Genomic DNA, 72089 nt, shown 5'->3' with positions numbered 1-72089 from the left:
TGAGGCATGCCTAACTCTCACCTAACTAAATTGATGTAAGCAATGATATCTTCTCCTAATTGATGTAAGCAATGACATCTTCTCCTAATCGATGTAAGCAATGACATCAACTTAATTTGGGTTTGAGTTTAGCCTCCCATAATGGATTTATGATCCAACAATTGTTCGATAACTTACATAATTAGAGCAATTTTTTCGATTAAAACCTGCAGTAAGTTTCAAATTTGCGAAACTTCCCAGAGAACTTGAATCTGACGACGGGCGTGAAGAGAATTGGAAGGTTTTCGCGGATCCAGATCCGGATCGTGATAAGGGTTTGAATTGAACCAAGCTTTTTACGCTTGGAAAACCTAGTCTGCATCTTCAAAGATCGAAGGTCAAATATGCCAACAAAACTCGGAAAGTTTCGCTTCAATCGCTTTCAACAGCTCTCTCTCTCTGAAAATCTGAATGTGTTCTGAGTGAGAATTTTTGAAAAATGGATTAAGCGCGAAGGAGAGGTAGTATTTTATAGGACGGAGTAAGTTGGTTAACGCGGCAGTTTTAATTGCATGGGCTCGATCCTACTGCAACGTTATACAGCGTCTGCTAGCAACCTTTGTTGCTCTTCAATACTGTATTACTGTTATAATATAAACTTACTAAAAACTATGATATATAAATAGTTAATTTGAATTTTTTATATATTAATATTTTATTTATCAATAGATTAACTCAAATTAAGTATTACATATTATTATAAAAATGATTTTTAATCTAATTTTTTATATTTATAATTACAAGATTCTAATCATTAACCTTATTGTTAGTGTTTAACATTTCATAAACTAAGCGACCTCAGTAGTTAAAAAACTTGTTATTATCTTTTGAGATCTTAAGTTCGAACATAACATATGTCAGAGATATGAGCGTTCATTGTTAAATAATTGTGAGTTTAATTATTATTAATTAATTTAAATATATCTTATATTTCATATTTTCTATTATGGATTCATCAAGTGATAAAAGAAAATATTGTTTTTTTCTAAAAGTCTCGAGTTCGTGTAGTTACGTCAGTTAAGTATATATATATATTGTTAATAACTAAAAAAGATTTTATACATATAACACATTACAACTTGAAGTTATATATGTAGATATCATATAAAAGGATGATTATAAAAAAATAGCAATCTCTTTAATCATTGAAATATATATTTTATCTATATATTATTATGTGTCACATTATTTAATCTATTTTATTAAAAAACACAATCTAATATATATGTCAATGAGTGTTGGCACAAGTAGTTGGGATTCAAGAATTTGAGCTTGTAAGGCCAAGTTCAAATCATACCACCGTCACTCTTGGTGGACAACCTGTAAATTCCTATGTAAATCTCAATTGAGTCTTAGGTATGTCATGACCCTGGATTGGGGGAGCCATCCCTGACCTAAACTTTTGCTCGGTTTTAAATATCAAAACAATATAACATGTATATATTATTCATACATCATTGTATGTGTCACATAATTTAAATTTATTTAGGTTAACAATCTCTAGAGTAAGTGGCTAAAAATAAGGGAGAGTGCTCGATCGGGTCAAATCTAGTAAAAAAAATTCGATTTATTCGAGTTGACGAGTCCTATTTTATAATTCAAACTTGATTTTAAATTTTTTTCAAATTGATTTTTTGAGTTTCTATTTAAATTTAACTGTAAATATTTATAATATTACGATATTATTTTTTTATAACCAAATACGATACATATATCATACCTAGTCAAGAAGCGACTCAAACTTGAAAAATAATCTATTAGTTACTAAAAATTTTGAGTTATTTGAGTTGTATTTTATAACTCCACTTGAACTTAAATTTTTTCGAGTCGAGTCTATTTTATGAAATTACAATTCAAAGTTAATTTGAGCCGAGTTTTTTTTAATCAAGTAGAGTTGAAGAATTAAATTTATGAGTTGAGTCGAGTTTTTCTCACCCCTAGTTGAAAGTTCTCAGTTGACACGTCCTCTCTTCCCTAGGTTGTGAGTCCAATACTCATCAGGAGCAAAATTCCTCATCCCCTCCCTAGGGGTGAGTGTTCGATCGAGTCACAAAATTTCAAGTTATTCAAGTTGACAAGTTCTATTTTACAACTCGAAGTTGACTTGAATTTTTTTTTTCCAAATCGAGTCAAGCCGAATTTTTGAGTTTCTATTTAAATTTAATTGTAAATAATTATAATATTATAATATTATTTGTTTCCAATTTAAATGGTCTTTTATAATCATATACAATATATATATTACTTCATATTTTTTTCATATGTGATATAAATATATCATACAAATTTGAGGGACTCAACTCAAACTTAAAAATTAATCTACTAATTACTAAAAAAAATTTAAGTTATTCGAGTCATTGTTTGAGTTATTCAAGTTGTATTTTACAGTTTTATTTAAACTTGAAATTTTTTCAAGTCAAGTTTATGATATATAAATAGTTAATTTGAATTTGTATATATTAATATTTTATTTATCAATAGATTAATTCAAATTAAGTATTACATATTATTATAAAAATGATTTTTAATCTAATTTTTTATATTTATAATTACAAGATTCTAATCATTAAGCTTATTGTTAGTGTTTAACATTTCATGAACCAAGCGACATCGGTAGTTAAAAAACTTGTTATTATCTTTTGAGATCTTAAGTTTTAACATGACATATGTCAGATATATGAGTGTTCATTATTAAATAATTGTGAGTTTAATTATTATTAATTAATTTAAATATATCTTATATTTAATATTTTCTATTATGAATTCATCAAGTGATAAAAGAAAATGTTGTTCTTTTTAAAAATCTCGAGTTCGTGTATTTACATCAGTTAAGTGTGTGTGTGTGTATATATATATATATATATATTGTTAATAACTAAAAAAGATTTTATACATATAATACATTATAACCACATCAATTATATATATATATATATATAAAGGATAATTATAAAGAAAATAGTAATCTCTCTAATCACTTAAATATATATTTTATCTATATATTATTATATGTGTCACATTATTTAATCTATTTTATTAAAAAAACACAATCTAATATATATGTCAATAAGTGTTGGTACAAGTAGTTAGAATTTAGGAATTTGAACTTGTAAGGTCAAGTTCGAATCCTACCACTGTCACTCTTGGCGGACAATCTGTAAATTCCTATGTAAATCTCAATTGGGTCTTAGGTATATCCTGACCCTGGATTGGGGGAGACATCTCTGACCTAAACTTTTGCTCTGTTTTAAATATCAAAACAATCTAATATGTATATATTATTCATACATCATTGAATGTGTCACATAATTTAAATTTATTTAGGTTAACAATCTCTAGAGTAAGTGGCTAAAATAGGGGAGAGTGTTCGATCGAGTCGAGTCTAGTAAAAAAATTTCGAGTTGACGAATCCTATTTTATAATTCAAACTTGCTTTTAAATTTTTTTCTAATCGATATTTTGAGTTTCTATTTAAATTTAATTGTAAATATTTATAATATTTTTTATAACAATATACAATACATATATATGTGATATACATATATCATACCTAGTCGAGAAGCGACTCAAACATGAAAAATAATCCATTAGTTACTAAAAATTTTGAGTTATTTGATTTGTATTTTATAACTCCGCTTGAACTTAAATTTTTTCGAGTCGAGTCTAGTTTATGAAATTACAATTCGAAGTTAATTTGAACCGATTTTTTTTAATCGAGTAGAGTTGAAGAATTAAATTTATGAGTTGAGTCGAGTTTTTCTCACCCCTAATTGAAAGTACCCAGTTGACACGTCCTCTCTTCCCTAGGTTGTGAGTCCAATACTCATCAGGAGCAAAATTCCTCATCCCCTCCCTAGCGGTGAGCGTTCGATCGAGTCGAGTCACAAAATTTCAAGTTATTCGAGTTGACAAGTCCTATTTTACAACTCGAAGTTGACTTGAATTTTTTTTCGAATCGAGTCAAGCCTAATTTTTTAGTTTCTATTTAAATTTAATTGTAAATAATTATAATATTATAATATTATTTTGTCTAATTTAAATGGTCTTTTATAATCATATACAATATATATATTTCTTCATATTTTTTTCATATGTGATATAAATATATCATACAAATTTGAGGGACTCAACTCAAACTTAAAAATTAATCTATTAATTACTAAAAAATGTAAGTTTTTCGAGTCACTGTTTGAGTTATTCAAGTTGTATTTTACAGTTTGATTTGAACTTGAAATTTTTTTCAAGTCAAGTTTATGAAATTATAACTCAAAGTTCATTCGAGTCGAGACGAGTCGAAAAAATCAATTTTTCGAGTCGAGTCAAGTTTTGCTCACTCCTAGCTCTCATGAATTGTTCAAAATAATAACAATCTTATTTAGGGTAAATTATTCATTAGGTCAGCCATTTATTTTTGTATTTTTACTTTGGTCATTCAACTATTTTGTTTTCAAAATTACACCTAATGTACATTTTTTTTTATTTTGGTCACCCACCACTGTTGACTTAACGAAAATGATGATGTGGCATGATATAATAATAGTTTTAGTCCTCAAAACATATATGTTTTATTAAATTGATCTTAATTTAAAATAATTTGAAAAAAATATTTAATATTTAAAAATCCTCTCAATTTGATCTAATATAAAATCTCAAAATCCTCCTCCCAAATCTCAATAATAACCATTCGCTCAACGTCGTCCCGATCTTCCCCCAATGTTTTAAACATTTAGGCATTTTTCAAACCCGAAGGCCGTATGTTTTTATTTTGTAAGAAAGAAACTTCCAAACATAGGAGGAAATATGCTTCCCAAATATTCAGCCTAAAAAAATAAATATATTTACAGCTTTAACACTAACATCTGTCTCTCAATGTTCATGAAGTCGACCCTATTGATAACTTGAGATTGAATAACTTTCATATAAGCAAGTAAAACACACCAAATTAACGATTTACCTATTTGTGAAATTAAACTTATGTGAAATTTGCTTCGTTTTATTTACTGCGTAGTGATCCTGAAACATTTTAAAGCAAACATTTATAAGAATTCCATGCAATAGTGTCACTTGAGCTTAACATGAGTGAAAAGTGATTTGATTGGTCTCATAAGTTCAAGCTTGGATGATAATCCAATACTTTCTATTAATTACTAGAAGTTGAAGATTAAACTCATATCTTGCTAGATACCTCAGGATTTATCCATTTTAACAAAGGCCAAATGTATATTATCTCTGATCATAATATCAATATGAGATTATTCCCATGGAGTATCAACATCAAAGAGTTCACATGGGCTGTGAAGTTGTGGTCCCTTCCGCTCACTCATGTACTGAACAATTAACTTTTCCACAGACTATTAGGAAATTCAGAAGATTTGGCCTTCACAGTCACAATCCGGCCATCCCGCCAGCTTCCATCATCTTTTCTCGCATCTTTACACTAGACTTTGCACTTATTTCTGTAACTCCATCTTCTATCGATAGCAGCATCAAAGTGAGTTCTGTCTACAATGAAGCCAGGAAAACTAGTCATAACGACAGAGTTAAGTTAAATGATCTATCGAACATGCTGGAAGAAAGATCTGTAAATTTGAGCATCATTTTACAACAGTTATCTCCAGATCTTGACGTAGAATATTCAAGTCCTTCAACTGTACAAGATCCCAATGCCCTTAACATGTTTCCCACTTTCGATGAAATCCAAGGTCTTGATGCCCCTGAAAAATAGAAGCTGCCAAATTTAAATAATTTTGTAGCATCAGATACAAACTGTCAAAATTATAGTCTAACAAGAACAAATATACTCATATAAATACTTAACATTTCATCTTACCCATCTCAAGCATACCATTTCATCACCTAGTTGGGTATAAAGAAAGAGAAGTTAATAAAATGGTTGACCGACACGGAGAGATCACGCCGACAACGACTGAGGAAACAGGCAGCGAGGATGTTGGGGGAATAAATTTTAGGGAAGTTGGGATTTGGGAGTGGGAGATTTTGAGATTTTACATTGACCAAATTGATAGGATTTTTAAATATTTGAGATTTGTTGAATTATTTTGAATCATGATCAATTTGATAGAATGTCTATGTTTTGAAGAATAATTTATTGTAGTATTTTTTAAATATTTGAGATTTATTGAATTATTTTGAATCATGATCAATTTGATATAATGTTTATGTTTTGAAGACTAAAATTATTAGTATATCATGTCACATTATCATTTCGATCAAGTCAATAGTATAATCTAACGGTAGATGACCAAAATATAAACAAAACTAACGGTAGGTATGACTTTGAAAAGAAAATTTAGCACCAAAACAGAAACCCGAGAATACGAAGATGGCCAAATAGATAGTTCACTACTTTAATTATTTAAATATTAAATTGTTACTGTTTTGAGAAAGAGAAAATCGCCTCAGTGACCAAAAATGCCTTATAATATACGATTTTAACCAACTTTTTTTGGATTTGCCAAAATGACCAAAAAAATCGCAACGCGAAATAAAAATCGCAACGCGATCCCCAAAATCGCAAATCAGTTTCCAAAATCGCAACGCGATTCTTGAAAATCGCAATGCGATAGTACAAATTCGCATTGCGATTTTCCAGAATCGCAACGCGAATATGAAAATCGCAACGCGAACACATAAATCGCAACGCGTATCCGTAAACCGCAACGTGTATCCGTAAATCGCAACGCGTATCCGTAAATCGCAATGCGTATCCGTATATCGCAACGCGTATCCGTAAATCGCAACGATAATCCGTAAATCGCAACGAGAATCTGTAAATCGCAACGATAATCCGTAAATCGCAACGAGAATCTGTAAATCACAACACTGAAATTTTGGGTATATAACTACGCAACAGCAGCAAATCATAAACTAAATCCCTAAATCGCAACTCATTCCATCTCCATCTATCACTCTCTCCGGCGACATCCGTTCCTATATCCAACGACATCCTTCCCAATCCGGCAACATGTTTTAGTTTCGCAGCTCGTCTGTTTAGTAAATTAATTTACAACCATGAAATCATCTAATGTTGATCATGTTTGGATAGATTTGTTTTGGAGGGTCATGGGATAATGTTCATGGTGTTTTACAATATATGCCTTTACCCATGAATCTTCAACTAAAATTGTCTTTACAAAAGTTAACTTATGAAACTCTAATGCTACGTGTTTCAAAGAAATTGAATTTAGAGCCCCTAAGTGGATTTAGGCTATCTTATCAGAGAAATGGTAAAGTTTATTGTTAACCGACAATGAAGATGTTGAATGATTCATTGCTTACATTAGTGTTTCACAAGATGATGTTACATTGTATGTTGTTGAACCTAGAAGTAGTATTGTTGGGTCAGTAGCGGGTAGTAATCAACTAAGTTTTTCTCAAAACCCACAACCTTTCTCTAATCCAAATCCCAATCAACTTTCAGCACCAAATTCCGGTTTTCGTATTGACCAGTTAGACGATGATGAGCCAACAGAAAAAATTGTGAGTACTAGTCAGTATTCGAAATTTGGTCTTGGTCAATATCCGGACTTTGATATTGGTCAATACACGGATTTTGATGATGTTTCAGAAGAAGAAACAGACCCGCGTGTAATGATTTGATATGGTCAATACCCGAATTTTGATGATGAAACAGCCGTTGCCGAAGAAGGTATTGTTGATGATAATGAGGAGGAAGTTACGACTGTGAATGAACATGTTGAACATCCATTCTGTAATTCATATAATCCTGAAGAAGAAAAAGAAGAAGAAAAAGTCCCCGAAGAAAAGAAAATGCCACGGGCGTATAACTGGAATATGCCAGAATTACTTCAGATACCGGAAGAAGAGTTGGTAAAGAAAGCAGTTGATTGTTACACAAAAGTTATTTGTATCAAGAAAGATGATTGTTTTGATACAAGGAAGACTTGAAGATAGCTTTGTATACGAAATGTGTGGAAGATGGCTATCAACTAAAAGTTAACAAATCAAGCAAAGATCGTTTCGAAACAAGGTGTATGATTGACAAAACTGTATGTGGCGTATGATTGCAAAGAGAATAAAAGATTGCGAAATGTTTCAAGTTAGGACTTTTATTGATAAAATACATGTTCAAGAACCCAAGTTTTCCTCACCATAGACAGGCAAACAAAAAGGTGTTGGGTGGTTTTCTGGCTGAGTTAATGTTTTTGAATGGCAGGGTATATCGGGGACATGAAATTATGACTGACATGAATGCTCGGTTCAAGATTAGTATATCATATTCTCAAGCTTGGAGAGCCAAATGTTATGCCTTGGAATTGTTGAGGGGGTCGCCAGAAGCATCCTTTGCCCAACTGCCGGCTTATTGTCACAATTTAAAGCTGAAAAATCCTGGGTCGGTAACTCATATCAAAAACAGATAGAGATGGACACTTGAGTTGCTGTTATCGCCATTGGTGCTACGGTTAGTAAATCAATATAATTTGTTGACTCATTTTTGTTAGTACATGCATTTCACATTTAAATGATTATATTTCTTGTGTATATTTTGTAGATTCGTTCGTTATTACTTGCATGCGCCCAGTTATTATAGTTGACGGAGCACATTTGAAAGCGATACCTTGGAGTAAACTTATTAGCAGTAGCCATGGATGAACAATGGGATATTCCAATAGCTTACGGGGTTGGCAAATCTGAAACCTCTGATTCAGGACATGGTTTATGGGGCATCTTAGGGATTGCATAGGTCCTATTAGCAATCTGACAATCATATCCGATAGGGCAAACTCAATTGACAACGCTGTTAGAAGGTGTTTCTCAGATGCTTTCATGGACTTTGTGGTGTTCATTTGTATAGAAATCTAAAATCAAGGTCTGCTGGTATAAAAAAGCACAAATGGACATACTGGAAGGTTGTAAAAGCTTATCGGGAAGTGGATTTCAATAAGCATATAAATTGTTTAAGACGTGTTTTGCCTCAGTGTGCTCAAACACTAGAAGATGTCGGGTTTGAAAGATGGTCAAGAGTATATCAACTTGGAGCAAGATATGGTTTCATGACGTCTAATAGTGCAGAATCAATCAACGCTCTAAGTCGTCATTCCCGGAAATTACCCATTACTATGTTAATGGAGTTTTTCGAGCCTCTATTCAACAGTGGTACTACAAGAAAAGAAACTATGCAGGTATTATTTCTTTGAATTCGTAACTTATCATATTTATATATTTTACTAAGTATTGTTATTTAAATTTACAGGAACATTGGAACATCGTGTTACACCATGGACTGAAAAAAAAGATAACGAAACGTGTTGTGAAGTCAACGTCATGGAGAGTTGAACCATGTTCAAACACTTTGTTTCAAGTACTGGATAATAACTTAAATGGGCTAGTCGATCTAAATGCAAAGACGTGTAGTTGTATGAAATGGCAAACATCTGGTTATCCGTGTGGCCATGTTATAAAAGTTGCTCTTCATTTAAACCAAGATGATTCAAGCGCATACGCTATGGATTGCTACACTACAGAAGTTTATCGACAGACTTATGCCGAGATTGTCTACCCTATCCACATCCTTCTGAGTGGGACATACCAGATGACTTACAAACAGTTTTGCCACCAGCCATGGACAGAAGGCTACCTGGCGACCAAAAAGTCACGATCGTTATACCGTCTAAGGGTGAAGAGAAAGAAGAGATCGACATGTAGTCGGTGCAAGGAAAGTGGTCATACAAGGTTGACATGTGGATCACCAGTGCCATCACAATCATCTTTTCTCTACCAAATATGGATCATCATCAAAATCCAAAGCTCATATGGTGTCAAGCAAAAGGCAATCATCTTTAAAATCCCAATCAAACTGGCTTCACCTTTTGGGACTGTTAACTTAGGTGATTTTAAATGCAAACGTTGTATTATGTGGATTTATGTGTGAACTTTTAACATTTTCAGTTGAATTAATGACTCAGGCCAACCATTTTGACTTAACCAACTCTTGTTATTCAGTTGTTATCACTTATTAGGCATGCATTTGACTATCGCAACACGGAAATTACAATCGCAACGAGAGAATCGCAATGCGAAATGAAAATCCCAACATGAAATCGCAATGCGGAAATGAAAATCGCAATGCGAAATGAAAATCGCAATGCGAAATGAAAATCGTAACGAGAGAATCGCAATGCGGAAATGAAAATCGCAATGCGAAATTAAAATCGCAACGAGAGAATCGCAATGCGGAAATGAAAATCGCAATGCGAAATGAAATCGCAACGAGAGAATCGCAATGCGGAAATGAAAATCGCAATGCGAAATGAAAATCGCATTGCGATTCTCTCGTTGCGATTTTCATTTCCGCATTGCGATTTCATTTCGCATTGCGATTCTCTCGTTGCGATTTTCATTTCGCATTGCGATTTTCATTTCCGCATTGCGATAGTCATTTTTGCCTTCAACATAATGCAGATTGAAATCAACAAAATCAACCATTAAATTTCAATCAATTAAACAAGCACAAATAAGAATTATGTTCGCATCAATTACACAAATCAACTTTTACAAATCATCTTTTACAAATCAATTAAACAATCAAAAAATAAGCAATAATTCTTATTTCCAATCATCTACTATTGAATCAACTTTTACAAATCAATTAAACAATCAAAAAACAATCAATTAAACTATTGAATCAACTTTTGCAGCCATACATCATTTTCACGCAGTTCACTTCTGAGATTAACCTGCAGAAACCAAACATTGCTCAAACAACACTTTCTACACATCTAAAACCTACAAACAGCAAATTATTGAATTCTAGGTACTTAACCAAACATTTTCAAACCAAAAGTCTATAAACTTACCAATTGTTTATGGACATTTTTATAACGCGGATGCAGGTAGGCAGCATCTCGTATATATCGATTTAGCCATATAATGCCGAAACCACAAGCCTACTGCAGCTCTATCTCTATCGGTGGGAGGTAGATACTTGGTGCTTCCCGTCGTCAAACGCTCCAACGCCAAGCATACGAGATGACCACAATCTCCTCTGGCTCCTTCCGTTTGTTGTGGCGCGGTCTCGTCTCTAATAACTGTAATATTGAGCTTCTTTGGCTTCTTGTTTCCAGAACGAGTCCAATAATGATCGCATCCAAGAATTTAGCCAAATGAGAGCTCCATCCCTTAATAATATCTCTTAAATCAGCCAATGATATGTAATTTATCATGCTGTCATACACTATTGTCTTAAGGGATGGAGCTGAAGCTCGACGAGAATCCAATGTTTACGTTCCAAAACAGGGATAAACACCTACAATCATAAGTAATAATTCATTCATTTGCGCACTTATTTCATAAAACCTTTAAACTCAATCTAAAATAAATACTAACCTTATCGACCTCCCACCATGCAGGATAAAGTTTAGCTTGTCCATTGCCCAAATCAAATGATCATCTCGTTGATTCTTCAAGTGAACGGCGTTAAAAGACGTCGGCATAATTGTATATCGTATATTTTTATTTTTCTTAAGTTTTCTTATTATTAGAAGACGTGTCACCCACGCATCGATATGCTGTTTTACAAAAAAGACATATATTAGTTACTTACATAAATTTAAAAAAAAATTAATCAAATTGAAATATAAGAAAAATATAAGACTTACCCCCCCATCGAAATAGCCATTGTCTCGACCCCTAATAATACGCCCCACCAAGACCGATCAAGCAACAAATAGATATCATCGGTGAGCTTGCATATGTCAGTGAAACCCCTGGCTCCGCTCATGTAGATAAAAATCAACTGCGGTCTTAGCCCAAAGGGTGTTATCCAGAATTGTGTCTGGTAGTTGTCTCCTCTCCACTTCCGATACCGGAATGGTACTGGCCGGTAACTTATACGAGAGCCAACTCTCATCCATTATGTCCGGCACGTCAGAGGGTTCTCAAGAAGCCTACATATGACGCCATGTGAATCGGGCTCTTGAATGGTGGGAGGGACCTCTTCAATGATGACAGTGGCCTCTTGAACGGTGGGAGGGGACTCTCGAGGAATGATAGGGGGCCTCTTCAACGATAGGAGTGGACTCTTGAGGGATGACAGGCGAGTCGGGCTTCTTCTTGCAGTGTCTTCGCACTATTGGGGTGTACGGAGACTTAATAGCACGTGCACGCTGTCTGATGCGTGAACTCCGTCGTGCAAGCATAACCCGACGTAAAGTATCCACTCTATCGGGCCGCTAAATAATTAAATACAAAAATCAGTAAATAAACAGACATGATATTTTAAACAGTGAAAACAAAGACAAATATGTTTCAAACTTGCATTGTATTCACCCAAGTCATTATTCTATCATAGTTCACAAAATGCATCAGATAACAAAGAAAAATATGTTTCAAACTAATACCCTGAAGTTAGTATTTGTCTTTGTTTTGTCTATTGGTTGAAGTAATGCAATCCATTCAAGTTTCAATTTGCAGAAGAAGAAATAGTTTACTTTCGCAACACGAAACTTAAAATCGCAACGCGAAATGAGAATCGCAACGAGAAACCAAAATCGCAACGCGAAACCAAATCGCAACGCGAAATGAAAATCGCAACGACAGAATCGCAATGCGAAATGAAAATCGCAACGAGAGAATCGCAACGCGAAATGAAAATCGCAACGCGATTTTGGTTTCGCGTTGCGATTTTGTCGTTGCGATTTTGGTTTCGCGTTGCGATTCTGTCGTTGCGATTTCATTTCGCGTTGCGATTCTCTCGTTGCGATTTTAAGTTTCGTGTTGCGAAAGTAAACTATTTCTTCTTCTGCAAATTGAAACTTGAATGGATTGCATTACTTCAACCAATAGACAAAACAAAGACAAATACTGATTTCAGGGTATTAGTTTAGCAGAATTGGCAGCAACCGAACAAATTTACTTTCAACCAAAGACAAAACAAAGACAAATACTATTTCACAGTGTTAAAGAATACACAGTTTAGCAGAATTGGCAGCAACCGAATAAATTTACTAAGCAATCTAAGTGAAATGGCTAATCTAAGTGAAATTACGAGTAAATTTATCATTAAGTTAAATATGGAAAATCTTAAACTTACCTCGTTGCGTAGAGTATGAACCTCATTCTGCAACGATACTATCATCTCACGTAGAGCGGCAACCTCACCACGTAAAGTTGACACCTCCACACGCCATGCACCATCGTTATCGCGTAGAGTACCGATCTCCTCACGCAAGGCATTGACCTCATCACGTAACTCATCCCGTGGAGGTGGAGAACAAGGAGATAATGTCGTGGCCTCTTTACCGGTCGCCTATCATGAGGTGATGGTGGAGAAGAGGCTCGATGATGTGACGGGATAGGTGATGGCTCTCGTTCTAGAGGTGTATAGTCGGGTCGATCGGGTGATGGCTCTGGGTGAGGTGATGGCTCTCGAATTGGAGGAAGTGGATGCTGCTCATCATCCGTGCCATAAAAAAACTCTGACTAGCTTGCCACCAATCAGTGGCAAGCTCTTCCTCCGTGGGTGTCAGTCTTTGTAATGGAATGTTGGCCTCCTAACAATATAAAACTCAAACAAAGTTAAACGTCTACTATTAATAACTTGTTTATATATTATATGAATTATTTGTGTTAACTTACATTATTATTGTCGCATATGGTATTAAGTCTTCCCAATCCAACAGATTTTTCCTCTTCCAGGAAATAGCCCTGGGAATATCATTTGACGTTTTTTATTGCATATGTACGCATGCTGGGGAAAGCCTCGAATATCCAAATCTACAAACAATATAATAACAAAATTAGTAATTGTTAAATAATTAATTATAATTTTAGAAACATTATATAGAAATTCTTACCTTAAAGGCCCAAACAAAGCCTGACAAAGTGTATTTCGACCCATCACCACGCAAACTTTTGCGGTCATCAAAGGCAGTAGACAACTTAGTCCAGGTAGCTTTCCATATATACGAACCCCACGGAAACAGATTCCATGCATTCAGGTCCTCTACCAATATTATTAGCTCCCGAGGAATAGGTTGTCTGGCCTCTCTGCCTAAAAAGCCGGCATACACAAGTAGTAGAAGGCATACTCGGACAACATCGACGTCATCCATCCGAGTGAAACCATCTTTCTTATTAAACAATTTCTTCAGGTCGTCGACGTGTAGGTTCGGCTTCTCCATTGACTCATCCGGAAAAACCCGGGATAACCATGATGGGCGGGCGATATGACAAGTGTACCGACCTACATCATCGTGTCCGAATCGTAGACCAGTGATTAAGCAGAACTCCTTCCGCCCAAAAGTATACGCTGGTGGAAAATGAAACCATATCTCTTCCTCACCACGTTGTATACTGTCGGGTAGATTTGATGTCATGGTCTGAAGCCACAAATGGGTCAAATTAGCATCTCCACCCGGATGCTGTACTCTCAGCCATGTCCCGAAGCAGGTTTCCTCAAACAATTGTCTTTGTGCAGGTGAAAGCTTCGAAGCAATTGTAGTGGCTAGGCTAACTTTATTCCTTAATGTCAATGAAGCCGAAAAAAATTTCTACAAAAACAATAAACATACCAAGTTAGATATACCAAAAACTACACTGTGAAGATATACCAAAAACAATAAACATAAAAAGTAGTAGTTTATTCTTGAAACTAAATTTGCAACACTGTTTTGTCTTTTGGTTGAAATGAAAATCGCAACGAGAGAATGACTGTCGCAACGAGAGAAATGAAAATCGCAACGAGAGAATCGCAACGCGAAATGAAAATCGCAACGAGAGAATCGCAACGTGAAATGAAAATCGCAATGCGATTTTTGTTTCGCGTTGCGATTTTCATTTCGCGTTGCGATTTTCATTTCGCGTTGCGATTTTCATTTCGCGTTGCGATTTTCATTTCGCGTTGCGATTTTCATTTCGCGTTGCGATTTTCATTTCGCGTTGCGATTTTCATTTTTCTCGTTGCAGATAGTCATTTTCACGTTGCGATTTTCATTTCTCTCGTTGCGACTCTTCTGCAAATTGAAACTTGAATGGATTGCATTACTTCAACCAAAAGACAGAACAATGACAAAGACAAATACTAACTTGAAAATCGCAACGAGAGAATAGCAACGCGAAATGAAAATCGCAACGAGAGAATCGTAACGCGAAATGAAATCTAAGTGAAATGGTTAATCTATTATTGAAATGACCAGTAAACTTATCATCAGTTTCAATATGAAAAACCTACAATAATGCAAAAATTTCAAAATAAAAATAATTAAAAAAACTAACCCTCGGAGATTGATTTTCCATTTCTGAATATTGTGAGGGATTTCTGACCGTGAATGGTTGTGAGGGATTTCGCCGGAGATGGGGACGGAAATCTTCGGAGATGAGGACGGATTTCGCCGTAGAGAGTGAGAGATGGAGATGGGACTGAGTTGTGATTTTAGGTTTTAGGTTATGAGTTGCGATTACGGGATTTTGTCTTAATATTCGTTTTTGTAATTTGAAAATAAAATACGCGTAACGATTATAATGGCGCTTTACGGATACGCATTGCGATTTACGGATACGCGTTACGATTTACGGATACACGTTGCGGTTTACGGATACGCGTTGCGATTTATGTGTTCGCGTTGCGATTTTCATATTCGCGTTGCGATTCTGGAAAATCGCAATGCAAATTTGTACTATCGCATTGCGATTTTCAAGAATCGCGTTGCGATTTTGGAAATTGATTTGCGATTCTGGGGATCGCGTTGCAATTTTTATTTCGCGTTGCGATTTTGTTGGTCATTTTGGCAAATCCAAAAAAAGTTGGTTAAAATCGTATATTATAAGGTATTTTTAATCACTGAGGCGATTTTCTCTTTGAGAAATGGATAACTGTGGGCTTCCTGTCCTTTATCCACTCGGATCACACGTATAACCTTCTAGATAATAAATCAAAGAAAAAGTACACAAGGAAAAAAGAAAAAAACGAAAAAAAACGAGTTAACTTACACAACACAGGAGAGTAACTAAAGAGGCAGAGCTTGTACTATAGCTGGGTCGTCGATGGATGCAAAGCCGCAGCCTAGTTCCTCCCACCATGTACTTCACTCCCTTCTCCATCACCGTCCCATTTAACTCATCTCCCCTTCATTCCCTAACAGAATAAGCTTTCCCCAAATCACCAGGCACCGTCATTTCCACCACGGGTTTTAACAATGCCCAAATTCCACATTCAATTCAAGAACTCCCTCTCCGATTGCCAGGCTCACCTCCCTTTTCCTTCTAAATCTAATTTACCCGGCCCCGGTGGTCTATTCATCGACCCATGTTTTCCCTCCCCCTCCTCGATTACGTTTCCCCTTTAAAGAATTTTCCGCTTCCAGAAAAATGGCTTGCGTTACTCGCAGGCAAAAGCGTGGGGTGGTTAAGGACGTGTATTTTTTGTCCATTAGTTTGAGCAGCGATGGGCTTGTTTCGGAACACAAGGAATTTCAATTACAAAATGAACTGAAGAAGAACAACAACGGGGTTGTGGCTGAAGCCAAACGGAATGTTAGGGTAACGCAACGTGGCGCAGTCAATACTACAAATCATTTGTGGGCTGGAGCCATCGCAGCCATGGTTTCCAGGTAACGTTATAAATTCCGTTCGTAATTTAGCTACTCACGTTTTCGTAGTTGTCTAGATCCCTATGCATTTCTAATTATTGTTTGAAATGCTATAGAACATTAGTTGCTCCATTAGAGAGATTAAAGCTGGAATATATAGTTCGCGGTGAACAAAGGAATATATTTGAGCTTGTTAAGAAGATTGCTTTGACGCAAGGGTTGCTTGGATTTTGGAAAGGGAACTTAATTAATGTTCTTCGCACGGCTCCGTCAAAGCTGTGAATTTTTATGCTTACGATACGTATAGGAAGCATTGCTTAGACTGTCTGGAAATGAGGAGACTACAATTCTGAGAGATTCATTGCTGGTGCTGCAGCTGGCATTACCGCTACTGTTCTCTGCTTACCACTTGATACTGTATGTCGAAACCTAAGCTTTTGTTTTTCTTTCATTGTTCTATCTTCAATCTGTTCTTAATCATGTAGGCTTGTTCAGTTCTTGGCTGTATGCACTTCTATATTGCACATCTGGGGCAACTGTTAGAAATAGCACATTGACACTTGTTAACCCTTTGTGTTATTAGAGATTTAACAAAGTTATAAGAGACCAATTTTAATGTCCTGTCTAATCTTATGTCTTAGGAGTATTGTTTCTGGACCAAATGATCAAAAATTTCCCATTATATTCATTGCAATGCCATGTCTAACCTAATATTTTTTTAACCAACCAAGGTGAAGGATAGTGCTCCAGGAATTCTTAATTTTAATTACTATATTCCTACATTGTAGCAAAGTGTTATTTGAGATTTCTACAGGATAACAAAGTTTAGTTCTGGCTTGAGAGTTTTAATGCTTCAAGATATATTAAAATGTGTGATACATGCTCAAACTAGATTTAAATATGATTTGTTCTTCAGTGGAGGATTGCTCTTTAGATCTTTCATTGCTTTTGTTAAATCTCTGCTCACTGAAACTTGCTTTACTCTGGGAGGTCTGTTTTACTGACTATGAATAGTTTCATTTTGTTCATGTCCTTTTGTAGATGTATTCTTCTTTTTCTAGGATGGTAACTGTTTACTACATGTTTATTGTTGTACAGATCCGAACCAAGATAGTGGCTCCAGGTGGAGAAGCCTTAGGCGGTGTAATTGGTGCTTTTCGCCACATGATCCAAACTGAAGGATTCTTTTCTCTATACAAAGGTCTAGTGCCCTCTATTGCAAGCATGGCTCCTTCAGCTGCAGTATTCTATAGTGTGTATGATATGCTGAAATCAGCTTATCTGCGTTCTCCGGAGGGTAGGAAAAGAATTCAGAATATGAGTAAAACAGGGCAGGAACTGAATGCTTTGAATCAGCTAGAGTTGGGACCAATGAGGACGCTACTATATGGGGCTATTGCTGGTGCTTGTGCCGAAGTTGCTACTTATCCATTTGAAGTTGTGAGAAGACAGTTGCAATTGCAAGTCCAGGCAAGCAAATGGGTGCGCTGGCAACTGGTGTGAGGATAGTTGAGCAAGGAGGTATTTCTGCTCTCTATGCTGGGCTAATTCCCAGCTTGCTACAAGTAAGTGGATAAACTTTTTAATAAAATCTCACAAATCGTTACTCAAAAGCTTTATGCCAATTTTCCCTCTATAAATGCGCACGTGAATCAAACAATAGATATTAACACTATAACATGAGAGAGTTCATCTCACAAATTTGTATCAGTGCTGTGCTGAAGTTCTTTGAATTTGATTAGTTTCTACATTATAATATAGTCATAACATTTGATCTGCTAATTGTTTAAATGGTGGATACCCCCCCAAAAACACAAACAATTTGTGGTTCATACGCTTTTCTCAATAATAACATATCATTTTTTTCGTCTTCAGGTCCTACCTTCTGCTTCGATCAGTTATTTTGTATATGAGTTTATGAAAATTGTTCTCAAAGTGAATTGAAGGGAGACGGTGGATCCTCTCAGTAAAAGGACTGGTATGATTTTTGTACATTGACCATAAAATGATCACAGCAAAAAGATTCAGTGGTAAGAATTAGTCATTTCAACTTAAGAGTTGTCAACTTATCATTGATGTTCTCCACATTTGTGTACATGACGAGACCGATTGAAACCTTCATTGACATCTTAAATTCTTTTCTTGATTATAGACCCAGGCATCCGGTTACTGATTGAGTTTAGAATCTTGATTTTGTTTATAATTTTTTATAGCACATTCTCATGATTTTCATGATAAATGATCTGGACCTTGGTAACGCGTATAAGCTTTTTCTAGGGACCTTGGGTGCTTAAAATGCATATAAGAGTTCTATGAAATGACTTGCACTTGATGCTTCAAATCATTCGGAACCTTTTGTTAAGAATTCAAATATTTCTCACGCCATTTTAGGCAAAAAGACGGGAACAATTTAGCGGAATGTGCTTGTATTACATCCGAATAAATTTTCTTTGCTTAAGAATGGGAAGAAGAAAACTTCCTGAATCCCGACAGTCAATTTTTGGACTTCCCATCAATGTGCAGAACTTTGATTCTGCCTTAGGCAATAGCAGTTATATGTTATCCGATTATAGCTGTCTGATTGTTCTCAGCCGGTTGGAGGCGGCTTCGGAATGATGCTTACAATCTGGCGACTGCCAATATCCGTTACCAATCATATGAAAAACATGTTTTACATTTTGGGAATGACAATTTTTCAACCCTGATAGAACATATAATTTTGGGAATGACATTTATTCAACCCTGATAGAACATATAATTTTATATGAACTAACTTGTGTATAGGTAACATCCCAAATCAGTACGACACAGTCGACTGATCAGAATGTTACACGGAACTACCGGAATAGTTGACCAACTTTTTTCTTATTTCTCTAGCTTTAAAGCGACTATTTTTTTTATAATTTAAAACAACTATTTTTTTATAATCTAAATTGTAAAAATATAATTAAAATTGTACACTGGGGAGTTCTCAAAATAAATATTTACATTCAAAATAATAATATGAACAACTTTTAACTGAATTTATGACTTAACTTTACAACAGAGTTTATAAATATACATGCCTTTCAAAATGCCGAGACGTGCTCTGATCTGCTTTGGGTTTGGACCTTAGACGCTCTAAGCTCCTCAACTACTCCATCTAATCTGTGTAACGAAACAAATTTCAAACGCTGAGTTAACTAGCTCAGTGCCACACCACTTATTGAAATATACTAAAAGTGTATCACTGAAAGACTCAAACTATCAAGTTTACTGCTTTGCTCTCACTCTCTACTATATGGTAGACATCATGGTGTGGCTAAGGATTCTGTATCTCGGAGCTCACACACTCCTCTAGTCTACCGAGGATGATTGCTCGAAATCTCTACATCGGTTAACACCCTCGACTAACCCACCCTTTACGAGTGTCAAAGGCCCCTAGTTAGTCAGCTTAAAGTGACTTGCACACTCCCTAAGGATATCCGGACCGAATCTATACTTTCGACACTTCTAGCTTTTCTAAAAGAACTTGGGTGTCTTGATCGTTTTTCGAGCATTCAAACAAGGCTAGTCTTATTTCATCCTACATTATCTCGTTTCTAAGTATGAATTAAGCATTATTATTGTTCTCACTTGTAGTCTTATTCGGGAGTAACTATAAGCTCTTGGGAAACCTCACTTATTTCTATGATTCTTCTTGATTTTAACTCAAAACTTAACCTTGGTATCGATACTCTCTCATCAGTAATGATACCCTACCCAAGATATCGATACCCTCATGCTGAAATGCCTTGAAAGAAAACGGAAAATATCGACACTCTCGTCAATATTGATACTTGGACCCTCGGTATTGATACTCTCTACAGTACCGATACCAAAATGGTATTTTGGATTCACAGTTTCAATACCAATCCCCTCAGTCTCTATACCAAACCCTCGATACCGATATTCCTGTATAGGGTATCGATATTGTTCTTCAAAAACTCTCGATTTTATACCTAAACATGGACATTATCGATACTCACCCTTACGCATGCCCTATTTAGGTAATAATTATCCCCTTAAACTCTTAAAATTTACTACTTTATGGTTTTCCACTTGTTATTAAGTCTTATGTGAATCATATGGGTCATAAATAAGGCTTTAAAACATGTTTAAAGAACTTTAATATGAATCTACCTTGGAAATTTACTCAACATGTTTAAATCTTAACTTTCTAGCTGAAAACTCATTTCTAATGATCCACAACTACTATGAGGAAGCTGTGAGTGTGTTATATGACTTTATGGGCTGCTAAAACTCCTCTCAAATGAACTAGGATTCACTTTCTCTTTACCTCTAGTCCTTGAATTTTCTCCCACCTCCTTAGCTAATAAAATATAGTAGAGGAATTACTAACTTATCTAAGGCTTAAAACAAGGGTAAAGACACTTTAAATAGCTCAAACTTACTAGAACAAGGTTAAATCTCTTAATCTCCTTTAATCTCTTAAAAATTGACTTTTGAAATCTACACTCAAAACTCAATATTAGGGGCTTAAATGAAAGCTGGGAGGGTGAGGATTTGGATTCTTACCTTGGTTACTTCTGGTCAAGCTTGGAATTTGAAAAGCTTCCACCTTTAAGCTTTCTCTTGGGAAGGAAAATAAGAGAGTTTGATGGGTTTTGGTTTTCACGTGAAAACACTTAAGGTTAAAGGGTTTTTATCCTTTAAAACTGGCTATGAGTAAATTGTTAATTTGGTCATTCTCCTTTTAATCCAACTTAAAACCACCACTAACCTTTAACTCTTGGGCCAACCTAAGCTCAATACTCTCAAAAACTGGTTTAAAAGATCTAATGGGCTCGACGTACGGGTCTCGGGTTGAACCAAACTACTAACCCATAATTTGGGGTATTTTAACTCTCTCCTCCTACAGGAAATTTCATCCTCGAAATTTCAACAGGGCATCTACGATAGATCTTATCTACTAGAACATCTAATCCTAAGAGTTGAACACTAGGTCGACTAGGGCGTTTGTTGAAATAAGAATAGGGTAAGGGTACCTGAGATCACATAAACTGCATCATCCTTTTGATCTCAAATCGAAAACTGACAGGCCACAACTCTAGGCTCCACACTAGCTCCAGACTAAATTGCACCCCTAACAGCCTAACCAAAAGAACTCCCTCCATTCTGAGATCTTCTACCCCTCTGAACTGTCATAGTTGATTGTTGAGTCGACGCCGGAGTCACATCCTGAGCTTCTGGGCAATCTCAGAGGAAATGATCTAGGGATTCACAACGATAGCATCCTCTGGACCCTAGCTTGCAAACTTTTGGGTGCCTCCTACCACAGAGAGAACAACTAGGCTGAAAAGGCGCTCTCGGTGATCCCTCAAAACTAGTCACTAGTGTGGTAGATAATGGCCTCCTGCGTTGACTGGTCCTACTCTCACCCCGACTAAAACTCTGTGTTGGTTTGCTAGATTGACCCTATAGGGATCTCCAAGGCTCTTGAGAATCTCTCAACCTCTTGGATGATTGGGACGGTTATGTTGACTCAACAACTTCTTTACCCTGACCAGAAGTAGTACCCTTTTCCATTTTTTCCTTGTTAAAACTCTTTCTACTGCCTTCGCATGAAGAACTAACTCGGTGAAAACCCGCGGTGGATCTATAACTAGATGAGTCAGAATGTTTAGACGAAGTCCCTCTCCGAACTTTCTACATCGATGATACTCAGACGAAACCAACTATGGGGTGTACCTACTCAAGCGAAGGAACTCTACCTCATACTCAAATATTGATATTCTCTCTTAGGTTAACTGAGCAAACGAATCCCTCATTGTGTCTATGTGAGCCTCTCCGACATACTTTTGGTATAACTCTTTTAAGAACCGATCCCAGGTAGGTCGTTCAGGCTCTAACAACATCTCCATAGTCTCCTGCCAGTCTATTGCATCACCTTTCAGCAGGGATATGGCGTACTCTAACATATCCTTAGGGGTATGATGTAGTTGATAAAGAGTCCTAAGGGTTTTTCTTAACCACTGGTCGCCTATAACAGGATCATCATCTCCTGTACCAAAGAAGTCAGTGGTATGGTACCTCTGGAGCCTCTCTATTGGGGTTTTCTAAAGTGCTACTACTGGAGGAATTGGTTGGGCTAGCTAAATAGGTGGGGTAGAAAACGTCCTAGGAAAAGCTCTAGCGATACGGTCCAGGGTAGCGGTCAAATTTATTAAGAATATCGCTTCATCTACCCCTACGTCTCCAGGCTCTCCATGCTCGGAATCTGGGACAAAATCATCTCCTGAATCACGACTAAATAAGCTATACTCTCGTCTTTACCTTATCTATTGTGGCTTGGGCTCATCCATATCAAAGATGAAATTAATACAAATGAGGAATTACTACTACTACTGCAGATACATAGTACGACATAGCTCATTAAGGGAATGTATACTCATAAACTATTTATCGACACTGCTTGCAAGTCCAGGATGCCTAAACCTTGCTCTGATACCACTAAATGTAACCACTAAACTAGTACGACACACAATTAATCGATTAGAATGTTACATAGAACCACCCAATGGCTAACCAACCTTTTTCCTATTTCTCTTGCTTTAAAACGATTTTTCTTTATAATCTCAACTGTAAAATATAATTAAAACTGTACAATGGAGAGCTCCAAAATAATATTTACATTCAAAATAATAATGCATACAACTTTTAAATGAATTTACGACTCAACTTTACAACAGGGTTTATAAATATACATAAGAGTGTTCATTTATCTGTTTTAATCGAATTAACCGACCGACCAAATTAGTTTGGTTAATTCGGTCGGCTACCAAATTAGTTTGGTCGGGGAACGATTAACTTTTTTAGAATTCGGTTAACGGTTAATCGGTTCGAAATCGGTTAATTAATCGAATTAAATTTTAAATTTTAATATATTATATAACATATAGGCTCAACCCAAACCATTTAAAATCCGATTAATAATTTAAGATCCACATTTAAACCTAAATCAATATTAATTAATTAAAAAATCCCAAAGCTAAATGCTCACGGCTGAACCTAAACTTAAACCTTTTAGGAAAATACACTTTCTCTACTTCTCTACCTCTATAACCTCTCATCTCACATCGTTTTCACTTTTACCCATCTTTATATACGACTGTGAAGTGATTTTTGCCCGATTAACAATTCGACATCTGAGGACAAGATTTTTCAAAGCTTGTAGCATTTATCGTCTTCATTGATTTTGCAAATGTTAGATATTTTTTTATATTTTCGTAAATAATATGCTTGCTAAACACTAAATATTTCTCTGTTTTGTGGTTCTATTATTCGTAGGGTTATACATAAGGATCTTTTGGATTATTCAACTCATTTGATTTTCTTTAAAGAGAGAATTTTCCAAATTTGATACATAAATGAGCTGGTTTGGATTAAAATTTAAAAAAATTTATTGTTCTGTTTGTTTGAATTATTGGTCCACTGACTTTGGGTTATTTCTCAAATCACATCATCTATTTTCAAGTGTGAAATTTTTTCTATATTCTACTAAGGCTTTCTTCTCTTTATTTTGTTGTTGCATGGATCATTTATATTGTTCTTTATAGTTTCCTATTTCTTCTTAGTTTAATGCACTTAAGATTTATTGTTGCATCATATGTCTATGCTTTTGACATTAAGTTTTTCCATATATCTTTCAGAAATAGAATATAATTTCATATTGAAGTGCATTCTTTGTAGTGGTTTAGGTGGTATAGTCATAATAAATTGTTTAGCAGGGTTTCAGATTTAACAGTTTGACAGATTGATAATGGTATGTTGATTCTTTATTTATTAATTTTAATTTAATAAGTGAATTTATTTGAGGAGAATTGACACACCATTAATTGATTTAATCATTTGAACTTTTAGATTTATCTTGGATTGCATTGCAGCCTACCTCAATTCATGAGCTCATAAGCTTCTGCACTGTGAGTATGAGTTTAAAGGGTATCCAATTTTTTCTTAATAGATACTTGTAATTGCAATGTACATTTTAGTTTATATAGATTTTTTCTGTTGTATTTGTAGTTTTTAAAAAAAAATATTTTTCTTGTAGAGATAATGCAAATGGAAACTTTTTGGGAGGATTCAATTGGTGCAAATGAAATATTTGAATATTGTTATATTGTGTTTTTGTGGTAATTTCTTCCCTTACGTTCTTTTTAATTCATTAGTTGGAATAATGCCATTTCATTTATTGTTTCTATGTATTATTTGAATAGAGTAGACAAATTATTTTTTAAAATATGTAAGTTGTTAGCACATCTATGAATGTTTAGTACATTCAGATATGAATAAGATTGTATACATAAGATTGAGTTAGCACTTATAATTTTAGCATTAGTTGATACTTAATAGATATATTTGATATTTATACATTTGATTGTTTTTTGTTGGTTTGAACTGAATTTTGCATCTCTTTATTTCTATGTTGTGCAGGTAATATGTTCTATTAATATGAATGATTGAAACTTGATAGAGAACATCTTGATTGGTATGGCAGCAACAGTCAAAAGCTTATCACTTTAGTGCAACCTTTATGCACCATGCTCAATTTATTTTGTAGAATTTCAAATTAGTTAGTTTTTAGCTAAATTGATAGATACAATTATCTTATTTTAATATAATGTTTGAATTAAATTTTAAAGTTTTTATTTTATTATATTTATTTACATTAATTGTAAATTGTTTTTTTGAATTAAAAATATTCAATTGTATATAAATTAGAAAATTTTAAAAACATTCGGTTAATTCAAATTGACTGAATTAACCAAAATTTGCTCGGTTCAGTTAATAATTCAAATAAATTTTGGTGTGGTTAACGGTTAAAGAAAAAAAGTTCAGTTAATTCAGTTATGGTTATTCGCTTCAGTTGGTGACCAAATTAACCGTTTGGTGATCGAATTAACCGTTTGAACACCCTTAAATATACATGCCCTTCAAAAAGCTGAAACGTACTCTGATCTGCTCTGGGTATGGACATCGGACGCTCTAAACTCATCAACTACTCCACCTAATCTATGTAAGGAAACAAATTCCAAACGCTGAGTTGATTAGCTCAGTGCTACACTTACAACTAAAACATACTAAAAGTGTATCATTGAAAGGCTCAAGCTATCAAGTCTACTGCTTTGCTTTAGTGAGTATACTTGTATACTCATTCTCTACTATATGGTAGACATCATGGTGCGGATGAGGATTCTGCATCTCAGAGCTCATGCACCCTTCTAGTCTATCGAGGATGATTGCCCATAATTTCTACATCGGTCAACACCCTCGACTAACCCACCCCTTGCGAGTGTTGGGCCTTGGCCCTAGTTAGTCAGCTTAAACTTCTTTGCGCACTCAATAAAGATATCTCGACTGAATATATACTTTCGACACTGCTAGCTTTTTTAAAAGAACTCAGGTGTCCTGATCGTTTCCCAAGCTTTCAAACAAGGCTAGTCTTATTTCATCATGCATTATCTCGTTTCTAATTATAAATTAATAATTATTATTGTTATCACTTGTAATCTTGTTCGGGAGTAATTATAAGCTCTTGGTAAACCTTACTTACTTCTATGATTTCTCTTTATTTTTAACTAAAAACTTAAAAATCAGTGGTCTGGTACCAAAGAAGTCTGTGGTCTGGTACCTCCAGAGCCTCTCTACTGGGGTTTCATGAGTTGCTACTACTGGATGAACTGGATGAGCTGATTGAACAGGTGGGGTAGTGTTCGCGTTTTGTGAGTAATGAAAATGGATGCGAAATATGTGCAAGTATATACAATCGAACAAGTAATACAATGATGAGTGAATATCATATCCACATGGATTAGAGGAAATTTATCAGTTCAATCAAAAAAAGAACTACTTTATCTAAGTATAGTTAGTGGTGGCATGTACTAATGTAAATATTGAGTAAGGTAAAATGTATGTTGGTGGGGATAGAATGATAGTGTGATGTGACAACAAATGGAGATGTCATGGAAAAATACATTGTGTGTAGTAATCAAATGAGAATGTAAAGGCAAAACAAATGTAAACATTAGATTTGAATAAAATGGCTTGATAATCCTTGCACAACAAGCTACTATGGAATGAATTATAGGAGTCACTTAGGAAACTTAAGTTTATCTTCTCATGATGGTCTTACTTCTATGTTTTACTTGCCCGACAGAGTTTACTAAAGGTTCCTTATTCTATATCTAGTCAAAGGACTCGACATGATGAAAATGCCATGGCAATACCTCTTGGCGTTAGCAGGTTCATGGATTCCATCAGTTCAACAGATATGTCACATCAATACCACTCAACATTAGCACTAACATCTAACCTCTCGACCGAGCACTACTTCTTTTAGTCGATTAAAATCCTAGCCTTATGTTTTAAGGGTAGATTAGGTCTAGTTACTATCTAAAACCCATTGCTTATGTTGATCCTCCTTAGTTTCTCTCGAACACTAAGTATTTTCTTAATGAATGGTTACTCATAGCTCTTACAACCTTAAGTCATTAAACACCATAAAAAATAAAAAAAATAGAAAAAGAAAAATAATCTATTAAAGAAAAAGCTTAAATATCCATAGTGAAATCCCACCAAATAAAGCTAGTTCATGGTGGGGTTCAAATAATCCATGAAATAAATCATAAAATCCATTTGTTCCTTGCAACCCAAATATGATAAGTGAGAAAGAACAGCAAAGAGAATGAGGAAAAAAACCTTAGAGGCGCATTGTCAGAGCTCTCCTCAGCCACCACAAACTGCCTTAGATAGCTAGCTCTTCTCGGACGCCTAACTTGCCACTCCTTAGAGCTTGCTAATTAAGGAACACCACGAAAAGATAGAGAAAGAAGAATAGTGGAGAGGATGAAGAATATGATGATTTCTAAGCTGGTGTAACTGTCTTCTTTCTTTTCTATCTGGTGTTTTAATAAACAATATCTAAGGGTATTCTTGGGATTTTGCACTCAAAATACTCATCATACCCCTATAGTCATTTCTTGTGTATGAAATCTATCTCCAAAGGTGGCAGTGGTCCTCAACATGTTGTTACAAGCATCAGACACATGTCTTGCCAGTTATCCTTTTATAAAAATATCTTTTTGTCATTTTCTACGCTAAAAATGCCAAAGCATTGCAGTCTGCTTCAGTAACATGTGATGTCACGACATTCTTTCCAGTTCACCATTTTTCTCGTTATTTCCTGCACATCACTAACATCCACACCTTTCTCCTCATACAGTACCTTAACAAAATAAAATAACACAACCACCACAAATGCAATTATATGCAACTATATAAACCCTTAGAAAATCATTAACTTAAGTGAAAAATATCTTAAACAAAAAATAACTTAAGTGAAAAGACCTTAAAAGTAGTATATTTAAGGATTTATCACGTAGCAAACGCCCTAGGAAGAGCTCTAGCTATAGGATCTAGGGTAGTGGTCAAATTTCTAAAGAATGTCACTTCATCTACCCTTACATCTCCAGGCTCTCTATGCTCAGAGTTTAGGACGAACTCATCTCCTGAACCACCAGCTAAAGACTCTCATCTCTACCTTCTCTATTATGGCCTGGGCTCATCCATATCTAAGATTTGAAATTAATATGAAAACGAGGAATTACTACTATTAGATACATGAGTACAACATAACTCTTTAGGGGCATGTATACTCATAAAATCTTTATCGAAACTGACCTACTAGTCCTAGGAATACCTAAACCTTGTTCTGATACCACTAAATGTAATACTCTAAACTAGTACGATATACAGTACCGATCAAATGTTACACAGAACCATCAGAGTGGCGACCAACCTTTTTCTTATTTCTCTTGCTTTAAAATGACTATTTTTCTTTAAATTCTCAACTGTAAAAATATAATTAAAACTATACACTGGGGGTTCCCAAAATATTTACATTCAAAATAATAATACAAACAACTTTTAACTGAATTTACAACTTAAATTTACAACATAGTTTATAAATATATATACCCTTCAAAACGCTGAGACGTACTTTGATCTACTCTGAGTCTGGACCTCGGATGCTCTAAGCTCCTCAATTGCTCCACCCAATATGCGTAAGGAAACAAAATCCAAACGATGAGCTAACTATATCAGTGTCACACTAACAACTAAAATATACTAAAAGTGTATCACTGAAAGGCTCAATCTTTCAAGTCTATTGCTTTGCTATAGTGAGTATACTTGTATACTCACTCTCTACTCTATGGTAGATATCATGGTGCGACTGAAGGTTCTGCATCTCGGAGCTCACACACCCTTCTAGTCTATCGAGGATGATTGCCCATAATCTCTGCATCGATCAACACCCTAGACTAACCCACCACTTGCGAGTGTCGGGCCTTGGCCCTAGTTAGTCAGCTTAAAGTGCTTTACACACTCCCTAAAGATATCTCGACTGAATCTATACTTTCTACACTTTTAGCTCTTCTAAAAGAACTCGGGTGTCCTGATCGTTTTTCAAGAATTCAAACAAGGCTAGTCTTATTTCATCCTACATTATCTCGTTTCTAAGTATGAATTAAGCATTATTATTGTTCTCACTTGTAGTCTTATTCGGGAGTAATTATAAGCTCTTGATAAACCTCACTTACTTCTATGATTCCTCTTGATTTTTAACTCAAAACTTAACCTTGGTATCGATACTGGTCTTACAGTATTGATACTCTCTGATCAGTATCGATATCCTACCCAAGGTATTGATACCCCCATGCTGAAATTCCTTAAAAAAAATGGGAAGTATGATACTCTCTCATCAGTATCGATACTTGAACCCTGGGTATCGATACTCCCGAGAGTACCGATACCAAAATGGTATTCTGGATTCTCGATTTTGATATCAATCCCCTCAGTCTCGATATTGAACCCTTAGTATCGATACTCTTGCATAGGGTATCGATATTGTTCTTCAAAAACTCTCAATTTTATGCTTGAAACATTAACAATATCAATATTGTTTCTTACAATATTGAAACTTACCCTTAAACATGCCCTATTAGGCACAAATTAGTCCCTTAAACTCTAAAATTTTACTACTTTGAGGTTTCCCACTTATTATTAAGTCTTATGTGAATCGTAGCATTTTTAAATAAAGCTTTAAAACATGCTTAAATAACTTTAATATGAATCTACCATGGAAATATACTCAACATACTTAAATCTTAACTTTCTAGCTAAATTTCATTTTTAATGATCCACAACTGGTATGAGGAAGCTGTGAGTGTGTTACCTGGCTTTCTAGACTGCTAAAACTCCTCTCAAATCAACAATGATTCACTTTCTCTTTACATCTAGCCCTTGAACTTTCTCCAACCTCTTTAGCTAATTAAAGATAAGTAAATGAATTACTAACTTATCTAAGGCTTAAAATAAGGGTAAGAACACCCAAAACTTACTAGAACAAACTTAAATCTCTTAATCTCCTTTAATCTCTTAAAACCCCATTTTTGAAATCCACACTCAAAACTCAAGATTAAGGGCTTAAATGAAAGCTGGAGGGTGAGGATTTGGATTCTTACCTTGGTTACTTTTAGTTAATCTTGGAATTTGAAAAGCTTCCGCCTTTAACCTTTCTCTTGGGAAGGGAAAGAAGAGAGAAAAGGAATAGAGTTTGATGGGTTTTGGTTTTCACGTGAAAACACTTAATATTAAGGGGTTTTTATCCTTGAAAACCAGCTATGGGTAAATCTCTAATTTGGTCCCTCTCCTTTTAACCCAACTTAAAATCGCCACTAACCTTTAACTCTTGGGCCAACTTAAGTCCAATACTATCAAAAACTGGTCTAACTAGTTTAGAATATCTAATGGGCTCGACTCATGAGTTTCGGGTTGACCCAAACTATTGACCCAAATTTGAGATATACAGTATATAATGCTAATCAAATGAAGTATGCATGGCCTCTTGCCTTTTAAAGGTTGAAACTTAGAGACCATGCATGCAAAGCATATCGTATATATTTTTTGTTCGAACAAAAACGTTGATTGATTTGTAAAATACATTTGAAGAAAGCTCAAAGTTGATTGATTTGTAAAAATAATAATTTATTTTTTGAGATATATTTTCAGTAAAACAACAGTTTTTTATCAATCTCATTTAAAGAATCTAATAAACAATCTTATATATAATTGGAAGCTTATATTTATTAAATGTATAATTGGATTAAAATTATATTTTTATGTGTACAGTTGAAGCAAAATTAAAATTTCATACATATAATTGCATAGAATTAAAATCCATAATACATTATATTAATTAAATTCATAAGTATTTTTAGAATATATTTCCTAATTCTATCATAAACAAATATAAAATTAATAATTAATAATTATGTTCAACAACTTAGTTTAAAACACATACATGTAAATATATACACTACTATACAACCTTAATTAAATTCAATTTTGGACGACTAAGAATCAAAATGTTTGGACTTGGAAGCACCGCAAAAGAATATGTTATATCACGTGTAGTGTCAACCAATGGTCTATTCGATAATCTCAAATGCAGAAAATTTCGAACTTCGCTTCTTAAATTCCCACCAACATAATTCGTCATTTATTGATCTTTGTTTTATTCCCAAAAAAAGCTTACTCATTTCCGCCACCTTCAAGTCGCCGTTCGGCGACGGAGTCATCAAAAGCGGATGCCGCTGCTTGTGTTCTTCCGGAGACGATGGTGGTTTCCAGGATGGAGACACTAATTGTGGTTTCTCCTAATCGCACGAAGACTTGCACGCATTGCGCGTCATCATGTTCTCCCTCTGCTCTTGGTTTTGATTCGAGTCTGTTAACGGATTCCGAAAAGTTGCGAAGAATTTTCGCCGCTTCAGTTAAAGGATTCTCAATTGGAGCCGGGCCAGCCGACCTGAAAGGTGGCTTAGCTATCTTCTCAATTCTAGCACGCTAGCAGCGAAAGAAATCAAGGTATTTGTTTTGTAGAATTTAAGCATTTCTTTTTAAATCGCTTTAAGAATAACAAACTAGTAATAGTTTTCTGATTTAGGAAAGTTGACGCGTTTTCTGATAAAGAAGCAAAATTTATGGCAATTAAGGAGACAATTAGATACGGTATTTTTCTTGGAACTTTTGCTGGTACATTTGTTTCCATAGACGAAATCATTGCTACCCAAGGAGGACGTCACAGGCAATGCTCTTAACCATAATTTTGCTATCTTAAAGTTGAAATGAAAATTGTTATGAAGTTGAGTTTCATTTAGTAGAGCGTTAAATTTTGATTTAGGACTGCGAAATGGCGGGCGTTAGTAGCTGGGCTGGTTGCAGGGCCTTCCATGATTCTTACCGGGTCTAACACGCAACACACGAGTTTGTCCATATAAATACTTATGCAAGCTGCTGTATTGGCATCTTGTTGTGGAATAAAGAGTAAACGATTTGGGAAGCTTTGTAAACCTCTTACTTGGAAGCATGGTGACAGGTTCCTTATGTGTCTCTCTGCTTCAGAAATCTTGTATGTTACTTCTATTAAATTCTCTTGGTTATTTGTGTTGTTTTCTGCCACTAAACTGTAGAGCTATTGTGAGGGGGCGGAATCAATGTCAAACATTGGGAGTGGTGAAATTTTACTCAACGTGTTCTCCTTAAAGGATGATAAATGTACTGTTATTACTGTTTGGGTATAATTTTTGAAGTGGTAGCATTTGTACTTTCAGTACTTCTTACATCTTGAAGCAAGATAATTTGTCCCCATCATATAAGGCCTTTCTTAATAAACATGGTGGAAAGGATTGTCATCCTGCAAGGTGTAAAAGAGCTTGCCAGCAGCCTCCCATTCACTACTTTGGAAGCAAAAGAGAAATTAACTTTACAAGGCAACAGGGGTGGAAGTTAAATTAGATCCAAACATGAAAATCCCTTGCTCGGTATGATCCTCGTTTCTCCTTTTGCTTGTTCTGCCAAGTAGTTTAATACACTTGATCGTTGTTTGAAGTCTTTACAAGTCATGCAAACAGATCTCATTTGCAATAAATCCACAATTCAATATTTTCTTCCAAAAACATGTTCCCTTTGTGATAAGATCCTTGAAGTAGTTCCATTAATCAACATGGTTGATAACTGAAACGTAATAGGTTTTATTGTAGGTATCGTAGAGTGTGTGAATTAAGCATATTGTTACTTCTGAGAATTAAGCTGAAGTTCTCAATCTGTTTGCAGATGATACACGGGAATAAATCATGCGGAACGCATGCTGTTACTTTTCTCATTGAAGCATATAAAAGGACATTGCCAGTATATCTTCCAGTTTATTTGTTTCCTGCTTTGATAGTTCATCGTCAAGGCCTCTTCAGAAGATAATGCAGTTAGACTTTTTTCTTGTTCTTGATGAATATATTTTTTAAAAATTTGGTGAGTTTTTCACTTCAGCTACTTGTTACTGTTATTAAGAAAAGAAAGGGAACTCGTTTACTGTAGTCCACGGTTAGAACTTACTATAGTAGGTAAAAGCCGTTTTACAATTTGATTGAGCTTGAGCTTGTTACAGCGGATGCTATAGTTTTTGGTTGAGCTCATAATTTGGCATCAGGGAAAAACACCACAGCAGTAGCAGACTTATTCCAGTTCTGCTTTCTGTCTGTCCTCTCAACCCGTTCGCCATTATCGTCTTGACTAATTCTTTTGAACTTAATGCAGGCCTTACGGGAAATTGAGAAAAAGTATTGTTGATATTTCCAGATCAAGCTTATTTTTATCGACCTATTGCACATCAGCATGGTTAGTGTTAATATTATTTCTATTGCTTCATGCATTTTATTCATAAAATTGTGTGTTTGTTCTCCATTGATCTGTATTTATATTTTTTTAATTTCAATTTAGACTTCCCTGGAGATTTTACTTTGCCATTAAAATAACTATTAACAGAGTAAATACCGTTTCATAATTTCCTGCAAGTGACGTAAAAATAGAGGGAGAAGACCTTCCTGAAATAGTCAATTGAAGAGAGATATAGAAACTTTTGCATCTCTGCATCTGATTTTTGTTTTAGCAAAAGGATATAGCTTAATTAACAAAATCAATCGCATGTAAAATGCTGGCCTTTGTAAGTGAGCTAACCACTAACTTTTCAAACAGGATTTGAACTTCCATGCTGTTTAGGTCCTTGAGAAAATGTAACATATCATTGATAGCAATCGGAACGGTAAAGGACTCTTTTCAGTATATCCTATGTTGCTCCGTTTTTCCTTCTTTTGAGTGTATATATATATATCCAAACATGTAAGAGAATATGATTCGGCAAATACAATTAAATAAAAAAACTTAGAAAATATTAAACACAAGGTTGAATTTAGGATTTTATGTCAGGATATACGAACTTTTAAAAAAAAATTTTAAAAGGGTAGAGGTGCAAAAAATAGAATTCGAAATTTCCGGGGTACAAGTACAACCTCCCCAAAACCCCGCCTTCCATCCTTGATTAAACATGTGCATGTGGAATGCGTCCATCCGAAACATAGAGTTTATCATCTGAGATGTAAGCCTAAGTTTGTTAATTGCGCAGTTTACAAAAAGGTCTTGAGTGTTGCAATTGAGAAGAAAAGCAGGCGGATGGAGTTATCACTCTACTGCCTTGCACGAGCCATAGAGAGCTTCTCTACGTGGATGGCTGACGAGGGGTATTTGGCAGGGTCAAAGAATCTAAAGAGACCCGATGTGGTGATCTTTAGCTTATCAACAGCTATTATAACGCACTGCTATGCACAAGAGAGGCAAGTGTTTCGCTCCAAATACTTAAATGTTCTTGATTGGATCTTTGGTGTGCCACCTCACCGATGCCAAACCACTCTTGCAAACACGTTTGAGATAGGTATTAAATACATTATTATGGTTATTTTATAATTTCTTTTTTCCATACTTGCAATCGATATTTATTGATCGAAAACAGATTTCATTATCATAACAAACATATGTTTTTTTAAAGATAATAAGCTTTCCAATCTCATTCATGAATAGTTTAAAATTTGCCACAAACTCCATTGGACTTGTAATATGCTGATTTGCATTATATATATATTGGTAAAAATAGAAGAGGAACCTGCCCTAACAACTAAACTTGTTTATATTAAACTTCGCTCCTAGCATCATCTTGATTTGCATCATATATTTTTGCTTTAAATATGTTTAATAAGAATAATTACATCATTTCATCATGTTTGACTCGGTCCAACTACATTTACCCTGTAACGCCCCGAATATTGGTCAAGTAGTTTCATGTCGACACAATATTTATTTAATATTTATTATAGCATGAGGGTCTATTGGCTCGAAATTGAGTTTAATCGGGTAAGAAATTAGCCTTGTAGAAGATAAAATGGAGTTTTAAGCTTAGAGAGAATACATGAGCTAGAGTTTAATTGTACCATTAAGAAAAATATGGATGATTTGTTAATATATTTATTATAGCATGAGGGTCTATTGGTTCGAAATTGAGTTTAATCGGTAAGAATTAGCCTTGTAGAATAGATAAAATGGAGTTTTAAGCTTAGAGAGAATACATGAGCTAGAGTTTAATTGTACCATTAAGAAAAAATATGGATGATTTGGGGACGATTTTTGTTGTTTCATGTTGCATATCTTGGGTAATATGAACCCCTTTTTCCTTTTTTTCCCCAACACTTCTCTTCCTCATCTCCTTCTTCTTCTTCATTTATCTTCAACCAAGCAAGAACAAAACAAAAAGGCTTCACGTTTCTTCATCTCATTCTTCAATCCAAAATTTAGAGGTAATATCTTAATCTAGGGTTCTTAAGCTTCATGAAAGCTCATCATCTTCTCCATGGTGGTTGTTGAGCTTTATGAAGGTTCTAAGCAGGATTTAAGCTTCAAGAGCTTCTTTCAATTTTCTTTCTTTCGATTTCCTTATGTTATAGTTGTTATTTAACAACTATGTCCTTCCTTTCATGTTGGAATCAAGTTGTGGCTCTTGGTTAGTCAAAGGATGGTGCAAGAACCCCCATAAAGTAAGAAGTTGACAAGGTTGGTTTTTGAAGGATCTAGAAAGGTTTTGGGTAGCTAGGAGTTGCTAACACTATAACTCTTCCTTACTTGCATGTCATTTAAATGAGTGTTTGCTTGTATAGGGTAGGAATAAAATGTGGGGTTTGGATTTGATTTATGGTTATGGACGTTTTAGATGTTACTCTAGTGTAAAAATGGTGTATATGACCCCTTATATCTTCCACAAGCTTTAATAATCAGCTTAAACCTTAGAATAGTGTTTGGGATGAGTTTAGGGTTGTTTTCTGAGCAAAACAGTGTAGTTCTGAGCGATAGTATCGCAACTGTATGAATAGTATCGATAATGTCCGTGTTCGAGGGTGAAAATAGAGTTTTTTGGGGCTCAATATCGATTGGAGTATTGGTATAGATATAGGCCACTAGGTATCGATAATCGAGGGTTGTAGTATCAATAATGTATGCTCAGTATCGAGACTGGATGCTCGGTCTCGAGATCGTTGGGTCTCCATACTGAAAAATTGGTCTCCATACCGGAGGACTGGTATCCATACCGAAGATTGAGTATTCATACCAAAGGCTTGATACCAATACCTAAAGTAGTTAAGTGACTTCATGATGTCAAATAAACTCAAGAGTGGGAAATCCAATATCGATTAAGATCAAGCATCTAGTCCTAATGTGGAATATTACTAAAAATGCCCTTAGGGCCAAAATTACCAATTTACCCTTATGGGCCTTAGTGAATAAAATAACCTATACGAGTTAATATGTATACGGAATGTATCAATCGTCTTTCCAATTCAAAAGTGAATCGAGGGAAAATATAATGAGAATAGCTACAGTGTCACTACTAATTAGCTAATTTGAGTCGAACGTCAGACTACAGATAACTCAACAAGTGAATAATATTATCACGATTCTAGTTTGTCTATGTCACATGTAGCTCTTTTTAGCCCTTTGATATGCATGATTGATTTAGTTGGGTTCATTAAGCATGTACAAGTAATCCATGGTAAATTTTATGTTTGATGTTTGTAAGAATGAAAAGTACTTCTTTTGATCTCTAAGATCTCAAATAAACTCTAATAACGTTTGCAAGCCTTAATAGGTGAACAGGTGAGTTAAAAGATACATTCGTACCCAAGTAGGGAAGGTATTGGTACTGAAAACATATCAATACTATACTTTGAGTAGTGTAAAAATAAAGGCACTTGTGAATGTAGTATCGATACTCACCCATATGTCTTAATACGAGCTATAATGTCACATCAATTAGATAAACATTTACTATGTATATGTGGACATTTTGAATGTTATTCTAGTGTAAAAATGATGTATAATGACCCCTTATATCTTCCATGAGCTTTAATAATCAACTTAGACCTTAGAATAAGTGTTTGGGATGAGTTTTGGGGTGTTTTTTGAGCAAAACAGTGCGGTTCTCGGTGATAGTATCGATATTATATGAACAATATCGATATTGTTCATGTTCAGGGTGCAAACAGAGTTTTTTGGGGCTTCGATATCGATACTGGAATATTGGTATCTATAACGGCCCTTTGGTATCGATATTAAGGGTTGTAGTCAGTATCGATATCGGATGCTCGGTCTAGGATCGATGGGTCTCTACTAAAAAATTGGTCTCCATACAAGGACTAGTCTTCATACCAAAAGACTGGTCTCCATACCGGAGGACTGATTTATACCGAAGATTGAGTATCCATACCAAAGGCTTGATATCAATACCTAAAGTGGTTGAGAGATTTCATGATGTCAAATAGACTCAAGAGTGAGAAATCCATATCGATAAGATCGAGCATCTAGCTCGAGTGTGGAATATTACTAAAATGCCCTTTGGGTTGAAACTACCAATTTACCCTTATGGGCCTTAGTGAATAAAATAGCCTATACAAGTTACTTATGTATGATGAGAATGTATCATCATCCTTTCAATTCAAAGGTGAATCGAGGGAAAATATAATGAGAATGACTACAGTGTCCCCACTAATTAGATAATCTGAGTCGAACGTCAAACTAACAGATAACTCAATAAATGAATAGTAGTATCACGATTCTAGTTTGTTTATGCCACAGTTGTTCTTTTTATCCCTTTTGATATGCATAATTGGTTTAGTTGGGTTCATGAAGTATGTACAAGTAATCCATAGCAAATTTTATGTTTGATGTTCGTAAAATAAAAAACAACTCATTTTGATCTCTAAGATCTCAAATAAACTCTAATAAAGTTTGTGAGCCTTAATGGGGTGAATGGTGAGTTAATACATTTCGTACCCAAAGTAAGGAACCTCAGGTCGTGAGTATCGGTACTGAAATAATATTCGATATTGTACTTTGAGTAGTGTAAAACAAGGGCATTTTGTAAATGTAGTATCGATACGCTCTCAAGAATATCGATACTCATGGCCTGATTTTCAATACTCAAGAGGGTGTCGATATCAGTGACAAGTTAAGGATTCTAGTAGCCATTTTTGGTATGGATACTCAATGGAGTATTGAAACCAAGGGTAGAGTATTGATACTCCCCATATGGGTATCGATACTGAGGTATTTTTCAAAACATCGAAGCTATTTTTGTACTGATACTCAAGGGAGTATCGATACCAAGGGTATAGTATTGATATTCCCCATAGTGTATCGATACTGAGTTTTTTTTCAAAACATTGAAGTTATTTTTGTATTAATACTCAGCTTGAGTATCGATACCCAAGGATTAGTATCGATATTGTTGGCACATTATCAATACCACCATTGATATTGGCCATTTTGGTTCAATCGATTTGACTTTCGGGCTTCAGGTGTTTGAGAACGTATAAGCTTTATGTGTTCGATACAAGTGAAAACATCAAGATAACTCAAATTACACATAGAAATCAAGCAAGTTAGGATGATAAGACTATTCATTGTGTGACGCTCGGGAAACGGTTAGGATACCCGAGTTACTATAGTATTATGATGTTTGTCTTTTGTGTTGTTATGATATCCAGATATCTTTAACTAGGTATGCATTCGATGCACGTAAATTTTGGATCATGGCGGTATGAAGCCCTATGCACGTAAATAGAATCGTACCTTATGCTCGACTAAGTACGGGATGTGAGTTTCTTATGCATGTAAATTTCAGACCTCACCTTGACCTCTCAAGTATCCGAGATAGACTAAAGGTTTTAAGTTCTGATGCACATAAATTCCAGTTCTTACCCCGAAGCTATCACGTTCTAGATAGGCTAGTGTGTTCTGAGATACACGTAAATTCCTCTGACCATATTGCTAGGCTATCTCATGTTTGTTGATATCTGTATATCCGAGGTAACCAGGGTGTTATCCCGAGATGCATGTAAATTCCTCTGACCATCACTAGACTTACCTCAACATGTTTTTAGTGTATTCATATGCATATGTCTTCATTTGTCAGCATGATCATTTTAGAGGTATTGTGTGACGCATGCTTGCGAGCTCAGCGTTTGGAATATGTTTTCGTTCGTAGGTTTTAGGTTTTGTTATGTGTGATGGGACAACGACATCATCGGAGAAGTCTCAACGAACTATCAGAGTACAGTGATGACAACCTAGTGGGCATATAGAGGTGATGATTAAAATGAGTCAGTTTTGTAATATTTAATTATTTAATATATTATCGAGTTTTTTAAATTGGGGCCTCATTTTTGTAAAAATGTTATGATTTTATACCTTGTATAAATATTTGAAGCGAGTATGGTTTCAAGAAAAAACTTTGGGTTAACCACTTCAGTATTTTCATGTGACATTCAAGTTTGTGAGATTTGAGTGTTACATTTAGTGGTATCAGAGATAGAGTCAGTCAGTTTTAGGTTAACATGGTCAAGTCTTACATGCCCTCAAAGTTGCAAGGTGTACTCGTATATTAAGAATCTGATAACGTTCGTCTATCGCTTATTGGTAAGTTAATGTGATAGTCTAGACTAATAAATGGGTAACATAGATAAATTTATAAAATGAAATATTGAGGTGACTAATTCGGGAATATAGCCTAGTGTGTCTGGCATATCAAGTGTTAAATTATGACAGGAAGGGTTAAAGTGAGGAATCTAGTCTCTCATGGTAAATAATGCTAAGAAAGTACTTTATGAATCTATGAATAAAAGTACGTAGATAGTGTAGAAAGTATTATTACAAGACAAAAATGAAGTTTGTGCCTCAGTAATAGATGTGTAGAAGGATGATCTCATCAAGGTGATGAGTGATTCATGAAAATAAGAGTCGTTTAGACTGCCATATTTTCATCAGCTTTATATACATTAGTGAGATTAATCCTTTGAACACGTCTGGAAAGATTAGTGAGAAGTGAAAAACGATTATACCACATCAATATTTCTATTAAAATTGAGATTCTCTTAAGACTTCATTTTTGTGAATCTTATTCAGCTATCCGAGCCATTGTCAGGAAAAGGTACATGTTATTCTTCTAAGTCAATGACTTGTGAGGGGAAAATTTCATGAAACTTGTATATCTTCAAAGAAATCTTTTTCGATTCTTATAGAACGTAGGTCATTAATTATATCTTAGATGAGGATCTTTATGATAGTTGTCTCCGCAAGCTTTCCGAATTCTGCTCCTTATGATCGTGTCATTTCATCGATTTATTCCATCAATGGCGTTCTTATGTATTGGATCTAAATAGAGCCATCAAGTAAACCATTTTGTTAATGAAATAAGTAGAAGTCCCCTCAGTTTTGAAGATTCTCTACTTGTGATCTTTGAGCAGTATCCATATGTAGACAAACAATCTTTTTCTTGCTTTGATAAGCGAATGTCTTTTCAGCCTTGCTAGAATGAATACTCTAGCGATCCTAATAATATTCCTCAATGGGATGTCCTATGAAGGCAATAATGTATAATTTGGTGGATTACTAACAAAATAATAGTAATATGATTTCGAAAAAATATATATTTTATAACGATTTTTCCACAATCAAACTCATTCCAATTAGCTTCTCCACCAATTCTATATTTTTCTCCAATTTTATCATTTGATTCTAGAAGTTCTCTATCTTTTTTTAAATTTAGTTCTTTAACTTTCTAAATCCTTTAATTGGGTTAAATGATTTTTTATTCAAATTTATACAATAATTCTACATTTGAAACGATAAATATAAACATAATCTATGAATTATATTCTTCTCAGAAATATTTCTAATTCTTTACGAGATCAAGAAACAAATTCGAGACTAAAAAGACAGTAAACGTTCCGAAGATACACTATTAATCTATTAACATTAGGATGACCGAGGGTGGAGGCGGTCGTCCTCTGAAATTTTAAATTATCTTATATTTTAAATTTTTATATATTTTTTTGAAAATCTCATTTTGTCTCGTAAATTTTTATAAGTTAAAATTCGATCTCTAACATAATCATGTGTAATATCTCATATGACTGACAAATACGTAACTTACTACATTCATGAATGCCCACTGAAAACCTTTGAAATTTTGGTCACCAAAATCCGTTTTTCCTTTATAGCCTGGATCATGGAGACAGGCTCACAGGGCAGCGGTGGTCATACAAACATAACATATTGAAATCTGTACACTTATTAAGAATAACAGATTGCAAGGGATAAAATAAAAAAGGTCGAGAGAAAATGGGGTTACAAGTTAGAAGCTGTTGAAGCCGCCAGCTACTCATAGAATCAGTCAATGAAAAAAGCCAACTTAAATTAAGAATCAACTACATTTTTTGCTATTTCGTCAAGCATATCCCACGGTCCCCATTAGTTACCCGTTAGGGACTTAAAACATGTTTTTTTAAAATGGTTTCCAACGTTTTCTCAGGACAAGCTTAATCCATAAGCTTTTTTTTCGGGAAAAGATATAATGCAGACGATAGGGAGGCCAATTTCACATTAATATTCGGGAAAAGATGCGAGAAAAAGAAAGGACAACGGACACTATTCAGGATGTTGAGAAAATAATTGATTGATTCAACAGTGAGAAAATTTTGACTTTACGACAATATAATATAATATAAAGTTGGATCTGCAGATCTTGTGCAGGATACGTCGGTTATTTGAAGGTAAATTTAAAGAATGTCCCTGTACTATATAGTTTTAAAAAAAAACTTAATATTTTTGTATACTTGATCATTTCTTTAAGGATTTAATTTTTAAACATTTGGCTTAATTATAAAATAAGTGTTCAAATTATCATTTTTTAAATATGTGTCTAAACTTTTTTCGATTCATCTAGGTGTCTAACATTACAAACGTTAACACTTTAGGCCCGAACAATAACCATCGTTAAAAAATTCTGTTAAGTGACATGTATCACGTTCTAGTAATTTTGATTTTTCAAAATAAAAAATATATATTAAAAAAAGCCCAAAAATTTTAGAAATATTTTAAAAATCTCAAAACTTTGAAAACTCTAATTTCAGTACTATACCCTCGTCGTCGTCACTTTGGCCGCCATTGTCGACTGAGCCTACCCCGAACACGCCTCCACGATGGTCATTAACCCCAAAACAATACTTGAAAAACCACCCCGACAATGAAGTCAACAGTGAACCTAAAAAAAAATCACAAACTTGATTCAGCTCCCATCGACTCCGGTTGTGGTGGCTCTTCGTCAGGAAAATGATCATAGAGTGGAGGCGCGACAAGGTGACGGTTAGGTCGACGATAAAGGCAACAAGGGCGCGATCGACATGGTTATAGGATTAGATTTAAGGGTTTTCAAGTTTTGGTTTTGTTAAGTTTTTTGAAAATTTTGGGGGTTTTTTAAATATAATTTTAAGTTTTTTGTTTTAAATAAAATTTTAAAAATTACACGAACGAAACACGTGTCTTTTAACGGTAGAATTTAATGGGCGTTACAGCCCAAACACCTAAAATGATATAAAATGATAACGTTTGTAACATTAGGCACTTGGATGAATCGAAAAAGTTTAAACATCTATTTAGGAAAAGCGTATAGTTTAGGCACTTATTTTATAATTAAGCCTAAACCTTTAAGGCTTTAACTTTTGAATTGTGTACCTTTTTGTATTAGCATATACACGTTACATTTTTTTCTCAAAAATTGGTCATATATTACAATCCTCTCTTTATTTTGGGTTTTTTTAAAATATGCACAAATTTATTTAATTGTAAAAAAAAAATTCAACATGCGAACAAAAATATTGATCGGTGGTCAAGCTGCTCATCTTTATTCAATCATATTATCTTATATCATGAATTCTAGACCAACTAGAAAAAGTATATTCCTTCGTCTAAAGTCTCTCTCTCTTCCCTCTCCTCTAGATTGGATTATGCATGGTTACAGTGGCGATGCACTAAGCCCCCATAGGGGCAAGTGCATTCCCATTATTTTAGAAAAGTAGTTAAATTTAACTTAATGTATTAAGGAAAAAAGAAAAAAATTACAATTTTTGCATACACATTATTTTTAAAAAATAAAATTAAAATTAAAATTTTGGACCCTATTCTTAAATTTTGGATCCGCCGCTACATGGTTAGCTTAGAACTTATCAAAAATAAATTCAACATGTGTCTCATCATTCTATATTTTAAAAATACATCACACCAATTATTTAATCAAATTATAATGGAAAGAATTTGATCTCATGTCTAAAATACAGATTTTGAAGAAATTGATTCCATAACTTAAAATTAAATTATAAACCTTAGACGTGAATCAAATGAAAGATTGAAAATAATATAAATTTAAAAATAGAAATAATCAAAATTGTAATTAGAAATACTACTGAATTTGGTTAGACACATAATATGGAATTTGTTTACAACTTGACAGTTATTAAGATGATGAACGCGGGAATTAGGACCCAGAAGTTTATAACAATTGGCAAAAGCCGTCAGACATTGAGGTTTTAGATGCATTGGGTGGAAACGTGGTGAAACTGTCTTAAGCATGCATATCAATTTCTTTGGCTGACATTGAAAACTTGGCGTACTTTATACTTTAGCGCTTAATTATAAAATAAGTGACCAAACTATAACACTTTACACAAATAGGTGTCTAAACTTTTTTTCGATTTTCCAGGGGATTGATGTTACAAATGTTATCACTTAGGTGTCTAGATCGTAACGACTATTAAATTTCACCATTAAGTGATATGTGTCTTGTTCTTATAATTTTAAAAAAATTATTAAAATAAAATAAAATTATATATTTAAAAACCCAAATTTTTCAAAAAACTTAAAAAATCAAAACTTAAAAAACTCTAATTTCAATTCCTAAACTCACGTCAGTATCTTTGTTTGACGTTGATTGAACTTCCACCAGAACCTTCAACCCACGATAAGCCAAAATCGATGACAATGTTGTGTCTCCGACGAAGGAAATAGCAAAATCACGACGGAAAAACATCTCCGGGAAAATCAAACCCCCAAATTTGTGACACCCATGCAATCTAATGACGTACACAACAACAAGGGAGGTTAGGGTTAGGGGTTGTGGGTTTGGGTTTGGTTGTAATTTTAGAAAAATAGGATTTTTTTTTATAAATATAATAATTTTTAAATTTTTTAAAAAATAATTTTTTTAAATTACCATAACATAATATGTATCACTTAACGAAGTTTTTAACGAGCGCTATGGCTCGGACACCTAAAATAGTAAGTTTGTAACATTAGACACTTAGATGAATAAAAGAAATGTTTGGGCACTTATTTGAAAAAATAGTATAATTTGAGCACTTATTTTATAGTTAAGCCTATTTTAATACTTAAAAGTGGCTGAAAATTTTTAAATATCAAAGCTTTATTTGTTCATACCAGCTCCACCCGACACGGAACTTGGTTGAAGGATCAATTTTTTGTGTTATTTTTATTTTTTGCGTATGAAAAGTCTCAACGTTAGTAACTAATTTGATGGAGAGAGAGAAAATAAGAATTTGGGGTATTTTTTTTTTTTTCCATAAATTTTATAGAAATTTATTCCAGACGTTTTTTTTTTTACGATTGAAGTTTTAATGTTATTGTCTTATTTACGATCTAAACGTTAGAATTTTAGAGTTTAGAATTTATAGTTTATATATAGAATTTAAGATTTATAATTTTAATTGAAGGTTGGGTATATGATTTAGTGTTTAGTGTCCCTAAATAGAATATTAAAACCCTATTTATAAAAAAAGGTCACCGCTAGTACCTAAAGTAATAACTCAAATTTTAAAGTTTTAATTATTCATAGAATTCTACATTTATATTGAAAATAGTTGTGTTTTATATGCACTCAAGTTCAGGATTTACAATAGTAATATTAATTGAAATGATATTTAATGGATATAATTTATGTTTTCAATTACAAGAAGATTATATCTCGGAATAAACAATGGGAAATTTAGATCCAGTAAATGATTTTTTAAGAATGAGCGTATAATGGAAAATGTAGGGTTTACTCATGGAATTTAGGGTTTATCTTTTTATAAATTCCAAATTAATCATAGTCCTATTTAGAGGAGGGAGGACCCTAGGAAAGGAATGAGAGTGTTACAAGTAGATTTAAAAAGTAGACCTAAAATAATATGAGAAAATAAAAATGAATAATTTGACTAACCGTACAAACGTTTTTGCTCGATTTATGGTTTTTTTAATGTAAGGTTTGTATAGAAAAAATGAAAAAGGTATGGCCAAATCTATCACACTTTTGGCCGTAGGCAATTGACTTTGACAAGTAATTAAGGAGTTTAGGTTAGAAAAACCTTAGCTTATGAAATAAGGTATGTTCTCAACCTTGCACGAGTAAGAAATCAATGAATTATTCTAATATAAAAAGGCCACGCAATAACTATACCTAACTATTAGTCGATTGAATTTCTTTTAATAATTTTTTATTGGGTAAAGTGCATAATTAGTACCGAAATTGTCACTTTTTGTTATGTTTTAATACCTAATTTTCATTTTTTTAAATCATACCTAACGTTTATTTTTTATTTCATTTTAGTACCTCACCGTTGAAAATTGAGGTACTAAAATGAAACAAAAAAGTTAACAGCATGGTAATAAAATGAAACGAAATGTAAATGTTAGGTATAGTTTTAAAAATTTGAAAATTTAGGTACTAAAACGGAACAAAGCTGATAGTCTAGGTACTAAACATGTAGTTTACCCTTTTATTTCATGTCTAAAACATAAAGGGTATTTTGTAATTGATACATTTATTATATATATATATTTTTATATAATCATTAATCTTAATTTTGTTGATTGATTAATCTAAATTAAATACTATAAAGACTTATTCGAATGATATTAAATCAAGCTTGTTTCATTCACAACATTAACACTTGATGATGAGTAGTAACACCTCATCTTGTTAAACTAACTAATAATTATGATTATTATATATGTTAATATATTATCATTAAATCAAATAATAAATTAAACGATATGTCATCATTTTATAAATATTATTTAAAATAAAATAATAAAATATTATTCCAGATAAAATTAAATAATTTTTTTAAAAAAATAGATAATACGTCATCTTTAAATACGAATCACCAATACATATAAGTATATTAACCCAAAAAATGGTTAAAGTTATGAGAAAAAAAATCATAGAGACCGTGACATTTTGGTGGAGTGTTATTTTTTCTATTTTAGTAAAAATATTTGAATGATATTATACAATTTTTTTATTTTTAATATTTTTAAAAAATATTATTATAAATATTAATATGATAAATGATATTATTTTTCTGTAAAAATTTAAATAATATATTTTAAAATATTATAAAAATTAATCAATATTATATATCATAAAAATATAATGAACTTATTTATATATATAAGTGTCAAATACTTGAAAAAAATATTAATATTTCTCTCAAATTATTAATACCGAACTAAGTTAATTGATAAAAATGATAAATGAGTTGAAAAAATGACTAACCAAAAAAAATTGGTAAATCATTTTATAAGATGTGCACTCTTTTCCTTTGATTTATAATTGTTTTTATATTAATCGATCCATTTTGTATGAATAAAGAAATCAAAAATACGAAAATTTTTATAAAACATTTTACACAAAAAATACACCCAAAAATATTGATACTGAATGAATGAATCTAAAGATAATTGTTTTTACCACAATTTCACCCCAAATAAATTGTTTTTTGGTTCTAGTTGATAAATGTTTTAAATCAAGTTACGCACTTGTGATATATAAACAAAACTTTCTTAATTTTTGTAAATTTTAAATTAAGCTTTCTTAACCAATTTATTTCATAATCATGAAAAATGATCCCAAGAAAACAAAACTTAAGAACTAAAACAAAGTAAATATCTCTGTTAAACAAGCTTAATATTTAATAAATATTTGTGGTTTATAGCGCATCGTATAATTGTCGCTAAGTGTATGATGCGTCGTCCTATAACTGTACTGCAATGTTATCTATCACATTTCTACTTTAATTGACTAGTTTATTTTACATACCACAATTATAAATTATTTATCAAATGAATACAATTATCTCTATTTACTCCCAAAATTGATTGATAAAGTTATCTTTATTAACTGACTTAATCATCTATGTATCAAATAAAATCTAATAAATAAACTAAAAATGTAACAGAAAAATTTATTGGCATTGTAATAAAGAAAAAGTTTATTTAAGTTGATCTTCGGTTTTCCGTAATAACCCTCCCCTCCTTGTGAAAACGTACAAATTCAATAATAATTGTTAAGCAATTAGTTCCAACGAGTTACTGTAATCGCGGCAAAAAATCCTGCATTGCATTAAAATAACTCATTAGTTTTGTAGAATAATAGGAAAATTATTTGATATACATTGTATAAATTTATTTTATATAAGTTTCTCTCGTTTGATATCGTGTGTTTTATTAAAGTTGTAGATTTTAAGATTTAAAATTTATGTTGAGTTTTAGGTTTATACCCACGATTTACTTTAGGATTTGAGATTAAGACATGTAGAGTTGTGTATCAATATAGTGCCCTTAAGAAATATTTTGGTACATGTAAAATTCATTTTACATAAGAAAATAACCTCAGTGACCAAAATCTCAGATATATACGATTTTGACCAACTTTTTTTGGATTTGCGAAAATGACCACAAATCGCAATGCGATCTCTAATTCGCATTGCGATCTCCACTATCGCAAATTCGCGTTGCATTTCGCGTTGCGATACGATAGTTGAAAATCGTTGCGATTTTCTACAGTTGTCATTGCGATTTTCCAAATTCGTTGCGATATTCAGTTGTCATTGCGATTTTCCAAATTCGTTGTGATAGTTAAAAAAAAGATTTTGTTTCTAATATTTTCTCTAAAAAGATAGTATCCGCGCGGACTGTCGAAGACACGTACGACCACGACCACGACCACGACCACGACCACGACCACGACCACGACCACGACCCCGACCCGACCCGAGAACGAGACGGACGGCGGCGGCGGCGCGCGAGAGTCCCCCTTGTTCTCTATCACTCAACAAGGAAGTGGGAAAGCCAAGCCTTAAATACCATTCCCAATAGTGTTTTCAATACTATGTGGGATTTGAGCATTACCAACACTTGTTCCCAATACTATGTGGATTTGAGCATTACCAACACTTGTTCCCAATAGTGTTTCAACGTCCGCGCGGATACTATCTTTTTAGAGAAAATTCTTAAGAAACAAATCTTTTTTTTAACTATCGCAACGCGAAATGGAAAATCGCAACGCGATTTCAACTATCGCAACGCGAAATGGAAAATCGCAACGTGATTTTCAACTATCGCAACGCGAAATGGAAAATCGCAACGCGATTTTCAACTATCGCAACGCGAAATGGAAAATCGCAACGCGATCTCCAACTATCGCACCGCGATCTCCAACTATCGCAATGCAAAATGCAACGTGAATTTGCGATAGTGGAGATCGCAATGCGAATTAGAGATCGCATTGCGATTTTGTTGGTCATTTTCGCAAATCCAAAAAAGTTGGTCAAATCGTATATTATCTAAGATTTTTGGTCACTGAGGTTATTTTCTCTTTTACATAATATGTGTTATTTAAAGTTTATAGTTTATAATTAAGATTTTAGTCTTTTTGATTTAGGATTTAATGGTAAGATTTAAGAATTTGAACTTTTTGGTTTTTAAAAATTATAATTTAAAATTAAATATAGATGTGTATGAGATAGTAACTATTTTGTCTGTACTAGTGATTAACAATCTGAGAGACGGAAGGGTGTGTATATATAAGCAAGGGTGAGGAGAGTTTTGGCAGTGGGGAAGGAGAAAACAAATAAAGAGAAACTAAAGGTGGATGATGGGAGATCAGCTAGTGACGAGAACGGCCTCAAGAAAGGACCTTGGACTCCCCAAGAAGACCAAAAGCTGCTTCAATACATAGAACGCCATGGCCATGGTAGTTGGAGAGCCCTCCCTAAGCTTGCAGGTTTACTATCCTCTAATTTTGGTCCTATCTTTTTGTTTTCTGTTAACTTAAAAAGGAAAGATTTTCATGGTTTCAACTTTCAGGTCTCAACCGGTGTGGGAAAGGCTGTAGGTTAAGGTGGACAAACTACTTAAGGCCTGATATCAAGAGGGGGAAATTCTCTCAAGAAGAAGAAGCATTAATTTTGCATTTGCATTCCATTCTTGGAAACAAGTAAATTTAACTTCGCTCCTAAAGTAGTGAATTTAAGTGATCACTTCTCTTTTCTGTGTTTCAATTCTTATATATATTCAGTGGTCAGCCATTGCAACACATTTACCAGGCCGCACTGACAATGAAATCAAGAACTTCTGGAATACACATTAAAGAAAAAGCTGATTCAAATGGGCATTGATCCAATGACCCATCAGCCACGAATTGACATCTTTGCAAGCTTACCTCAGCTTATAGCCCTTGCTAGCCTTAAGGACCTCTGGAGAGTACTCCTCATCCAATATTCGACGACCAAGCTTTAAGATTACAGGCTGAAGCTGCTCGGTTGGCTAAGCTTCAATACCTGCAATTAGTAGGCCAATCCCAAAATGGAATTGCAGACATGGAAGCTCCCAACTTAATAAGTTCATCAGTTCCAAATTCATCTCAATTTTCTCTTGGAGACGCTACTTCTCAACAACTCCATCAATATCCCACTCAGTTACCTCATTTACTAGACCCACAAGTCCCTTTCAGTTTCCGAACATCGGTGAACAGTGAGATAGGAAACTGTTCTAGCTTTACGATGCTCGGCCAAGGAGATAACCAAACCGAGAACTGGTCATCTTGGATTCTTGCATCCCCTGACATCCCTCCAACAGCAATCGACACGTCACTCAATAAACCTGGAAATGCAAGCAGTAGTTCCAGCAACAACGGAGCCGCTTCTTCCTACTGGCCTGAACTCTATTTCGACGACTCTATCAATATATATCATGCATGAGATTTCTTAGTCTTGGAGTTTGCATCTATTACTGTAGATAACTATCGCATCCATCCCATGCTTTACTTCATGTATAAATTACCCACAACAATCTATGTATATTTATACAGCCAATATATGTATGCAAAACTTTAGGATAATAATAATAAGATGATCATGAGGGTTTCTGTTTTTCATCCTGTAATCATACACAACCTTTTGTTTGATCGTATTCTTTTTAAGTATCAATGATCAATTCTAGGTTGTGATTCTTGTCCATGAACCATATACATTAATGATCAGGATACGGGAACAGATACAGGGATGGGGACGAGGACAAGGACGAGAAACGACAATTTTTAAAAATACAGCGTACGAGGATGGCAAGGGTATGACGTATAATTTTTTTAATTATAAATAGATATAAAAAAATCATAAATAAAATCAATACTTCATAGAAAATTGGTATAACACCCTAATTTAACCCTAATTAAAATCCTAACATTTAATAATTTTTTTCCAAACCACTGAATTAATTTTAGTGTTCAATTTGAAAATACTGTAAAACTTGTTGTCATATTCGAAATCCCTAGAAAGATGAGGGATCAACTGGAAATTATACCAAAAATTCCTTAAATCCTATTCTAACTCTCGCCGCCGCTTTTCTTCCTTTTATTTCTTTTCGCCCCCATGCAACCGCTACTTCTTCCTTTTATTTCTCCATTTACACTAAACATCTCCATTTTTGTTTGTTATTTACTTATTTCCGGATTAGATCATCACCCGCACAACTCGTTCACTCGTTTTTTTCCTTCAATCTTCCTTGTCTCTTTTTTCTTCTGTTTCTCATTTGGTTCCTGTACTTTTTGTCAAAACTACCCCTGGGGACGTCCCCGAAACGTCCCCAGACTTTGACCATCCTCGAATTCGATCATCGTATCCTATCACCATGACACATTTCCGGTACATACCCCAACCGTTTCCGTGCTGGAAACGTATTTGATACTTGAAACGGGACTCTTTTGCCATCTTTGTGCTTCATAGATGATCAACTAGCTTTAGCACTGGAATACTGAATGAGTGGAATCGCTTGATTAAAATCGTATACAATAATTATCTTAGTCTTCAGTCGACACACCTGCCACTATCATAAAACTAATCATAACGCCATATAGTTGCATTAGTTCTAGATAAATTATACCTTTCTTGAAATTGCCACTAGTAGCCATCGATGGATTGTTGTAGCCACCAACTATGTATCCTATGATCGTCTGTTTACATTATCTAAATCCAAAATATATTATGTTAAACCATTCCCAGAGATTTGGTTTAACATGCTTTCTATATACAATTAATTGCAGTGACATATGAAACTTCGAGTAGCATCAAATGTTTAGGGGTAGGATTAGGTGTTGATAAACTTTGGCTTGCTGTTTTAAATATAGATAATATGAGGGATGAGAGGAAAAGAAACCTAACCCGGATATACTAGCTTTTAATTCAGATTTGTAAATATTTGGATTGGTTTAGTTGAAGGGTGTGACAGTCAATCCCATAGAAAAATAAATCAAACTTCTTTAACTACTCTTTAGAAATGAAAACAGCATCCGATCCTTCTGCATGCAGGCAAAATGGATATGAATTTTTTTTTTTTTAAATTGCGATAATTTTATTTATCTAAAAATATGTTGCAACGAATAAAAATCAATAGCTCACCAAGAAAAAAATCTTTCCTATACAAGATTCCATCATATACAAAGATTATTGTTACTAGATCAATTCTATTAAAAGACTTGGTCAGTAGTCTCAGTTTTACTATATCCTTAATATTCTAAATCAAAATATCATCAACAAAATATTGAGGATTTAATTTTGTACTATATTCGGAGAATATAAAGAATAAAAATAATTTATTTGAAATTTTAAAAAAATGTTAAGGCTGAAATTGTAAAAGAAAATTAAGTGCACAATTAAAAAATCAATGAAACATTGAGGATTAATTTTGCTATTATTCCTTGAGAATATAAAGAATGAAAAGAACTTATTTCAAAATGTTCAAACGATGAGGTTGTCCTTGTATAAAAAGATTAGGTGGAATTGAAAAATAGTAAACTTTTGAGGACTAATTTTGTTATTATACAAATTTACTAAGAAAGTGTCTCGCTTTAGTTTCTGACTCTGAGTGACCCACTTTTGAATATATTTTTAAAAAAATATTTATTTGATTTTTATGTATTTTTAAAGATTAAGGATGAAATTAGAAACTAATGAAATATTGTGGACTAATCTTATTATTATACCTTAAGTAGGTGAATTTTTTTTAAAAAATACCACGCGTCAGTTTCTAAGTGGAGAACTGTCGTCATGCTAGATTTTGTGACGAAAGTAGGTAAATTGGTTGGCGTAACAATACTCCATGTATGAAATTGACAAAAAAATAATAATTTGTATGGCATTGAAGAATTTAGTATAATACATGTATTAAACAAGTAATTAATTCTTTATATTATTTAAGTTGAGTTATATGAGTTGATCTAAATTTTAGACTTAGATTTTGATTTCCAGTTGATTTTGAATTTATAAAGTTTAAATAATAAAAAAACTAAAAAATATGATGATCCAAATGTGCGACATCTAGATGATCCAACGACGCGTACGATAGCAAGGGAGACGACGACCGACCAGGGAGATGACAAGGGTGGTATCGATGATGGTAATCGTGGCCAACAAGGAAAGTTAGGGTTACGGTTACGGTTACGGATTTGAGATCTTTAGGATTTTGGCTTCTTTGCAATTTTAGGAAAAATATGGTTTTTTATGAATATAATATTTTTAAATTTTTTTTAAAAATAAAATTACTAGAGCATGATATGTGTCACTTAATAAGATTTTTTAACGGTCGTTATATCTCGGACACCTAAAATATTAACGTTTGTAACGTTAGACTCCTGGATGATTAAAAAAATTGAACACCTATTTGAAAAAAAATGATATAAATTAGGTACTTACTTTATAATTAATAAAACTCACTCATTACTCAATGCGTAACTATTCACTACGAAGCCGGTTTCATGGCGAAACTTGATTCACATATATTCAGATCCTGTTGAACCCAAGTTAAAATTTTGTTTAATTGATCAAAATATTAAAAGCACCTATATTGACATTTATATTTTAAAATTAAATTATTATTTTTTTGTTTAAATAAGAGTATAAATCGAACCAGATCAGCCAATCCTAGATTCAGTCGGAATGAAGCCCGATAACAACCTTAAAGTTAATCGACATGATGTATTATGGACCAATTATAGGCCGGCTAATGTATTAATGGACGCATGCCTACTCTATTACGGTTTTTTTTTTGCCCATTACCAACCGGCCTTTTTATTTAGCCCATTAGGGCACATGCTTTTTAATTTAGAGAATACAGCAATTGCTCTCGTCAATTTTAATAGACCAGGATGAGTGGGTCCACGTGAGTTATTAATTTAATATAATTAGGTGACGAGTCCATTTAAAAAATATTTTTTAAAACAAATTATAAAAGTAATCTAAATTTTGAAAGTAAAAAAATTAACGAAACTCGTCACCTCGAATTAAAAAAAATAGCCATTTATAACCGTTGGTCAACGGGTAACATCAACGTTCACTAGGCAAAGGTCAACATAGTCGGATTAAATTTAAAAAATAAATAATTAAAAATTAAATTAATAATTTTATTAAAAAAATTATTTACAAACTAGTACGTAATAAAATTTATTTATATTTTTTAAATTCTTGACGATGTTGAGGAGTGGTCGAACGATAATAATGCGGGACTCGTCTAGTACGTCGGGGCTGTCGGCCTTGATCGTCGTCGTCATCTTCATCTTTGTTTGGTTGTTCAAAAGGAGGTTTACTTAACACACTCTGAGATCCACCTTCGAAATACGATGATGGACTTATTGTATTTGACGCCATCATTGTTGTCACTTATTCGACTTGGCTACATTGTTGACCATATATGTTATGATTCCATTCACCCTCACATGCATGTTTTGTCGAAGATGATTGAGTGTGTTACGGTGCATCCCATGAACCTCCAACCCAAGTCGGCTGAGTCTCATTTGAAGTATGATATTCATGATAGGAACTAAAACTAGCCCGAGATGCATAATAGTAATCTTGCAATGCAGATGCAGAAAAAGATGACAATGATTTCTTTGACTTAGCGAATCTGGCCTTGTTTTGTTCTTATTCTCCCATCTGTTCCGGTGTCGTGAGATATGGTTTCCCATTTGCTCCGTAATTTAAGAGACAATGAGAATGATCGAAATCTAGGTCGATCAGTGTGATCTCGTAACGCGGGGGACCAATAGGTGATGTTGATTTCATTGCTCAATGTGCATGCTTCCTCGGCCGATTCTCGATATGTTTTTTAGTTCTCACGTGTATCAATTTTATAGAGCACGTCCATATCCCATATTTGCGTAGGAATCGTTTGATGGGACGCAAACTGTCTCAACACTCTATCAGTAATGTGAATCTCAAGAATCATAAAATGTAATATAGGCGTCATAACACACCATAAATGAGACCCATCAAAAAATCCTGGTGGCAATAACTAGTAGATCTCTTCATCACAGTACGGAAGCAAAGAAAACTGTAAATATTAATTATAAAAGTTAGTATATATAAAGTTAAGCAATTTTTTTTTAAAAAAACTAATATTTATCTTCTGTCGACCGACGATGTCGATCCTCATTTGTATATCTTTTTAGTACCACCCTAAAACTGCGTATCGGTTATTTTATGGCATAATCTAAAAAAATAAAAAAAATGATTAAAACAGATGGAAAATGAATTAAAAATATATTAAAATGAAGTAAAAAAATTATCTTGTAACCAGAGGAAACTCAATTGGGGCTGGTGAAATTGACGTCAAAAAGAGAATCGATACCAAGCCCATGATTCTAGCAATATTAGACATCTTTCTACATCAGCTTTTTGTCCCCTATCGACGATTGTAGCCTTTCAAAGCTCCCGGTGCAAAAAAGGTAAAATCGTTGAGCCCCAACTGGTATAAAGACACTCAGCGAAATAATTTAATATAGCAAGATACTAAGTGTGCACCAAATTATCGGACTTATCCAGTAATAATACCTCTCCGATTAGTTGGAGAAGATATGCTCGGGATGTAAAACTAACCTCCTCTTCGGTAGAATCATCTGTCACTTGAAATTCAGGCTTCAACCACATCATCTATATCTGATACCCGTCTAAGACCTCAGATGGTGGCAGTCTCCCCAAAACTTTGTAGACAATACCGATGGGGTTGTAATCTTTTCGACTCACGATGACGACACCATTCACAAGAATACCGAGTTGGTAAGCGACCTCTTCCAAAGTAATCCTCACTTCACCACTTGGGAAATGGAAAGTGTGCATCTCGGGCCTTTAACGTTCAATCAAAGCCTAAATCAATGTCAGGTACACCTTAAAGCCACGTACAACTGCTGAAGATATATCATCATCCGCTGATGAGGATCTCTCGATGTTATTCGGCACTGACGAATGCTCTATTCTTCTTCCAGATGAAGTTCGATCAATGAAATATGAATATTATCGAGGTATAACATTTCTTCTAGGGAGGCTATTTTTTGGATTTTTCCAGAAAGTAATAATTTTTCTCAATTTTATTTTTCTCAATTTTTTCATAATAGTGGATGGTGAAAACCCTAAACCCAAATGTAACCTAAACCTATGAGACATTGAATAAAACTTCTAGCGCCGTCTAGGCACTGATGACGTAAGCACATTGCCGACCTCGTTAAAATTCTTGTGTTCTTTCGTTTTCTTTACCCGATTCTTCAACAATTGGTATCAGATGTCAGAAGCAAAATTCAAAGTTGCGAAATTCGTTGGTAAGGGTAACTTTGGATTATGGAAAACGAGGGTGAAGGATCTGTTGGCATAGAAAGGGATCCTGAAGGCTTTACGACCTACAAAGTCGGTGTCGATGGAAGAGGAAGACTAGGAAGAATTACAACAGTGAGCGGCAGGAACCATACGATTATGCTTGGTGGATGAGGTCATGTATCACGTCATGCATCTGTTGTCTCTAGATGAAATTTGGAGGAAGTTGAAAAGTTAGTTTATGTCCAAACCCTTAACGATAAAATTATATCTAAAGCATCGGCTGTATGGGCTGAAGATACAGGACGATCATGATTTGGCGCAACACGTGAATGTCTTCAATCAAAACGTTTCTGATTTGGCTCGGCTTGATGTGAAAATTGAGGATGAAGATAGAACGATGATTCTGTTGTGTTCGTTACCTCCCTCTTACGAACACATGGTGACTACTCTTACATATGGGAAATAGACTATCAACGTTGAGGAGATTATTACAACCTTGTTGGCTCACAACCAGCGGAAGCAGAATGCAAGGGAAAGCTCTCAAGCCGATAGCTTATATGTCAAGGGTAATCGAGACCGAGGACGGAACCCAGAGAAGACAGGGTCTGACAAGCGGAAATCCATATCTAAATCTAGGGATAAGAAGCCAATTCATTGTTACAAGTGCAAGGAGGCGGGACATATGAAGCGAGACTGTCCGAAGTTGAAAAAGCATACTGATGAGAAGCGTGATGATTCATCCAAATCTGTGAATGTGGTCGAAGATGACAACTTTGATTGCAGTGAGGGTGATATGCTCTCTATTTCAACGACTCAATTGACAAATATTTGGATTCTTGATTCTAGATGTTCTTATCTCATCACGCCAAATAGGGAATGGTTTTCGACATACAGGTCGATTAATTCTGTGTTTATTTAGGTGATGATCGATGTTGCAATATTATTGGTATTGGTGATGTCAGAATTAAGATGTATGATGGCTCCGTTCGGACGTTGAGTGGTGTTCGACATATCCCATATTTGAAGAAGAATTTGATTTCTTTGGGCACTTTGTACGAGAATGGTTTTATCCCTAAGGCTGACGAGGATAGGGAAACCATTCGGATTGTTAAAGGAGCTTTGACTGTGATGGAAGGAAAGATAACTGCAGAGAATATTTACAGATTATTAGGGAGTATCGTTATAGGTGGAGTTCATTCTGTTGAGTCCTGTGATGATACTACAAAACTGTTGCATATGCGTCTTGCTCATCTTAGTGAACGTGGTATGGCAGAATTACACAAAATAAATTTGTTGCATGGTGTCAAAAGTTGTAAGCTCGATTTTTACAAGTATTGTGTTCTTGGTAAACAGACTAAAGTCCGTTTCAAGACTGCGAAGTACACAACTCAAGGGATTTTTGATTATGTGCATTATGATGTATGGGGGTCTTCCACGACATCGTCTTTAGGTGGATCTAGGTATTATGTTACTTTTATTGACGATTTTTCACGGAATGTTTGGGTATATTTTTTGAAACAAAAGTCTGATGTTTTTGAGAAGTTCAAGCTGTGGAAAACTGAGGTAGAAAACCAAACAGAACGAAAAATCAAGTGTTTGCGGTCTGACAATGGTACGGAGTACACAGATTCACAGTTTCTAAACTTCTGTAAAGAGCATGGGATCAAGAGGCATTTTACACTGCACAAGACACCACAACAGAATGATGTTGTGGAACGGATGAACATGTCGTTGAATGAAAGAGCCAGATGTTTGCAGTTGAATGCGGGGCTTCCCAAACACTTCTGGGCTGAGGCTGTTAACATGGCGTGTTATCTTATCAACAGATCGCCAAGGGCATCATTAGCTGGCTGGGAAAGTTGCAGAAGATATATAGACTGGTCATGATGTTAGTTTTGATCACTTACGGATTTTTGGTTGTCCTACTTATCTGCATGTACCTGCTGATGAGATATCCAAACTTGATGCAAAATCGAAGGAGTGCATTTTTTTGGGTTACAAGAAATGTGTCAAAGGATTCAAGTTCTGGGATCCAGTTGCGAAGAAAATTGCGATCAGTAGAGATGTTGTTTTTGATGAACAGTCCATGTTGCAACAGAAGAAATACACGACAGTGGTGGGTTTCGAGCAGTTTCTAGTTGAGAAACCAAAAACTTCTCAACCGACTTCTGGTAGTTCTACTACGGATGATTTGCAGGATTATAGTCTCACCAGAGACAGGGTGAGACGGACGAATATAAAGCCCCCGAACATATTGGGTTTTGAATACTTGGTCTCTTTTGCACTTACTATTAGCAGTGATGATCCAGTTACTTTTCATGATACCGTTACTATTCAGGAAAACGATAAGTGGATGGTTGCCATGGTTAAGGAGATGAAGTCTTTGAATCACAATCGTACATCGGAGTTGGTTCGCATTCCTGAGGGTAAGAAGGCGATTGGTTGCAAATGGGTGTATAAGAAGAAACCAGCAGTAACATAAAAAAAGGGGGAGAAGTTCAAGGCTCGTTTAGTAGCAAAGGGTTTTTCACAGCAGAAAGGAGTTGATTATGATGAAATTTTTTCTCTTGTGGTCAGGCACACTTCAATCTGAGCAGTACTTGTATTGGTGGCTAGTTGGGATTTGCATTTAAAGCAGATGGATGTTAAAACTGCTTTTTTCATGGTGATTTAGAGGAGTATATCTACATGCGGCAGCCTGAAGGTTTCACTCAACATGGAAACGAGCATTTAGTTTGCAGATTGAAGAAATCTTTATACGGGTTGAAACAGTCTCCGAGACAGTAGTATAAACGGTTTGACTCCTATATGATCAAGATTGGCTACAACGGATGTGAGTATGATTGTTGTGTCTATGTTAAGAGCCATGATGATGGTTCTTTTATTTTTTCTGTTATTTTATGTTGATGATATGTTAATTATTGCGAAGAATATGAATGATGTTATCGGTTTGAAAACTTTATTGAGTCAGAAATTTGATATGAAAGATTTAGGTGCTGCAAGGAAAATTCTTGGAATGGAAATTTGCAGGGACAGAGACTCAAGGAAACTGTGGCTATCTCAACGGGGTTATGTTTAGAAAATGATAGAAATGTTTGCGATAAGAAGCGCAAAACCAGTGAGCACTCCATTGGCGAATCACTTTAAACTCTCATCAGAACAGTGCCCTAAGACAAATAAGGAAGCTGAAGATATGGAAAAGGTTCCGTATTCTAATGTTGTTGGCTGCTTGATGTATGCAATAGTATGTACTCGTCATGATTTAGCTCATGTTGTTAGTCAAGTTTGTAAGTACATGTCTAAACCTGGTAAGCAACATTGGGAAGCAATCAAGTGGATCTTTCGATACATAAAGGGTACTGTGGGAAATGGAATTATTTTTTGTAGTCAGCAGGATAATCCTTTGGTTGTAGGATATGTGGATTCAGACTATGTAGGTAACTTGGATAATATAAGATCTACGATAGGGTATGTGTTTACTCTTGGTGGAGGGCCTATTTGTTGGAAGTCTACTGTTCAATCTGTTGTGGCACTATCTACAACTGAAGATGAATACATGGCAGCGGCTGAAGCTGCAAAAGAAGCTTTATGGCTTACTGGTTTAGTGAAAGAGTTGGGTGTTCAGCAAGGTGGAGTTCAGTTGCTTTGTGACAATGAAAGGGCTATTCACTTGGCTAAGAATCAGGTGTATCGTGCTAGAACTAAACATATTGATGTAAGGTTCCACAAGATCAGAGAGTTGGTTGCATCTGGAGAGGTTTTGTTTCAGAAGGTACATACTGATGAGAATGCCGCTGATATGTTCACCAAGCCACTTACGACAGACAAGTTCAAGCATTGCTTGGACTTGTTGAATGTTTCGTTGTTAAAGAAGTAAGGTAACCCAACCCACATTGAAGTTTCCAAGAGGTAGGATATTCGCCAAGGTGGAGATTTGTTATGTATGTCTCATAAATATACAGGTAAAGAGGACATGGGATGAAGCGGATGGTACAGGGTTAATTATGTAATTATGTACCAGGTTTTTTTATTATAAATAGAGATGTAACATAAACCTATGAGACATTGAATAAAACTTCTAAAAACGCCGTCTAGGCACCGAGGACGTAAGCACATTGCCGAACCTCGTTAAAATTCTTGTGTTCTTTTTTTTTTCTTTACCCGATTCTTCAACAGTCTTCAATCTTATTTCAGTTGGACAAAGCTATGATTTAAGAGATAAAATATCTGTTTGGAAAAGAAGCGAAGGGAAAATAGATTTTATATACGATGCAAGAGGTAAACAAGTTGTACTTTCTTGTCCTTCATGGCTTTCAAACTATAATATTGTAAAACTCAATTAAAAAAAACTCCTAACAAGTTCATCTTTTAAAACCCAAATCCAAATTATCACATTAAACGAAGAAACCAAGAGAAAAAAACATACGCCGGAACGCGAAAAATATAAAGCCAGGAAGGGGTAAGAAGGAATGTGATCAGGATGGACTTAGGTGGACATCGTTTTCAATTATTGAATATTAACGTGGTAAGTTTCGACTCCACACTATCTTGACAGTTTCTACTAGGAAATGTGACCATTATTCTTCAACCTTGACTATTTCCGCCACCATATCAGTTGTTCTTACCATTTTTTTAATTTTTTAAGTATTTAAATGGCAAACTATTAAAATTATTAATTTTGTCTTATTATTCCGATTAATTTGAAAAATAATATTTTAATAATTTAAGTTATCAATTTATAATATTTTAATCCGTTGAACATTAAGTATTTTTTTTAATTAAGGGAAAACACCTTAAAAGGTTCAACACAAAACTACACAGCCTTAAGGGCTGGAAGCAGACTGTGCATCCGATATTATTAAGTGCAGCACCTTCGTCGGCGGCTCCATCAACGCATGACCGTCCAACGAATCATTCCGTGCTAACCTCGTCAAACCATCAGCTACGCGATTACACTCTCAGGGGGACAAAGTGACAACGCAGCTGTCAATCCCGTCGAACTAATTCCTACACGTGAGGGATCATCGATTAAGCACCATCAACCTCAGGAAAACCTTGAAGAACATTAAATATTTTTAATGTGATGATGTTATTCATTAATAAAAAATAAATAAATTTTTTATTTTAGATGAAATATTAATTTAATTTCGAAATTTTTAGTAATAAAATTGATTTTAACTCATTTTTTAAAGTATATATACATTGTAGGATAACTGTACATTTTCTCTTAGATCGAACCGTGGTCACCTTAGCCTCTTACGTTCATTTACATATGCGTGCATGTTTCCCCACCAAACAGACCTCTTCCCCATCATTCAATTCTCTGAACGTGTTCCTTCAAAAAAAAAAGTCTAAACGTGGGTCTAAATATGAAAATGAAAAGCATCAATCACAACTTTATATCACAAAAATCAATTACTGTTGAACATATCAACAACAGTCAACATGAAGCTTTCAGATAATCATTTGGTTAAACTTAAGACCCTTTATAAAAAGAAAACATGAAGAATATGGTCATTCGGTGAACTTATGACACGTAGAAGTTTGGCATGCTGTGCTGAAGAGTAAAAAGCCCCTACCGTTTGGGGCATCTCTTTCTCAGCACCACATTTTAATAAAGGTTTATATCACAAATAAATATTTAAAATAAATATTTTTTATTTAAGTATTTGAAGTATCTTTTAGTTAAAATAAACACCTAAAGTTATTTTTTTTATCAAAATAGATATCTAAAGTATGTAATGTCAAAATAAGTACCTAAATTATTTAAAAAAAATTTATCTAAGTTTTAAAAAGTTGACATGTGGTATCAATTAAATAATATTTTAGATAATTAAATGAAAAAATTGAATGCTTGAGACATTTGTTTTGATCAAAAAATAATTTAAATCTATTTTGACCAAAGATAACTTTAAGTAATTTTTTTTGATAAAAAATATTTTAGATATCTAATATACTTTAAATATTTATCGGTTATATAAACCTTTGATAAATAAATGTGTCCCCTGCAATTTAATGCAGGTCTTGTGTACATATGAAATATCATCGTTAAAAAAATCATGATTTAGAATAAGTATAGAGGAAACTTTAATATCTAGATATTATGAATCAATCGCTTAGGGCATCTTCAATACTGCTCCACTGTGGAGAATATTCTCCACTGTGGAGAATATCTCCACTTTGGAGATAGTATTCCCTCTAGCCCATTGCCAAAAACCATCTCCACTTTGGAGAATTGTTACAGTGTGCGTCACATCTGGCGCGACACTATAGCTGCGCTACAATTTCTTTTTTTTTTAAAAATTCAAGTAAATTAAATTGTAAGATAGATAAAAACACATTGAAATTAGTTAAATAAACATATTATTTTTTGTATTTTTTTGTAATTTTTCTGATTTTTTTAAATTCAAATAGATTAAATTGCAAGATAGATAAAAATACATTGCAATTAGATAAATAAAAATACTATTTTTTGTAATTTGTCTGATTTTTTGTAATTTGTCTGATTTTTTTTTAAATTCAATTAGATTAAATTGCAAGATAGATAAAAATACATTGAAATTAGATAAATAAACATACTAATTTTTTAAAACATAAAAACTACAACAAACATAAAAACATAGAAAATACTAATAAAACTCAAACAACATAGAAAATACTAATAAAACTCAAACAACATTTTAACCAATAACTCAAACACAACAATTTAACTAATAATCAGACAGACCCCCTCCACTCCCTCCAAGATCATCAAAGTTCATTCCAAACACATTAAAAGTAGTAGAGGTTGATTGTTCTTCTTCTTTTCATTTCCGAAGAATTTTTTGTTGTTCATTTCGAAAATAGTGGCGTCGTTCGGGGTCAGGAATGGTATCTGGATCCATCGCTAGAATATTGTCATCTCTCCTCAATTGTGCAATTTCAGACCTTCTATTTATGGCCTCTATTATTTCATTTTTCCAGTTGAATAGCAAGATCCCTTTGTGCCTGTGATAAAGATAATGTTTCCCGAAGCTTTTCCGTTGATTCATTGAAGGAATTTGCAAGAATAGAGTCTTCTTCGATTTGCTTCCTTTTTGCTTTGGATTTTTTACACCCTCTGGTCGCTGGGAAGAAGAACCACCTGTACTAATATTTTCATCGCTGCTTAAATTGATTTCAAATGAAGACAACGAAGGGTTAACAAAATTTGAATGTCGCGAAATTTATTATTGCGCATTGTTGCTGTTGTTAAAGACCGTGATTTTTATTTTTTGCAGCGAATGGATGCAGTTGGGAAAGTGGGCTTGTCTACTTTACAAAAAATAACAGCTGCATTTCACATACTAGCATATGCAACTCCGGCAGATGCAACTGATGAGTACATCAAAATTGGAGAGTCTACAGCAATTGAATGTGTCAAGAGATTTTGCCCTGCAGTTCGAGAGGTATTTGGAGAACAATATTTAAGATCACCCACTGCTGACGATGTTGTTAGATTACTTTATATTGGTCAGCAACATGGTTTTCCAGGAATGTTAGGAAGTCTCAATTGCATGCACTTGAGATGGAAAAATTATCCAACAGCTTGGGCGGGACAATATGCCGGCCAAAGTGGATCTCCAACAATTATTCTTGAAGTTGTAGCTGATTATGATTTGTGGATATGACATGCATATTTTGGGATGCCAGGGGCCAACAATGATATAAATGTGTTGGAGACGTCTAACCTTGCTAGAGGTATTGCTCCTCCTGCACATTATGTCATTTGTAGAAAATAGTACAATATGGGGTATTATCTAACTGATGGTATATACCCTAAATGGGTGACTATTGTGCAAACTATCCATGAGCCAATTGGTCCCAAAAAGAAATATTTTGCGACAAAACAAGAAGCATATCGAAAGGATGTCGAACGTGCATTTGGAGTTCTTCAAAGTCGATTTGCAATTGTGGCAAATTCAACACATTTTTGGAGTAAAAATGATTTGAAAGATATTATGATTGCTTGCATAATAATGCATAATATGATAATCGAGGATGAACGAGATCTTAATTCTCCAATTGTAGAAGAAAGAGATGCGCCGCCTCCGAATGTCGAATTTGTTGAAGATGAGGAGACTCAATTTCAAGAATTCCTTACCCGATTTAGAAAAATCAAAGATGCAACTGCTCATTTTATTCTATGAAATACACTAATTGAGCATTTGTGGAATGGATATTCTAATTCTGAGAATTAAAATATATAATTATGTAACTTATGTTTTTTCGCATTATTATTATGAATTGTAATTTTCTTATTTATTTTTATTTTCGTAATGTTATTTATAAATGTTTTATTTATGCTTTTTATATTGATATTTATTAGAAATGTATATGTTTTATTTTATATTTGCAAAATCAATATTATAATAGTTAAATATTATGAATAAAGTAGAGTTGATGGTAATGTAGAGATAGTGCCGGAGATGAATTTCTGTTTTATCTTTAGAGTAGAGATAAAGATGTTGTATAGTATAGATGAGGACTGAGATGGCCTTAGCCCTTAAAAAGGTATTCAATTTTTTAAGTATTCAATTTTTATATTAAAATATTCATATTATGAAATACATTTTTATTATAATTATATTTTTTATATTTTGTTATAGTTTAAATTTATATGGTTCGTACATAAATGTAAATATAATTTAAATGTTATATTTTTAATTTACATATAATGTCTATAATGGATATTTTATATTTTTAAACTCACTTTTTAACATAAATATAAAATAATTAAATTTTAAAGTGCACTTTTGTACAACGTTTTTAAAAAAGTTAATTTTTATTGTACTTTTGAAAGTCACTTTTTAAAAATTATACTAAATTAACCCTAAATCTAATTATAATCCTAATCTTATCTAGAATGAGGAGAAAGGGGACTCTATGGGAAAGAAGGAGAATACTGAATCTATAATTCATAACTTAAAAAAATATGAGAGAACAAAAATGAACAATTTGACTAATCAACTAAATATAATTATTAAAAAAGATTACTCAATTTAAATCCTTAAAACCTAAGAAAATTCTCATATCCTAAAAAAGATTGATTTTTTGTATTTAATATCATGTCTTTTAAAGATGTATTGAAGAAAAACTAAACAAAAAAACTAAGAAATGAAAATAAAATGGGTTGATTGATGTTTAGAGTGAATTTAAGTGTGACTATTTCTTACGATTGTAAGTTGATAAATAAGCTAAAGTGAAATAAAAAAAAATTAAAAATATTTTTTTAACTTTCAACATTAACACCAAATTGTCACATTAATATTATCATGGTGTACTCTGTTACCTCCATTTCAATTTAGGAAGATTTTTTAACGAGATCTATATATTTGTGAAATTTTGTATTTGTATGTCATTCAATACACTATAAAAACACTAAACAAAATCAAATTGTCACGTCATCCTATAGAATTTAACAAATCAATACTTCAAACTGAACTTAAATTAAAATTTAATGCTAAAATTAAATTAATTTAAAATTTAATAATAAAATCAATATAAATATCGAAATTTAGTAACATTTAGGTTAATTTACCCTAAAATTGTATACAAACAATGGTGGATGTAAAGTATGAACAGGGTGAGTATGTGTCTAATTTACTTCAGTGGTTAAAGGAATTATTGTTGTTCCTGTAGGTCACGGGTTCAAGCACTAGTGGCGGCTGCATTAGGATGATTAAACATTCATTATCAAATAGTTGAGAGTATTTAGAATAAATACTATTTTTTAATCACTTTAATTTAAAAAAGACTAATATTAATTAAAAAAATAAAGTAAAATTTGAAAGGCAAAAGGGTGCCTAAGGCCCTCCACTTTTCAAAAAAAAAAAACAATGTGGTCCTCCACTTTTTTTCACTCAATATGACCCTCCAATTAAAAAAAAAACTCGATATGATCTTTTGACCAACGTTTTTCGTCACTGATCGGTGAGGCCGTTACTTTGTGCTGGCGTGACACGTTAAACATGTCAAATCTTTTTTTCTCTCAATCTGGCACTTCAACTCAAGAAAATAACTCAACCTGGCCCTCTTATTTTTTATCTTCTATTTTGATCACTAAACTTTAAAAGTTTTTAATTTAATCACTCAACTTTTAAATTACTCATATTTTAATCATCATGATTTATTAATATTTATGTATGATGTGACATTTATGTATGATGTGATATTTTTTCTTTTCAACCAAATATTTTTCCCTCTTTCATTAGCATATTCAATGAACCTAGATTGATTGTAAAAAATTGAAAAACTGGGGATAAGCTACTTAACCAGATAATGAAAAAAAAGGAAAAAAATAAATCTTTGGTTGAAAATGAAGAAAAATGAAATGAGAGGATAAAAGAGGAGAGTGGAGATTTGAAAATATATAAAGTAGAGGGAATTTTTTAATTTAATTATAATTTTGAGAATATCTTTTTGTTTCAATATATTTTAAAATTTTATTTTAATTAATATTAATTTAATAATATATTAATATAATGATAATAATAGTAATAATTAGGCCTGTAAACGAACCAAACGCACACGAACAGAGGTATGTTCATGTTCGTTCATTTAATAAATAAGCGAACACGAACATAAATGAAAATTTTGATTTGTTCATGTTCGTTCATTAAGGAATATAGCTTGTTCATGTTCATTCATTTAAATAATAAACGAACATAAACAAATACGAACGAACGAACATAAACGAACAACACAAACACAAAAAAAAACTTATTCGAACATAACAAACGAATGTAAAAAAAAGTAAACAACAAGAATAACAACTTAAAACTCATTAATATAACCTACAACTTTAGAATTAATTTGTTCGAATACGACAAAAACATACATAAATCATAAATAAACTATATGAACATAATAAAGTCTTAAAGTTAATTTGTTCAACAAAACAATCTTCTTGAAATCCAAACAACTTCAATAATCTTCGTAACTATTCAACTTTCCCTCTGTTCGAACATAAATGAACGAACATAAATGAACATAAATGAACGAACATAAATGAACGAACATATAATCGAACGTTCACTATCGTAAATGAACGAACGGGCCGTTTGTTCATGTTCGTTCATTTAATTAAACGAACGCAAAATCTTGTTCATGTTCATTCATTTAATAAATAAACGAACATAAATAAACTTCCCGCTGCACGGTTCATGAACGGTTCGCTGAACGTTCAGTTCATTTACAGGCCTAGTAATAATAATAATAATAAATGTCACATCACACATAAATATTAATAAAATGTTGAGTGATTAAATTAATTTTTTTTAAAGTTTAATGACTAAAATAGAAAAAAAAAAGATAATTGAGCAATAAATTATATAATTTTATCATTTATAACAACATTAAACAGAAATAAAAATGCCATATCAAAATTTTTTTTTTGAGTTGAAAGACTAAATTGAGAGGAAAAAATATCCCATCAATACAAAGTAACAATCTAATCAGTTAACAATGAAAAAAGTTAGTAAAAAAATCACCTTAATTTTTCCCTAAATTAGAGGTTACATTAAGTGAAAAAAGATAGAGTAAAAAAAAACAACAACAACAACAACAAAAAAACCCAATTCCTATATGTATGGGGTAAGGGGGAGGTAGGGTAGTAGGCTACCCCCAACGCCAGGTTGAGAGTAACTTCCGTGGAAGACCTCCGGCAGTCAGAAAATTAAAAATTTAGATAAAATGCAATGCATGTATAAATAAATACATAAATACATAGCTAAACAGTATTCATATGCAGTCATTAAAATCATATGTGCGTCTGTAACGGGAATTAATCCCTGCATAATAATCCCTGCGAAAGAATCTCTGCATATAGACAGAAACATAAGATAAGATCCGGCTAAATTTAAAAGAGGAAACATGAAGAGAATGATACACAGAAGTCAACGTTAGCAAGCCCAGTTCTAATCCTTCATAAATACCAATAACAGAAACGTATAAAAAGTATAAGTCATGGAAAATACTACAAAGACATTAAAAGAAGACAGAGATGATACACCCTATAGATGTGACCCACACTACTCGACTACCCTAGTCTTTAGCCTCCATATTTTCCTATCAGAGGTCATGTCTTCGGTAAGGGCTAAATCCCTCAAATCAGATCTCAAGCAGTCTTCCCACTTTCGCCTTGGTCGTCCTTTCCTTCTGGCACCGTCAACTGTAATCGACTCTACCCTCCTTACCGCATCCGTCGGTAGTCGCCTAAGGACATGCCCAAACCACCGTAGTCTTCCCTCCCTCAATTTTTCGGAAACAGACACCACCCCCAAGGACATCCTAATAGCAGAGTTTGTCGTCATATCCCTCAGAGTCTTACCACATGTCCATCGAAGCATTCTCATTTCTGCGGCCTCAATCCTCCTTACGTGATCCTTCTTGGTTGCTCAACATTCTGATCCATACAACAGCGCTGGTCTTATTGCCATTCTATAAAATTTTCCCTTAAGTTTTAGAGGGACCTTCTTGTCACACAGAACTCCAGTAGCGGCCCTCCACTTTAGCCATCCCGCCTTTATACGGTGTGTAACGTCATCATCTACACCCCCATCTTTATGTATCATAGACCCTAGGTACTTGAAACAATCCTTTGAGGGGAGAACGTGTCCTTCTATGCATACTTCTACATCTTCATCGTTTTGGTTCCCATTGAAGTTTAAACATAAATACTCTGTCTTTTCAATATTGATCCTTAAACCTTTTTCTTCCAAAGCAGTCTTCCAGGTAGCCAGTCTACTATTCAACTCAGATTTTGTTTCAGCAACTAAGACAATGTCGTCAGCGAAAAGCATACACCATGGTACACCGTCTGGTGTCGCACAATAGATGTCGTCCATGATCAAGGCGAAGATGTAAGGGCTAAGAGCCGACCCCTGGTGGAGTCCGATTTCCACCGGGAATGCCTCGGTGTCACCAACTGTAGTCCTGACGTAAGTAGTAGATCTACAGTACATATCACGAATCGCCCGGATATAAGCAGTTGGGATCCGTCTCGTTTCCAAAGTCTTCCAGATCGTATCGCGGGGAACACTATCATAAGCCTTCTCAAGGTCAATGAACGCCATGTGAAGATCTCTAGACTTTTCCCTATATTTCTCCATAAGCCGTCGAAGTAGATGAATCGCCTCTGTGGTAGACCTGCCTGGCATAAAGCCAAATTGGTTTTCCGAAACCCTAGTAACTTGTCTCAACCTAGCCTCTATCACCCTTTCCCATAGCTTCATGGTATGGCTGAGGAGTTTAATACCTCTGTAGTTACCACAACGTTGGGGATCTCCTTTATTTTTATAGATTGGTATCACCGTAGACTCTCTCCACTCCTCTGGCATCTTGGCAGTCTCTAAAATAATATTAAAGATGTTGGTCAACCACTTAACTCCCTCTTCTCCTAGGGCCAACCACACAGTGATAGGAATTTGATCAGGACCGACAGCTTTGTCCCTTCCCATCTTTCTAAGAGTAAAAAACAAGATTATTATTATTTTTAAAGTGAAAAAAAAGTAGAGAGCCCGATTTGCACCAATTTGAAATGATTCGAAGTATCCCGCCGTTCATTTCTCTCATCAATTTGGAAACGATAATACAATCTGTACGGGTTATATTGTTGCGTGGAAATCTGGATCTTCCTTTATGTATCTTAAAATAATTATTAGGTCTAGGGTACGTACCAATATTTACGAGAAAGGCTAAAAAACAAGTAAAATTAGTCTAATAAATCATGCGGATAAAAAAAATTGTTCTATTAGATTATCTCCAAAATTAATTAAAAATCTATTGTAAATATTATAATACTGAGTAAACTCAGCATATTTATATAATAAGTTTATCCGAATAATTTTTTTAACTTATTATGTTGATTTGATAAGTTTTAAAATATAATTTTTATTAGAATCTTGTTATATCATAGTAATAAATTTTAATAAAAAATATATTTATATCAATGTGACGAGTTCAAAGTTATTATATCAAATACCGTAATTTTCAAAATAAAATATTTGATGCCGTATTGGACTAAATAGTTAGCTCGTCTATGATATTCGGCCAATTTTGCCAAAAAAGAAGAAGAAGAAAAGCTTAAAAAAAGTCACAAATGAAACGATCTCAATAGTAAAAAAATATTATTACTTTTTAAGTTTTGAGTTCGACTATTGTGAATATCAAGGGTATGATAGTTTAATATCAAATTATTTAAAATTATATTTGAACAAATACTACCTTGTATTTATTACAAAATAAAAAAATTAAATATAAGCATTTTTTTGAGTAAATTACAAACATTTGTTACATGCAAGAGAGAAAATTGTCTCTAATAGAAATGTTATTAGAAATAAATATTGAGGGACTAATTTGTTTTATATCAAAATAAAAAAAATACTAAATATTTATATTTAAAAATTAAGAAACAAATATTATTTAACTAGTATTTAATTTAAAATAAATATAAAATATCATTATATCATGTCCTCTCAAACTCTTAAAAAGATTCGTCCATAATTTTTAATTTAGATGGCTTAATTTCCAGTTTCTTTTATTTTTTGTAGTTTAATTATGTTAATGAAAATAAATGATTTGTGTAGATAGTTAGTGGTTTATTTCTCTTAATTTGAAATGAGAAATATAGCTAATGATAAGATGATACTTAGTCGATGATTTTTTTTAAAAATGAGAGAAGAAATGTGACGTGAGACAAGAGATTGTTTTAGGTTTTTATCCTAACATCTCTTTTCTTCAATTATGACCGAGAGATATTTATAGGAACTTTAATCGAGGATGATAGATATAAAGAAATTTTGATTAGTCGTAAATCAACAAACTAAATAATTATAATTGTTAAATCTTGTATTTCGTTTTAATAGATCATATGAGTTTATTAGCATTTTATATTGTCTATGAATTATAATTAACTCAAAAGATATGGATTTCTTGGATGCTCTAACAAGTGAATAAATCTTTCCGAAAATCTTGATTGATAGAGAGCTAACAATTTCTTAAGGTTATCTTCATAGACCATATATAATATAATTTTTTTTAAAATATTAATTTTAAAATTAATAAAATTAATTGTTAACTATTAATTTAATTATTTTCAAAAATTTTAATTTTAAAATTAATAAAAAATTCAAATGCTCTTAATTTTTAGAATTTAATTCATTTTTATTTTTTTGAATAACAAGAGGTGTTATAATGTGATATATGTTAATAATTTTTTTAAGTATTGATAAGGCACATACAACTAGTCAAATTTAGAATTAAAAAATACTTTCTTTAAATTACTAGCGATTTTTAATAAATGAAAAAAATATTTATTTTAAAATTAGTAATTTGACTTATTACACAGTTCGATACTAACTCCATCTTTGATTAAGTTTTATATTAGTATGGAAAACATAGCCTATCTTTTCATTTTCACAGTATTTCTCTAGGCCACCCTGTCAAAGAAAGAGGATTAGAGCAGGAACTAGAGGGGTTGGCGGATTTTTTGTTCCGTGGAAAAGGATAAAGAGTAAATTAAAAATCTAGATTAAAAAAAACTAAACTTGTGGCTGCAAATTGTCCATCATTTTGCTGTATCCTCACTTTCCCCTGAACCAATCCTCTTCGCTCACACTCCAAATTCCTCTCCCAAGCCAACACCTTTCAATTGCAACTGGTAATGTAAGAGCATTATATCCAAATTGACAAATTAACCCCGTAACCTTGGAGAGAAACATAAATTAAGTACTTAATAAAAAGGGCAACTAGAAGCAAAAGATAAGTGCCAAAGCTTTCTCTCCCACTTGTAGCCAATCACATGCTCTTTCTTTCCTCCAATTACTAATAATAATAAAGCTAAAAGTCGCTCCCTCTTTTGGCAAAAGCTGGAAAGATAAGATTTTTAATCAGACAAGAAGGATTCTTCAGGCTATGGTATATAGATATAAAAGGTAAGTTTTGTTTTTGCAAGTTTTAGTTTTGATGAGCTTTGGGAAGATATGTCAGGTGGTGGTTGTAGCATAGTTTGGTTCAGGAGGGATCTGAGGGTTGAAGATAACCCGGCACTTGCAGCTGGTGTTAGAACTGGTGCTGTTGTTGCAGTGTTTGTATGGGCACCTGAAGAAGAAGGCCATTATCAACCTGGAAGGGTGTCAAGGTGGTGGCTTAAGCACAGTTTGGCTCACCTTGACTCTTC

At 33.7% G+C, this 72089-nt stretch overlaps 1 protein-coding gene and 3 pseudogenes across 1 annotated transcript in view; all 4 read left to right on the top strand.

The window, feature by feature from the left end:
• Nucleotides 1-16257: 16257 nt before the first annotated feature.
• LOC120194941 lies at nt 16258-35350 on the top strand (annotated as a pseudogene).
• Nucleotides 31073-32963, top strand: LOC120195057 (annotated as a pseudogene).
• A 27734-nt stretch (nt 35351-63084) lies between the features above and the next one.
• Nucleotides 63085-64059, top strand: LOC120195056 (annotated as a pseudogene).
• Nucleotides 64060-71659: 7600 nt separating this feature from the next.
• The window catches only part of LOC120195105 (cryptochrome-1-like), a 4102-nt gene continuing 3672 nt past the window's right edge, over nt 71660-72089 (top strand). The window contains exon 1 of the mRNA XM_039197211.1: nt 71660-72089. This exon is cut by the window's right edge and continues 116 nt beyond it. Within this exon, the coding sequence (XP_039053142.1) occupies nt 71893-72089 (197 nt within the window). The 5' untranslated portion in view covers nt 71660-71892.

This window comes from Hibiscus syriacus, unplaced genomic scaffold, assembly GCF_006381635.1.
Source record: "Hibiscus syriacus cultivar Baekdansim isolate YM2019G1 unplaced genomic scaffold, ASM638163v2 tig00117005_pilon, whole genome shotgun sequence".
In the NCBI taxonomy this organism is placed as follows: Eukaryota; Viridiplantae; Streptophyta; class Magnoliopsida; order Malvales; family Malvaceae; genus Hibiscus; species Hibiscus syriacus.
This window is presented reverse-complemented; position numbering and strand designations above follow the sequence as displayed.